This window comes from Pinus tabuliformis, chromosome 3_1, assembly GCF_031772625.1.
Source record: "Pinus tabuliformis cultivar Carrire ecotype Pingquan chromosome 3_1, CPIR1, whole genome shotgun sequence".
Lineage (NCBI taxonomy): Eukaryota > Viridiplantae > Streptophyta > Pinopsida > Pinales > Pinaceae > Pinus > Pinus tabuliformis.
Window position 1 is genome coordinate 19,272,443 of NC_142301.1, and position 72,089 is coordinate 19,344,531.

The following is a 72,089-nucleotide window of genomic DNA, read 5'->3' on the forward strand; positions in this document are numbered from 1 at the left end:
GATTTCCATCATGGGGAATTCCTTGGTTGGGGTGTTCCATGTTCTCAACCTACAGATCAACGCAGGAATAAGAGGTGATTATGTTCCGTTTAAAATGAATTTTATAACGACGCTTTAGACACAACTTGCTTTTTCACTTTTTAAGAGTCGAGAAAAAGCTAAAGATGACTCTAGTCTCCTTCGATGTTTTAACGAGCCCAAAGTGACAAATGCTCGAATGGACTTTTTCAGTTATAGAGTTTGAAAAAGGCCAAAAGAAACTGCTCTGGAGATCTAGGCAGAGGGTGTGTCAAACCTTTCGCGAAACCACAGAATACATTTTACGGTACGGGTGGTCGATCTTCGTGAATGTTGTGTTCACTGCATCGCGATCAGTAGGGCGGCCGACACGGCTTCCTAAGGATAAAGGCTTTGTTCCTATAGGGGTCTCCCAATATATACGCGACGGTACGTGGGAGCACAAGTCCGTATTGATACTTATCGCTTCACCGTGGAGGAATCACCCAACCACTCAACGCTAAGATATCACGTTTAACGACGCCGGAACACGTCTCTAGCTTAGACCTCTATGTGTTTGCGTTATGTTTCAAAGCGTTGTTATGTAAATTCAATTCATTTTAAGTTGATCTTCTTTAGTAGTTTGCCTTTAAGGATCACCACGAGATGTATATACAACTTCCTAAATGCAGTCTAATATGATAAGAAAGCTTTTCAATCTTTCAACTTTGAAAATCTTAACTACTGAGGGAAAAGAAAGACATCATCTTTTCACACAGATCATAGAGCACAAACTAATGCACTTTTCCCTAAATCAACATGCAAGTTGTCAAAATGCACATGCACAATGCAGGTATTTCTTTTCTCTTTCTTAATGTTGGTGCATTACAAAAAGAAAGCTGATGTATAATTTTGAATTCAATTTCAAGTGAAAGCAAACAAGCTTGTCCAAAATCAAAAGACACCTTAAGATTTACTTGTTTCGACACTAGAAATATATAAATTCAAACCATATGACGAAAGCAAAAGCTCAATTAGCTATGAACAGCAAACAAACTAACTCTTAAGATCACTACGACACTTATCACAGTTCTGGATCTAAGAGGCCACAGCAAGACTAGTTCGCTTTTCGTTATGGGAAACTGTAAATGAAGTAAGAAATACACAAAGAAAAATCACAGTTTCTTTATACAACCGAGGCAGAATAGTGGCAAGGAAAGTTGGTTTCAGATAGGTACATTGACTGGTAACAGGCTGCGAAACAAGAGTGAAAACAAGGCAAGAAACAGCAGGAAACCCCAGTAGCACAAGGCAAGACTGGTTCAGCGCAGGTAGTACACTGTCAGTTTGACATTCAGCGCAGGTAGCCCCTTCGGGAACTGCGCTGAAATGCAGACAGCCTTCACACAGCCTGCACTGAAGAACGAAACTTTCGTTTCTCTTGGTTTCCGGGTCACAGATTGCTCAAAAATTCACAGTTTTTGGCCAAATCAGAAGCTATCAGTCAAGTACACACTAGAGGGTAATTAGGAGGATGAAAAGATATCACTAAGAGCTGTTCAGAGTCCTTGTGGATCAGCTCTTCAAATCATAAACATGCCCAGAAACTGAGCTAGAGTAGCTGCCCTCTACTTTGTATTTGAAAGATCCAAATGCAGTTCGATTCGGTACTCCCTATGTTTATGAAATGAATAGCAAAAACACAAACAACCAACAAGATATGCTCCCCAGTGGAGTCGCCAATTTTTTGTAGGGAAAAGTATCCAATACGGAATGACCCTATCCCACTCTAAGGGTGATAGTACCTCAGCAACAACTGAAAGCAAAGCTATCTAAGGTTTCTTCTTTATGAAAGTAAAATAGGGGAGAAGAGATCCACTAACCGATGTCTTCCGCTAATGGTTGATCCAATCTTCTCTCCTTGCTGCTTGCTCCCAGCTCCTTGCTCTTTCACTAGCCCAGCTACACAAAGGTCCTGCAAAAAGGCAAGAGAGGGAAACTAAAAGAAGCATACATTCACGATTGATTCAAGGATTAGAATAAATCAAATACACAAGTATAACAATACACCATTGAGACACATGCATATAGAAGAACCTCAAATGCTTTATTAATGGAAGAAGTAAAGTTCTGAGAGTGTTACAACCATAAGAGGCCTAATCGAGCAACACCTCCCAGCAGAAAGAAATCTCCTCTTCACCTCCTTCAAAGCAATCACCCAATAACTCTAAACTCAAACCAACAACACTTCCTTACATCCACAAAATTCCAGCCTCCATAGACCTCATGAGAGAGCTCTATATATAGGAGTTTTGGAGAGAGCATGAGTCAGCTTGATGTGTGACTAGTGTCCCCTCTAACTCCAGTTATTCTTCAGTTCTTGAGTCCACTTGGAGATCCTTGCTTACACTTGGAGTTTAAGAACCTCTTACTCATCACTGGGCGAATTTCTTGATCCAAGTGTCATTTTGGAAGCTTCCTGGGCATTGACACCTTGAGGAATGAATGTGCCACTTGTCCAATCTCGCTCAGCGCATGTAGGCTTTGTTGGATTTGACATTCAACGCAGGTACAGAGAGGGGCAGTTGACATTCAGCGCAGATGCTCAGTGGAGCAGTTAACATGATCCAGAAATTGCTTGTTTTTGAGTGTTTTTAGGTGGAGAACTGATTTTCAGTGCTGTGGTTTGCTGACCTTGTTCCTCTAGGGGTAGGAACAACATGTTTAGGGACTTTGGATCCCTTAGATTATGGACATTTCATGCTTCATGTTGTAAGGCACAAAAATGTCTATAACAACTGTGCACAAAATCGCTTTGTGATCACATGCTAACGTGCGGTCACAAAGGGCCGTGCAATATGCATTATGGCCGTCGAATGTCAAGGGCTTGATCAGACAGTGGTCGGGGGGTATGAAATGGCAGGGGTTTAGTGCGGGCGGGTCCTGATATAATTAAGTATTATTTAATAACATCAGGGGTGGCGAGATTGGCTAATGAGGTTATTAATTAACCATGAGGGTTAACTAATCCAATTTTGATGTCACGGGGGGATTAAGGCTATTAACTAGTTACTGATTAACTAATTAATTCCATATTAAAATGTGTTACTGTTATATTTAACCCAGGGCGGGATATATAGTATTTTGGGATTATTATATAGTTACAATGATACGGGAATGGGTCATTTTCATACGGGATTTATAAATTAACACAAGTTAATAGTTAATATGACATTATGAAATGAAAGCGCTAAGTGTAAAACATTTGATGTGTGTATTCAAACTTAGGCTTAAAGTGAAAAAGGGTTTTTATGGAAACTTTTGTGAGCTTAGGAAAGGGAATGAATGACTTTAATGAATGGTTTAAGTACTTAGGCATTATAAATTATTGGGCCGAGGGTCCGGTCCTTCTAGAAGTTAGAGAAATGCTATGAGCCCCTTTAACTTGGTAAATACCTTTAGTACTTAGGGGAAATTAGTGAAACTTAATGGGAGAATGGATAGGGAAATTAATTAATCTGAGTTTGTTTATTTGATGGGTTGTATCCAATGTGAGTTGTGCTTTATCCAAGTGATGAAAACAAAAGATTTAAGCATTTAAACTTAACCATTCACCACACATTTATTCTGCAACCATAATCTACTTACCCTACCTACTTTATCCTATCATTTTTACTTCTTTATTAGGGTGCACTTAGACTAGCAAACCCTTTTTTTTCACTTTCTTTTCTTTTACATAATGATATCTATCTAAATCTACACTTATTACATCCAAGGGCTTAGATTAAACTGTTGAGCTCCTTTTTACTCTACCTATCTACTTATCTGCCAAGATTACACTGTTTGGTCAGATATTTAGTCTTTATTTTACAACATGAAATTGAAAAATGAATTAGTCAATTTTGAACTATTTGACTATTCATGAATTGTGGCATAGGTGACAAACTACACACAATTTTTATTACATAAAAGTAAAAAGTAGTGGCATTTAGACTTGCTCTCTTTCCTGGTCTTTCTTTTGGTTGGGGTTCATTTTATTTCAATTTTTGACCATCTTTTATTTTTTTTACCCTTTGATTTTTCTTTTAGTGTATACCCTCTTTACATTTTTTAAATTTTTTGAGTTTTTTGAAAATATGGAAAACCTTTGCAACAAGGAAAGGTATGAACATATTACATAGCTCCTCAAGTCAATCATGACATATGACACCTATTGGTATATGGGCCTAACATGAACTATTACTTATTACATGCTTATCAGCTCCATCACCATTTCCTCAATTGATAAGGGTACTTTTGGAGCTACTACTAGCATGTGAAGCATTCAAACTTTTATCTCCAACCTTATTAAAATCTTTGGAAATATGGATAGAAGAAGTTTGAGTATTACTTGTATGAGTCTTATCAAGAGGTTTCCCCATGCACTCCTTATTAACAATAATATGTAAATAATTATCTCATATACTGGTACTTTTGGAGTTTGTTACTCTTCTCGTAATCATGGAGTATGCTACAATACCTCCTCCATTTTTGTGCCATATCACATGGTGCTCATTAGTCTCTTTTGTCTCATGTTGTTACATGTTCTTTGGAACTCTAAACCTCAATAAACCATCTACAATGCTTGTTGACCTTTTGTGTTCGTCATCCCTATGTCAGTTGTACCTCATGGGTTCATTCATTTACATCGTATCTTGATCTATTCCATTTGGATTGATAGGGGATAAGTTAAGGCCCTAATTTCATTGGATGTTCTCATCTCCACTTCAGCTCGTTTTCCAGGGGATTGATACAAGAACTAGTAGTCCCTTGGATCTTGTATACCATAATAGTAGGCTTCCTCAGATTTCATATTGAGTATACCTCACTGGCTCCTAACAGGTGAAATCCATGAGTCTTTGATATCAACACTTTTATTCACAGTATGTGATTTTTCTAGGTAACTAGGAGTTCATTTTCATCATTGCTGGGTCACCTCACATGTTTTAACAATATGGCTCAATAATTAATCGTCAGTTGATTTCCATCATGCTTGATATTAGCCCATATATTCACATGATGTAGATTCATACCATCAAAGATGAGTAGAATAAATTGGGATAGGGACAAATCCCTCTTATATGACACCCTTCCCAAGATGACTTGGAGTTAAGTATCATTTTATGTACTTTGAGGGATAATTTTGGGTACCCCTCTTCTATGTGTCCATAGTTCTACTAATGTATTCTATGACATAGATCCACATTGGATTTTTATGGTGGCTATGATGTTTTAGTTTGTTACATAGATATACTGTGTATGCTTCTAGCCATGTATTAACATTTCATCTCATGGATCCAGAGTGTATGGTTGTTGGACATGTTAATTTTTTGTTTATGCTAAGCATATGTTTTCCCACCTTTAAGATGATCATCCTATGATTGGGACTTGGTTCTCAATGTGATTTTGATCTAGTCCATTCATATAAATTTCATCCTCGGGTTTTGACATATGTTTTTGTAATGCATCTTGGCCATGTATTTCTTGTTTAACCTCATGCATTAGGGAGCATCTATTATAGGCCAATTTTCCTACCTTATATCAGGTAGAGAAACTCTAGTTCAACATTCCAACTAGTTAGCATGAATACCCATATAAATTGAGGAGAAGATCCATCTAAGGATGGCCTTAATGGATCCCCCATCAATAGACATGGAATAGAATGAGAGATTATGTAAATGGATGAATGCATGAGGTATAACTAACATAGGAATGGTTTACACAAAAGTTCAACAAGAAATGTAGACAACCAACTAAGGTTTAGAGTTCCATTGAACATGTAAGGAAATGACACAAAACTGACTCTGATGCTTTTACTAATGAGGAACTACTATCACTACTACAACATCCTCCAAACTTTTGGCATAAATTCCAAATTTGGAGCCTACTTTGACTTTGCATGTTTTTGTTGTAAGTATTAAGGGTCATTACATGTGTTTTGGCTAAGTGTTATCTACTTTTCTCTAAGTGTGACCATGCTCATGTTTTGTCATTATTTACTTTGATCTTACTGATCCCACACTTAGCCAAGTCCAGAAAAGTGGCTTCCTGACCAGCCTGACCTCACTCAACCTTCCTAAAATGTGCATTGCACAGTCTTAGCCCTAAAGCTCAGAACTTGCCTCTTGGAACTACATAATGTTAGGATATTCTGACACATAGGAAATAGTTAAGTATAAATTCATCTAGTGTAGAGTTAGGTAAAGTGTGTTTCTTTACTATGTGATTTTGTAACTTACAATACGACAGTCACAATATGTAGTGATTTGATAGTTCATTCTCTCCTTGGTATTACCAAAACTTTATCTGTGGCTTAACACCTGATTGGTCTGTTAGCACCTAAATCTACCTTGGGCTGAAGGAAGTCAAAATTCAGGGTAACCACAAATCACGCTTAGTCTGGTAGCTAGCCCTACCAGAACAGGAGAGGGCTCTCTCCAAGTCACGCTCAGTGAATAGATAAACGAAATGGTCTGAGATGAATTACAGTGAAATATTTGATCTTAGGCTAGTAAGTGAATATGGATACAAAAAGAAATTTTTTATGAATGATTGATTTTCTGGGATGGTATGGGACCAACGGACGGAAATGTACAAAGAATTTAATACAAAGGCACAGATTACTTCGTGAGGCAAGACCGGCAGAAAGTATAGAAATTTAGTTTGAAATAACGCGGAATGGAGAGATTTCTTAGGAGAGTGAAAAGGCATAAGTACATGAATCCTTTTCAATGGAAGAAGAACATTGAACATGAAATTTTCCCACAGGTAGAGCAATATAAATGAATTCTACCTTATCTAACTTAGAAAATTTCATTGGAAATGAATATGAAATGAACTGTGAAACATAAAGAAATACATATGAAACATAAGAGACACATTTGCTATCCTAACAACCACATGAATCTCATGAAACAGAGCCGATGCCTTTCATTAATCCTCTGTCAAAATATACAATGAAGAAACATAGTTTCTTTCCCACAGTCTCCAAGAAGTTACAAGCCAACCAGCCCTTTGCAAATAGTTTGCATACAATATATAGAATGTGCCATGAAGAGATAGAACGCCCAAGGGTTGGGGAGTTACTCGAATCATTACAAAATGGAGGTGGAAAGCCAACCATTAGCTACAGGTGCAGCGTTACAAACATGACAAATGGCTTGGGTGATTGTTTTCCTTCCTTTACCACTTGGATAGAAGCCAATCTAGAGTGAAAATACTTTAAATGCCACCTTAGGTGCTGAAAAAGTGAAATGTAGATGAGCGGGCCCACTTGGAGAAGTCGTGAATCGAAATTTCACGAAACAGAGGTGAAATTCGCCTTTTTTCCTATATGCGCCGCGCCATTTTCTATATGCACCGTGCCACTTTGGAGCCTGTTTTGAGGCACTTGTAGGAGTCTAAAATTTTCACAAGTGTGCTTGTTAGAAATCATGTCCTATCTACTTTCCAACCCAAGTGGAATTTCTGAATTTGGTGCTCATTTTCCCCTCCAAATATTCATTCTCCCAAGACTGCTTCCTGTGTGTCAAAATAGGGGTAGAGAGGTGATTTTTTGGGTGTTTTTGACTTCCTGGAGACTCAAATCATGCCCAAATTTCTTGTACAAGCACCAGTAGTCGTGATTTTTCATGCTGAATCCAAAAATGTAAGCCATTTCCAATTTGGAGCTCCCAAGTCTAAGCGCCATGCCAGTGGTGCGGCGCATATGGAGAAAAAAATTGTGTTTTGACCAAAAAATTACCATGTGACCAAAATTGCCCCAAATTTCTTGAAATTTGGGCTGGAGGTTCTCTGTGAAGTTTTATGCTCTGCCAAAGAATCTTCAACCATGATTCAAAACTGATCTTTCTCTTTTGCCTCTTTTTTTGCTTTGCTCAATTTTGCCTTCAAGCTCTTTATCTGGGCCTTTGCACTCATATTTTGTGCCCTGTAATGGAAAGCCATGTGTCTCAGTAAGGCATGGTCCTTTTCGGCCTTGTCTAGTAGCCTCTCCAAGTGCATGTTAACTCTCTCGAGATTGGCCTCCCAATCCTCATTGATCTATTGCTCCAATGACGTGAGCTCAACTCTTCTCCTTTGTGCAGCTTGGCGATGCTCACGAATGTTTTTTAGCTCCATGATCGCTTGCTGATCCTCAAGCTATTTTTTCCTCTGCTCCAGATATTTCGTGTTCCATTTGGATCTTTCTAAATCAAGGGACAACGCTTCAATCTCTTGATTGCTGCTCCTAGATGATCTCTCTAAGCTTTTCATTTGTCGGTTCTGTATCTATCTCATCATCATGAAGGAGAACGAATTCAGTCTCTCGTTCACCTGATGGCTCACCTAAAGGCCCCTCATCATGCATTGGCTACTTACCTTTGTCCTGTTCCTATGTCGTCAACGCCGAAAGCGAGGCCCCTTCCACCCTGGGTGGAGATAACACTCGCTTTTCCGCTACAAACAAATGTCTACTCCCTCTTTGATAGGTGATGAATACTGGCATAGTAGCGGCCTCATGGTGCTCATACTGGTGAGAAGGACCACCTATCTCATGCTCTACCTCTGATAATACCTGTGGAGTGCTGAGGAAGTCACGGAGATGAAGTCCTCCCAAGAAATCCCTGCAATCCCAACTGATGAGCCACCAAAATCCGGATAAGAGCAAAGTGATAAGCACTGTTAAGTTGCTGCTGAGGGGTCTTATGCTACATGAAAGTGTTCATGCTTTCTATGTTCCTGCAAATGAAAAATGGGCGGTTCATCATCCGCACCCTGGTAAAGTGCATGAGAAACCTGATGTGATAGGCATATAGATGAGAGAACCTCCCCTCACAACTGAAGTACTTCATGATCAACCTCATGAGTGGAACATACTCATTTCTCAAATATCGGAATGGAAAGACTCTTGTGAGCTGCCTCAAACAACTGGCCTTAATGCAAGGCTCATAATGCAGCCTATCCACCTTCTTCTTCTTATGCCACTGTTCTCCAACATTTGGTATGCCTGTTGCCACTGAGACAATTTCGGGTGTCAATGTGAAGGTGACCCCGGCTAAGATAGACTGACCTCCATGGAGGTGAAGCACAAAAAGACGGGCCAACTCATGATGAAATCTAACATTAGCCACCCTTTGACAAAATTCAAAACATGCTAGGTGCTGGAAACATGACATAGCAAGAGGGCATGCTTGCAATTCAGTGAGGGTGTTTGGCTCATCCCTAACATGTTTTCCACTCTTGTGATGTCTCCTGGGAGCTTGTTCTTTCAGGGATGTATCACTTTGAGTCTCCACCTCATACTCTGATGAACCCTCAGATGCCATGACTGTTGTTTATGTACTGTGCTTGGACTACCCTTTAATGATGGTGAAACTAGGTGTTGTTGTGATATTTTCCACCAAGGGGAACAGTGAAACAAAAGGGAGTATTAGGAGGGGAGTAATGTGATGGGAATAGGGGTTATGGGGAGAATTTTGTTAAGGGATATGTAGGGGGTTTGGGTATTTGATAGGGTAGGTTTTTGGGGTTTTGACAAGGTAGGGTTTTGGGGTGTTTCGTTGACAAATAAGAGGAGGGGAAAGGGAATAGGGTTTGGTAGTGTTTTAGGGTAGGGATAATGGGAAAAATAAGAAAGGGAGTGTTACCGGGAAAAGTGTCTATTTAGAACTGCTCTATCCCACTAAGGTGTGACAACTACCTTAGAAACAAACAAAGAAAACTACTTTTGTATCTTCTTTGTGAACTATAAACAAAGAGGAATAGGAAGAACCAATTTGTGTCTTGCGCTCGTCCTTTGATCCAATCTCTCTCCTCTTCGACAGCTTCTAGCTACCTGCTCCCTCACTTGCCCAACTTCACCAAGTACCTGTAAGATCACAGAAGAAGGAAACTATACAAAGACATGGGTTTATATTCATAAATAACTTCAGATCAGATTTAAGTTAACCATACAAATGTAACAAGCATCAATGATACAAATGCATGGAGAAAAAACTCAAATAGTTTTTATTGATATACAAGAAGATCCAGGAGGAGTTACAACTGATGATTCCTGACCCAGCATCAACCTCCTAGCAAAGAAGTCCCTTCTTCACCCCCAAAAAAGCATAGATCACCCAATTCTCTCATATGTATCTCAAAACCAACAACAATTCCTTACAATGTGCAAAATTCCAGCCTCTGGATCTCTAGGATGAGGGATCCATATATAGATGTATGCAAGGAGGATGAGTCAGCTTATGATTTGATTAGTGGCTTCTCTCTGTCAGTTCTTGCTTCCACTTGGAGACTGAAAGCCTCTTACTCATCCTTGGTCGAATTCAGTGAGGCAAGTGTCATAGGGGAAGATTCTGGAAGCTTCCATTGTCTCTCCACCTCGCGGAATGACACTGCCATTTGTCATTTCCCGCTCAACGCACCCTGGTAGTGCATTTAGGTGCGTTGCAATGCACCTAGCTAGTGGGTTTAGCTGCTATGCAACGCACTTGGCTAGTGGAGCAGCTGAAATGATCCTGATTTGACTTATTCTGAGCAGTTTCTGGTGGAGAACTTCTGGGAGAAGCTGTAATTTGTTGACCTTATTCCTTTAGGGGTTAGAAAAACACTTTTAAGGACTTAGGAGCCCTTGGTTTATGGACATTTCATGCTTAGAGCTGTAAGGCACAAAAATGTCTATAACAGTTGCCCCCTAAAGTATGAGGCCGTTTATCGGGTGAAATGCTTTATTAGGAGGATCCGAAGTTCTTTCAATGCCGGGAGGAGACCTGTAATAAGATAAAATACAATACATTATCTTCATACTGTTTTCATGATCTAGCTGAGGTGGGCATTCCCATGCTCATCTTTATAAATTCATTTTCATGTACATAGGACAAACAATCGTCTGATGGTAGACTGATGATTCTGATAGAGCCATCATCCTTTTGGTAGGATGATTATCTGTGCTGCAATGTTGTACATTTCAATGTCTTTATTTCCCTGAATATATATCGCAGCCCAGATGGATGGAACTAGATCCGAGGTCTTCAATCTCGTCCGATCTTCACTCGAAGTACAAGTCGATCCATGTGAGAAATTTTTTGAAGTCGAACATGGAAAGATATCGCTTGATTACCAGTCAATGATGTAAACTGTTAACAAGCGCGAGAGGAATCACCGATAATGATAATGATCCTCAAGGTACTGCAGTACAATTCACGTGGTGTGAATAAAGGACTTGGCATTGAACACCACGCAAAATCTTTTGGTCGAAGGTCATTGATGTAAACATGTCGCCAGAAGTGAGAAACTTGCCATTGAGGCATGCAAGCTTCAAAGTACTGAATGGGGTGTTCCTAGATCAACTTCTTGGATAATGAGATGATGTCGACAAGATGTGATCCGTCACAGGAGGGCCTTAATGAATCCCACATCAATGACACAGAACAGAGCAAATGATTTTGATGGAGGTGAAAACGATTTGATGATATATGGTTCAAGGTGGCGGTCATGAAAGAATGGAGTATAATGTATGGTAGTGGGCGGGAAACAGGTGGCCTTTCTGGATGACTTCTCTTGAACATATCGGTGACACTGATGTGATGGATTGGTAGCATTAACCCCAAATGTGGATGGTATGGTGTGACCATGGCAATGTGACTGGTGAATGAAACAACCCAACCCGACTCGGGCACGGAGCGGAAGTGTCATGTTCAAGAGCGACTTGCTACCAATAAAGATTCTTTGAGTTTTCTTCCCAATTTTTTCCCAGTCATTGCTGACCAGTACCTCTTTATTTTTGTCAAGCTTGAGGAGGATAACATATGCTTGTTCTATAATTTTCCCTTCGGGAAAACCCATCGCTATGTTTTAACGAGCCTAGCAATAGTGAAACTCGTTCTCGTCTAAAGACAAGTTTGTCGCTATTAATCTTTTTAACGAGTTTAACGACAAAGATAACTCGGTCCTTTTCATTTTTAGAGAGTCTGAAAAGGTACATAAAGGTAACTCCAAAATTCCTTTTTCGTCATCTAATCCCTTAAGTCCGACAAAGTATAAAACAATACAGAAGGGATGAATTTTAGATTAGCTTTAACGAGTCGAACAAAACAAGCGCTCGATCTTTTTGTGCAATAATCCCTCAGGTCCAAAAATATTAAAATCTAGAGGAGGGATAGCACTTCCTGTCGCTTTAACGAGTTGGAAGGCCAGAACTCGGCAATCTTTTCATATTTTACGAGTCAGAAAACAGCTTGAAGAAGACTCGTCTTTTGAGGAACGAGTGATAAAATGGGTAGCAGTTGATTCCAGGTAAGGTTTGGAATTTTCCAATCATGGCAGTGTCACAAGGATGGCTAGTGTAATCACTCTTCGCACCTGTTCCTCAAAATGGGTAAACAATCAAATGGAGGTGAATGATCAGCCAATGAAAAAGTGGAGGTGACGGTGCAAACACAACCAAGGCTTTAATGGCTGAAGTACTACATTCACGGTGGTTATTTACCAGGGGATAGTTCATTTTTTAACGAGCTTAAACACGGGTGGAAACATTTGCTCGGTGCGGGTTTATTTTTTAACGAGCTTGAACCCTGCGGTAACACTGCTCGATTAATCCAGTCATATGATAAGAATGTCTCATATAAAAACGGCAACTTTTAGAGTTTTGCCCTACATCCTTTCTTTATGCAAGTTAGGTGACGACTAATCCTACGAGTTTAAAGGGTTAGAGGTCCTAAAAATTTAAAAAAAAAAAATATCCGCCCTTCTCTTGCACTCCAAAAGGTTTGCATGCCCCCGGGTATAAAATAGAGTTTCAAGGTTACCTCTACTTCTTTCCGTCAAAACATTTGTTTTACCGAGAGAGGCCTACCTCTTACAGGTTACCCAAAGATTGTTCTATTCGCGGCGCAAACAAAACACTTCTTCGGTGATGTCTACCGAGATAAACAAAGGTGAGCGACGATGCCCGCCAACTCACATAACTTTGACAAGAGAATCTTGTTCTAGAATAACCCCTCTTCCAATCACGGACGTGGTATAGACTAGTCATATTCTCCCGCGGAAACCTACCCTATACTCGAAGCTTTCCTGCCGAAGCAGACGAGGACGCATGCCCCCTGGGTTTCAGTCATATCCCTCCGAATTACTCGCGCTCATCGGGAGGACGTACTAGGGATCGAGACATTTCTTGTGTGAAAAGACCATTTAGGGACAGTATATGACTATTTGCTCTGTATGATCCGGGAAATGAAAGCTGGTCCACGAGCTTGACCACTCTTCCTTCATGCGGAAAACACATTACTCTAAAGAGTGAGGAGACAATCGCTCCCATACAATAAATATAGTCTCGTCCAAGGAGTAGGTTATAATCCAAGGGTCCTTGAACTACCATTACGTTCATGCGAACTGTCTTCCTTCTCAATGTTATGGGCACATCGGGAAGGATCCCTAAAGGTCGACTGGTTCCTTTATCAAAGCCTGTCAGATTTCTCATCTCACGCAAAAGCGATGGCGAACCAAGCGCTTTCCAAGCAGTTGAGGAAAGGATACTCACAGAAGCCCCCTCATCTATGATGGTACCAGCCATAACCATTCTATATATTTGAACGATAATTCGGAATGGTACACTTGCTGGTAAACGGGGTCTGCCTAGTTGATTCCAGTCGAAGGAGACAACTAGGTTGCTTAGAGGTGGGACCGAATAGACGACCGGGTACGGCTCTGACGAACTTCCTTCCTGCGGTAAAGGAACCGGTAAATTTCCCCCATGTTCATCGGAGTCTGTGTTTATGAAGAGAATTTGGATGGTGTCATCCTTGTTCTCTTCAGTGACTGTATCATCTGAAGATGAAACCTCTGAAGGCAAGACCGGGTCAACTACCGCCTCGACCTTTTGACTTTCGTCTGGTATGGATCCAGATGGTTTATCTTCAATGATAGGTGCTTCAGCCAACCACCTGAGCGGGCCAGCTGGATTCTCAACTAGTGACGGACTCGGAAAGAGTTTTTTATATCCAGGAGGAAGTCATAACGGTGAAACCGGACGATCATCCAAAACTCTTTTAGCTTCGTCTAAGAAGGGACAATGATGGACGGCATGATTGCCTTCGCACAGTTTACAAGGAAATCTAGCTTTCCCTTTTTGTATTGGGGCTTCACTTTCACTAGTTGACAGTGTGCTTTCAACATGATCATCAGAGGTTGACGACACCGGGTTGTGCAAACGAGGAGACCAGTCCCTTAGTATCCGGGGGATGCAAGGACAATCTCTGTGAAAGTGGTCTCCTTTGCAAATGACACATGGTGATTTAGGCCTGGTCGGTGCAGTGTGTGGATTTTCATTAGACGACACTCGTTTTCCCCTATTCGCCTTTGACTCCTTCCTCTTTTTCTCTTTCTTCTTCTTTTCCTTCTTCTCCTTAGAAACTTGACTTTTGGCTTTACCAGCCCCATCAAGCGAAGAGGAAGGAGGAGAGGAAGAATTAGAGGAAGTAGAAGGCTGATGGGCAACTCTGGACTCATCTAATTGCTGATTCGATTGTTCAGGAATGGTGGTGTTTTGAATGAAAGAGGTTGAGAAGAGCCATACTGGCAAGCCAATTGTCAGTCTTGGAAGAGACAATGTGGCCATATGGGGCGCACCAACATCTCCCCAAGAGGAGAAGGGACTAGGATTCCCACCAAGGGGAATTCCTTGGTTGGTAGGCTCCATTTTCTCAACCCAAGATCAATGTAGGAAACAGGTATGAATATTCTGTTTAAAATAATTTTTTTAACACGCTTTGACACAACTTGTTTTTTCAGTTTTTAAGAGTTGAGGAAAAACAAAAGATGACTCTAGTCTCCTTCGATTTTTAATGAGCCTAAAGTGACAAGTGCTTAGATGGACCTTTTCCGTTAAGGAGTCTGAAAAGGAACGAAAGGGACTGCTCTGGCGGTCTAGGTAGAGGGAGTACCAAACCAATCGCAAAACTGCAGAATACTTTTTACGGTATGGCAGTCAATCTTCCTGAATGCTATGTTCAGTGCATTGCGATCAGTAGGGCGGCCGACACGGCTTCCTATGGATAAAGGATTTAAGCCTATAGGGGTCTCCCAATATATACTCGACGGTACGTGGGAGCACAAGCCCATACTGGCACTTATCGTCTCAAAGTGGAGGAATCACCCAACCATCAGTGAGGACAACAGTTACCAGGCTTTACGACGCCATAATACGTCTCTAGCCTAGACCTCTAAATGTTGTGCGTTAAGTTCCAAAGCGTTGTTAGGTTCATTGAATTTATTTTAATTTGATCTTTCTTATGAAGTTTTCCTTTTGGGTTCACCACGAGATGTAGATGTAATTCCTAAAATGCAATCTAAAGATGATAAACAAACTTTTATCTCTTTTCAGCAATGAAAATCCTAGCTACTAGGGGAAAAGAAAGACACAATCTTTTCGCAAAGAGCAAAGAGCACACTGTAAATGCACTTTCCTAAATCAAGCCAAACAAACTGTCTATATGCAAATGCACATGCATGTATTTGTTTTTCACTTTCTTAGTATTGATGCTAAAAAGAAAGTTGATGTACAAATCTGAATTTGCTTTCAAGCGACAAACACAAACAAGCTTCTTTTCAAAATCAAAAGGTGGAGACGATTACGACACTTTATGATTTTGAAATAAATACTCGTTTTGACACTAGAAGGTCACAAATTCAAACCAAAGGCAAAAGTAAAAGCATAATCGACTATCAATAGCAAATAAACTTTATCCTATGATCAAAATCGACACTTGCGACAGATCTAAATCAAAGGACGACAGTACGACTATTATAATTTTGCAATGGAAAACTGTAAACGACTCAACAAACACATAAAAACATCTACAGTTCTTTTGTACAAATGAGGTGGAATATCAGTAAGGAAAAGGGGTTTGAAACAGTCATATACTGATCACAGGCTGCAAAAAATAGAGACAAAACTGGAAAGAATGAAGCAAAGAACCTCAGCTGCACAAGGCTAGACTGATCAGCGCACCTGTTACACAAAGAAACTGCATTGCAGCGCAGGTTTCCCTCTCGGGAAGTGTGTTGAAATGCAGAACCTCTTCATAGTGCCTGCCCTGGAGCAGAAACGAGAATTCTATCCGGGTTCTGGGTCACAGTTTGCAGTTTAAGCTTTGGTTTTTGGCCGAGTAAAAGCAATCAGTAATGCACAATCAGAGGTAGATCTAAGGGGGGTCTAAGAGCTATCACAAGGGCAATCAGTTAGTCTATGAATCAGCTGTTCAAATCATAAACAGATCCAGTGAATGGATTAAAGCAGCAGATGTCTACTTTGCATTTGTTAATGGCAAATGTAGTTCGATTGCTACTTATAAGTTTATGAAATAAACAACAAGAGAAACACAAACAAACTAATTAGACACGGTCCCCAGCGGAGTCGCCATTTTTTTATCGGGAAAAGTGTCTATTTAGAACTACTCTATCCCACTAATGTGTGACAGCTACCTTAGAAACAAACAGAGAAAACTACTTTTGTATCTTCTTTATGAACTATAAACAAAGAGGAATAGGAAGAACCAACCTGTGTCTTGCGCTAGTCCTTTGATCCGATCTCTCTCCTCTTCAATAGCTTCCAGCTACCTGCTCCCTTACTTGCCCAACTTCACCAAGTACCTGTAAGATCACAGAAGAAGGAAACTATACAAATACATGGGTTTATATTCATAAATAACTTAGGATCAGATTTAAGTTAACCATACAAATGTAACAAGCATCAAAGATACAAAAGCATGGAGAAGAAACTCAAATAGTTTTTATTGATATACAAGAAGATCCAGGAGGAGTTAAAACTGATGATTCCTGACCAAGCATCAACCTCCCAGCAAAGAAGTCCCTTCTTCACCCCCAACAACGCATAGATCACCCAATTCTCTCATATGTATCTCAAAACCAACAGAAATTCCTTACAATGTGCAAAATTCCAGCCTCTGGATCTCTGGGATGAGGGATCCATATATAGATGTATGCAAGGAGGATGAGTCAGCTTATCATTTGATTAGTGGCTTCTCTCTGTCAGTTCTTGCTTCCACTTGGAGACTGAAAGCCTCTTACTCATCCTTGGTCGAATTCAGTGAGGCAAGTGTCATAGGGGAAGATTCTGGAAGCTTCCATTGTCTCGCCACCTCGCGGAATGACACTGCCATTTGTCATTTCCCGCTCAACGCACCCTGGTAGTGCATTTAGGTGCATTGCAACGCACCTATCTAGTGGGTTTAGCTACTATGCAACGCACTTGGCTAGTGGAGCAGCTGAAATGATCCTGATTTGACTTATTCTGAGCTGTTTCTGGTGGAGAACTTCTGGGAGACGCTGTAATTTGTTGACCTTGTTCCTTTAGGGGTTAGAACAACACTTTTAGGGACTTAGGAGCCCTTGGTTTATGGACATTTAATGCTTAGAGCTGTAAGGCACAAAAATGTCTATAACAGGGAGGATAGGGAAAAATTGTAGGTGAGGGAAAAATGGTGGGTGAAAATGGAACCTTGGCTTCAATACCACAAATATGAAACCCTAGCAAAAATGGCCTTTGGTGTTTTCTTGTGGCTGACATTATGAGTTTTGTTGCATTTCAAACATTTCCATAAACCACCATATCATTTATAAAATTTTAGGAACAAGTCACGTCATAGAGCCTACCTGTCAATTTGAGGGGCTTCATAAAAAATTTGGGGAAGTTTGGCACTGTTTTGGCGCTTTGTCTGTGTGCGTTGTGCGCAAGACCCAGTGTCGTGCCCTGGGTGTGCGCCACGCTCGTTGGAAAAATACAATGAGGGCTGGCTCTGTGTGTGCCACGCCCTCTATGTGTGCCGTGCCCCTGTGTATATGCGTCGCGCCCTCTGTGTGTGTCGCGCCCCTGTGTATATGCGCCGCACCCTCTGTGTGTGTCGTGCCCTGAAAACTGCCTCCAACCTTGCTCCAAACACACATGATGCACACTCAAAGACTTTGCAATGTTTCCCTATGCCTTGATTTGCACAATGACTTTGATTTTTTGGTGGAAACTTATATATAAGGACTTGGAAGTCATGGGTTAAATTTTTCTTTTCAAAAACCCATTTTTCTAATGTTATGTTTTGACACTTTTTCACTGACTTAAAGCAACACTAATTTTCACTTTTCCTTTGAAATTTTGGCTCAAATGATGAAATTTTCGGCACTCTTCATAGGGATTGCATGACAGGGCATTTGGCCACGGAAACCATGAATGCATCTGAAGAAATCAACTGACGAATTTTTTGAAAATTTTGTCACCAATGACACTGTTTGACTTTTCTTCAAAACAAAGTTTTGAATAACAGTCGAAGTTTATCAATATGACGATGAAACTCTCTGAATCATTACTTTCTAAGGGCCTCACTCTAGCTTGCATGGCTTTACTGGACATATTTAAAGACCAAATTGATTGATCTCTAGACCTAATGATCGAAAATGACTTTTGTCTGTTAAAGGACCAGACCTTGACTGTCATGGACTTTAGTGATCATTGACCAAAGACCTAAGCCAGCAGGAACCAGACATGAGGGGAAATGACTAGCATGACCTTTTCCATCAGATTATGGCATGCCCCTAGTAGAATGCAACTGAGTTAATGGAGCGGGACACCTGAAAATGAAATGCACAAATAGTTTTGATCTCTGACGGAGGACTAACCAGACCGACTCTAACATTCGCTCCAATGGGGGATGGTAGCTCCTTGGAGGTGCCAAGAATAGCATATCTCTGGAAGAGCTAGATAGTTCCTTCATCTATTGGGCTATGGAGTCATCATTTCGATAAACAACACTGGACTCTGACTCATTTATGAAACTAAAATGACCAAAAAATTGACTCAAACTTGACATTGAAATGACTTAAAGACTAACTTGACAAACTCAAACCAAACTGAAAAAAAAATGGTATTTACATTGACAGTGGAAGCAGCATTAATAACTCAGCAATGGTACCGCTTGAGCAGCCGACCATTGATCGGCCCTCTTGGACAATCTTCCCCATTCATTTCCTTCAGAAGAAAGGCATTCTGACTCGGATATGCCGCAATCTTGAAAGGACCTTTCCAAAGATTCTCAAACTTACCATGCTTACCGTTTTCCTCATTCCTTGCATCCCACTTTAGCACCACATCATCCAACTGAAATTTGTCCACCTTGGCCTTTCTGTCATAAATTTTCTTTATTTTCTCCTGCAATTTGGATGTGTTCTTGAAAACTTCTTCTGTTGTTTGCTGCAAGCGGACCATTTGATTCAACCTTCTCTGCATGGGATCTTCTTCGCTGCCAGCCTCCTGAAGAAGTTTGACTACAGGGCAGCAAGAGAGGTAGGAAATACTGTATCAACTCCATAAACAAGCTCAAACGGTGACGTACCAACGGATTTCTTCTGACTAACCCGATCTGCCCAAAGTGCATGGACCAACCTCTTATGCCAGCTCTTCTTATTTATTTCCAGCAGCTTCTTGATGATGTTGACCAATGATTTATTCGAAGACTCCGCCAATCCATTGCCTTGCGGATGATAGGCAGTTGAGTGACCCAAAATAATGTGATATTTATGACAAAACTCTACCATCCTTTTTGATTTGAAAGTTGCTGCTTTATCGGTGATTAACTTATTCAGCCAACCAAAGAGAGACAAGATGTTATTTTCAAGGAGTGAATTGATTACCACATATGTAGCTTATCTGGTGGGAGTTGCCTGGATCCATTTCATGAAATAATTTGTCGCTGTGAGGATCCATCTATGCTGATCGGAAGAAGCGGGATGAATTTCACCAATGAAATCCAACCCCCATTGCTGGAAAGGAGCACTCACCTCAATAGGCTTAAGTGCAAAAGGATGTAACTTCTGCTTTCCTTCAAAAATCTGACACTTATGACAGCGCTTGACCATCTTATATACATCAGCAAACAATGTCGGCCAATAGTACCCTGCTCTCAGAATTTTTTTGTTGTTGACTTCCAAAAAAGGTGACCACCACATTCTCCTCCGTGGAAATCCTCCATAACTTTCTTTGCTTCTTTTTCCACCAAACAATTTAACAAAATGCAACTGGGATCTTTCCAATACAGCGCAGAATTTAGAATGCAAAACTTGGCAGCTTTCAACTTGAGTGTTCTCACTCAGTTTCTAGGCATGCTGAGCGGTGGTGATAAACCTTTAAGCACATATATGATATCTGAATACCACGGAGAGAGAGCAAACATTTCAGATACCCATATAGATGATGCTTCCCCATTCTCATCAGACATAGTAGTGATCAGATTTATGTCTAAGGTGTGCAAGTTTGATTCAGCCATTAACTTTGCCAATCCCTGTCCTTTAACCAGCTTTGTGGGCTTTATTTCCACATCATATTCCAACAAGGCTGCAATCCATTTGCCTCGTCTTCCTTCTGGATCGGTCTGCACTAAAACATCTTTGAAAGAAATGTTAGGAACATAGGCCAAAATATGAGAATGTAGAATATATACCCGGAAATCTTTCAATGCCTTCATAAGTGCAAGGGCTTGCTTCTCAATGATGTTGTATTTTAAGGCTGCATCTCTTATGGCTCTGTTGAAGAATGCAATGGGTCTTTCATGATCATCTCTTTTCTGCAATAACATAGCTGCCATAGTGTGCTTCGAAGCAAATGAAATAATATGAAATCCTTAGTGTAGTCTGGGCTGACTAGAACTGGAGCTGAAGAAAGAGCCAATTTGACCAAATTGAAAGATTTTATAGCCTCCTCTGTCCACTTCACTTGGCTGTCCTTTTTAAGCATGTTTGTCATTTCTCTTAGGTGCTCAACAAGATTAGGTACAAAGCAGCATAGAAAATTCATCTTACCATTGAACGATTGTATCTCTTTTTTATTCCAGGGCAGATCGATTTGCTGAATTGCTTGCACACATGCTGGGTCAATACGAATTCCATCTTTTGAGATAATGTGCCCGAGTAGTTTGCCTTCCTCCATGGCGAACAAGCTCTTCTTCGGATTCAGCGACAAACCATATTTTCTGCACTTCTGGAAGACAGTTTTTAGATGGTACGTGTGCTCTTCACCAGATTTGGAAAACATTGTCAAATCATCTAGGTAAACCACCAAAAATACATCCTTCTCATTTGCAAAAGCCAAGTCCATTGCACACTGAAATGTGGCACCTGCATTCTTCAAACAGAAAGGCATTTTAGCGTAATGAAAGGCTCCCCATGGAGTGGTGAATGTTGTCTTGTCTCGGTCATCTTCATGGACAGAAACTTGGTTATATCCAGAATAACCATCAAGTAGTGACATACGAGATGCTCCCACTACTCGCTGAAGTATATGGTCCATTTTGGGCAGTGGATAGTTGTCCTTCAATGAAACTTTATTGAGATTTCTAAAATCAATGCATAAGGAGATTTCACCTATCTTCTTTTGTATGGGCACCAAGTTAGAGATCTAATCCAAAAATCTGATGGGCACAATGATCCCTGATTTGTGCAACCTATTTACCTCCTTTTCAATATGGCAACAAATTTGGATTTAGCGTCCCTAACTTTTGTTTGAATGGTTTTTGATTGGGCTTGATGGGTATAGTGTGCTGAATTATATTGGTATCATATGTCTTTAAGTCAGAATAGTCCCAAGAAAACACATCTGCAAATGAAGCCATCAAATTGATGTATTTGTCCTTGATCTTTGGCGACAATGCTTTCGACAATTTTACCAACTTAGGATTAGCAGCGGTTCCAATGTTGACCTCTTCTACACCCTTCTCTTTTGGCTGCAATTTTGGCTTGCGGGCGACATCATCTTGATCAAAAATTTCTTCTAAAGGTATCAAGCCTTTAGGAATAACGTTATTCTTCAGCTGCAACACATCCATTTCATTGATCTGCACCTCATCTATACCATTACCTTTACCATCGTCATTTTCTACATCAATTGAGGTCTCTTTGAAATTTCCTTTGTTTTGCAGAAAATCATCAATCTCCTCATCATCTTGGAACACTTGCCAATATCTCTGATTGTCTCGAACGGTTGGACGATGCTTGATATGGATTTCAAATTTATTGCTAGAGTTCATCGGGATCTTCAAACTACTTGTTGCCTTGGCAAGAGCGTCAACAATACTATTTTGTATACGAGGCACGCATGTCAAGGTGTATTGTGAAAATAATTTTAGGATGTCTAGAATTGCATTATGCTAAGCCCACATCCTTGGATGCTTTGCTTGATACTCACCTCTGACCTACTTAATTACCAATTCGGAGTCGCCATAAACTGAAATCCTCTTAGCATTCAGCTTCCTTAGAATCTTTAGGCCAACAATCAGAGCTTCATACTCAGCTTCATTGTTTGAACACTCAAAAGCCAACTTGTAAGAGCATACCCGTACGTTACTAGGCACTTTGTTCGGGGTGGAGAAAGGACTGCTGTTATAGAAATTTTTGGGCACTGCAACCCCAAGCGTAAAATGTCCATAAACCAAGGGCTCCTAAGTCCTTAAAAGTGTTGTTCCAACCCCTAAAGGAACAAGGTCAACAGATTACAACTTCTCCCAGAAGTTCTCCATAAAAACCATTTAGAACTGGTCAAAATAGGATCATTTCACCTTCTCCATAGGCAAAGTGCGTTGCATCTCACCTAAGTATACTCTGTGGGTGCGTTTCATTTCAAAAATCCCTTCTATGGGGTGCGATGGGCGAGAAGAGACAAATGGCAGTGTTAATCCGCGAAGTGGAGAGGCATGGAATCTTCCAAAAACTTCTCCTGTGACACTTGCCTCTCTGAATTCAACCAAGGATGAGTAAGAGATCATCAATCTCCAAGTGGAAGAAAGAACTATCAAAGGGAAGACACTAATCAAATCACAAGCTTACTCATCTCCCTTACAGATATCTATATATGGATCCCTCATCCCAGAGATCCTAAGGCTGGAATTTTGCATCTTGTAAGGAATTGTTGTTGGTTTCTTGAGGCAACATCATAGTGTTGGGTGATCTAAGCTTTGCATGAGGTGAAGAAGGGCTTACTTGCTGAGAGGATGATGCTGGGTCAGAACAACTGGTTGTAACTCTCTTGGCTCTTTCTTGATTATCAATAAAGCTATTCTAGTTTTCCACCATACTCTTGTGTAATGTATGTTCTGTGCATTTGTATGGTCAATTTACATCTGATCCTAGATTGTTTATGATAATAGATCCATGTTCTCGTATAGTGTTATGCTGCTTTGATTCTACAGGTACTCTGTAAATCTAGGTATATAAGGAAGAAAGTAGCAAAGGACTATTAGAAGAGAGAGGAATCGAGCAAGGAACCAAGCGCAAGATAGAGGTTGGTCTCCTTCATTCTTCTCTCATCTATCTTTCATAAAGGAAAACGAAAGTAGTTTTACTTTGTTTGTTTCTAAGGTAGCTACCACACCTTAGTGGGATTAGAAGTTCTGCATAGACACTTTTCCCTGTAACAAAATGGTGACTCCGCTGGGGAGCGACTAGGTTGTTTGTCTATCTACATTCGTTTACTTTATAAACTTATAGACGGAGCCTAAAGTCGAGCCAGGTAGCTTTCGAAATGCATTTTCTATGCAAATGAAAAGTAGATAAATGCCGCTCCAATCAATCTCCGGGTTTTGTTTATGAATTAAATAACTGATTTACAAACTCTCTAATTGCCCTTGTGGTGGCTCTAGTAACCTCCTTAGATCTACCCTTGTTGTTGATTTATTGATTACCACTTGCTCGGCCAAAATCCCCGAGTTGAACTACAAACTGTGACCCAGAACCCAAGCAAAGTCTCGTCCCTGGCCCAGCGCACTCTCTGTTCTGTGAATTTGAAATTCACCGCACTTCCCGAGTGTAGTAGGTGCGCTGCATTTCAAATTCACTGTGTTATAGGTGCGCTGATCAGACTAGGCATTGTTCCTAGATTTTGGTTTTTCTGTTCATTCTTTTCAAATCTATTCAAGAATTTTGCTACCTGTAGTCAGTACACCTCTGTTTGAAATCCCTTTCCTTGCAGATATTCCGCCTCCATTGTGCAAATAACTGTAAATGTTTTTGTGTATTTGTTGAGTCATTTTCAGTTCTCCTTTGCAAAAAAGTAACGTAATTGTACTGTCGTTTCTTGATTTGAAAGTGTCACAAGTGTCATTTTCAATCATAGAAGAGAATCTGATTGCTCTTGATAGTCTATTACCCTGTTACTATTGTATTTGATCTAAATTAGTAGTTTTTCTATTGTCGAAAGCAAGTCTTCATTTCCAAATCACAAAGTGTTGTCATTGTCTTCATTTTTGTTTTTGAAAAGAAACTTGTTAGTAATTGTTGCTTTGAGAAGTAATTCAGATTTTCACATTAGCTTTCTTTTTATCATTCACATATTAAGAAGGCTGAAAACAAATACATGCATGTGCATTTACATTTAGACCGTTTGATTCGTTTGATTTAGGACAATGCATATAGTGTGTGCTCTTTGCTCTTTGTTGAAAGAATTTTGTCTTTCTTTCCTTAGTAGCTAGCATTTTCATTGCAAAAAGAAGATAAAAGACTGTTTATCATCTTAGATTACATTTTAGGAATTGTACATCTACATCACGTGGTGAACCTGAAAGGAAAATTTCTTAAGCAAGATCAACTATAAAATAAATTTAATGAATCTAACAATGCTTTGGAACCTAATGCACAACATCTAGAAGTCTAGGCTAGAGACGTATTCCGGTGTCGTAAAGCTTAGTAACTGTTGTTCTCACTGTTGGTTGGGTGATTCCTCCACTTTGAGACGATAAGTGCCAGTACGGACATGTGCTCCCACGTACCGTCGATTATATTTTGGGAGACCACAATAGGCTTAATCCTTTATCCTTAGGAATCCGTGTCTGCCGCCCTATCGATCGCAATGCACTGAACACAGCTTTCGGGAAGATTGACTACCGTACCGTAAAAAGTATTTTGTAGTTTTGCGATTGGTTTGGTAATCCCTCTGCCTATATTTCTAGAGCAGTCCCTTTTGTTCCTTTTCAGACTCCTTAACGGAAAAGGTCCATCTGAGCACTTGTCACTTCAGGCTCATTAAAAATCGAAGGCGACTAGAGTCATCTTTTGTTTTTTCTCGACTCTTTAAAATTGAAAAAGCAAGTTGTGTCAAAGCGTCTAAAATTTATTTTAAATGGAATAATGACCACCTTTCCTACGTTGGTCTTGGGTTGAGAGAATGGAGTCCAACAACCAAGGAGTTCCCCTTGGAGGAAATCCTAGTCCCTTCTCCTCTTGGGGAGATGTTGGTGCACCCCATATGGCCACATTGTCACTTCCAGGATTGACAATTGGCTTGCCCGTATGGCTTTTCTCAACCTCCGTCGTTCAGAACACCGCAATTCCTGAACAATCGAGTCAGCAACTAGACAATTCCAGAGTTACCCACCAACCATCTACTTCGTCTAATTCTTCCTCTCCTCCTTCTTCTTCGCTTGATGGGGCTGGTAAAGCCAAAGATCAAGAATCTGAGAAGAAGAAGGAAAAGAAGAAGAAAGATAAGAAGAAGAAGGAACCAAAGGCAAAAGGGGGCAACCAAGCATCATCTAGTGCAAATCCACACACTACACCGACCAGGCCTAAATCGCCATGTGTCATTTGCAAAGGAGACCACTATCATAGAGATTTTCCCTGCATCCCTCGGATCTTAAGGGACTGGTCTCCTCGTTTGCACAACCCGGTGTCGTCAACCTCTAATGATCATGTTGAAAACACACCGTCGACTAGTGAAAGTGAAGTCCCTAGAAAAAAAGGAAAGTGAAAATTTCCTTGTAAATTGTGTGAAGGCGATCACACCATCCACCATTGTCCCTTCTTAGATGAGGCTAAAAGAGTTTTGGACGATCGTCTGGTTTCACTGTTACGACTTCCTCCTGGATATAAGAAACTCTTGCCGAGTTCATCGCTAGTTGAAAATCTGGCTGACCCGCCCAAGTGTTCGGCCGAAGCATCTATCATTGAAGATAAACCAGCTGAACCCATACCAGACGAAAGTCAAAAGGTCGAGACGGCAGTTGACCCGGTCTTGCCTTCAGAGGTCTTATCTTCAGATGATACAGTCATCGAAGAGAACAAGGATGACACCGTCCAAATTCTTTTCGTAAACACAGACACCGATGAACATGGGGGCAATTTACCCATTCCTTTACGCAGGAAGGAAGTTCGTCAGAGTCGTACCTGGCCGTCTATTCAGTCCCACCTCCAAGAAACCTAGTTGCTTCCTTCGACTGGAATCAGCTAGGCAGACCCCGTTTACGGACTAGTATACCATTCTGAATCATTGCTCAAATATATAGAATGGTTATGGCCGGTACCATAAAAGAAGAAGGGGCTTCTGTGAGTATCCTTTCCTCGACTGCTTGGAAAGCACTTGGTTCGCCATCGCTTTTGCCTGAGATGAGAAATCTAATAGGCTTTGACAAAGGAACCAGTCGACTGTTAGGGATCATTCCTAATGTGCCCATAACATTGAGAGGGAAAACCGTTCATATGAACGTAATGGTAGTCTAAGGACCCCTGGATTATAATCTACTCCTTGGACGAGACTATATTTATTGCATGGGAGTCATTGTCTCATCACTCTTTAGAGTAATGTGTTCGCCGCACGAAGGAAGAGTGGTCAAGCACGTAGACCAACTTTCATTCCCTCGTTCACACATAGAAAATAGTCATATACCATCCCTGAATGGTCTTTTCACACAAGGAATGTCTCATCAATCCCCAGTCTGTCCACCTAATGAGCGCGAGTGATTCGGGGGACATGACTGAAACCGAGGGGGCATTCACCATGGTCTGCTTCGGCAGGAAAACTTCAAATATAGGGTAGGTTTCCGTGAGGGATATATGACTAGTCTGAGGCTCCTGTCCGTGATTGGAAAAGGGGGTTGGCCTGGAATAAGATTCCCTTGTCAAAGTTATGTGGGTGGAGGCATCTTCACCACCCGCCTTTGTCTATTTCGGTAGGCATCGCCGAAGAAATGTTTTGTTTGAAGGACAGATTAAACAATCTTTGGTAACCTGAAAGAGGTAGGCCTTTCCCGATAAAACGAATGTCTTGTCGGTAGAATAAAAGGTGACCTTGAAACTCTATTTTATACTTGGGGGCATGCAAACATTTTGGCATGCAAGTGAAAAGTGACCATTTATTTTTTAAATTTGTAGGTCCTCTAACCCTTCAAGCATAAAGAAAGGATGTGGGGAAAAACTTTAAAAATTTCCGTTTTCATATATGAGACATTCTTATTATACGACTAGATTATTCGAGCATTTTTAACGCATACTTCATGCTCGTTAAAAAATAAACATAAGCAATGAGCAAATGTTTCCCCCAATGTTTAAGATCAATAAAAAATGAACCAATTCCTGGTAAACAAGCATCGTGAATGTAATACTTCAGCCTTTAAAGCCTTGGTCATGTTCCCATCATCACCTCCACTCTTTATTGGCCGATCATTCACCTCCATTTGATTGTTTACCCCTTTTGAGGAACAGCTGCGAAGACTGATCCCGCTAGCCATCCTTGTAACACCGCCGTGATTGGAAAATTCCAAACCTTACCTGGAATCAGCTGCTACCCAATTTTATCACTCGTTCCTCAAAGACGAGTCTCTTTTAAGCTCTTTTCAACTAACTCGTAAAATACGAAAAGATTGTCGAGCCATTGGCCTCTCCAGCTCGTTAAAGGGACCAGAAGTGCTATCCCTCCTTTAGATTTTAATCTTTTTGGACTTGAGGGATTATTACACAAAACGATCAAGCGCTTGTTTTGTTCGCCTCGTTAAAAGTATCGAAAATTCATCCCTTCTGTATTGTTTTATACTTTTTTGGACTTAAGGGATTAGATGACGAAAAAGGATTTTTGGAGTTTACTTTACGTCCTTTTTCAGACTCTCTAAAATTGAAAAGGACCGAGTTATCTTTGTCGTTAAACTCGTTAAAACCTAATAGCGACAAACTTGTCCATAGCAGAGAAGAACGAGTTTCCCTATCGCTAGGCTCGTTAAAACATAGCGATGGGTTTGCCCAAAGGGAAAATTATAGAACAAGCATATGTTATCCTCCTCAAGCTTGAAAAAAATAAAGAGGTACTGGTCAGCAATGACTGGGGAAAAATTGGGAAGAAAACTTGAAGAAACTTTGTTGGTAGCAAGTCGCTCTTGAACATGACACTTTCACTCCGCATCCAAGTCGGGTTGGGTTGTTTCATTCACCGGCCAAATCACCATGGTCCCATCACACCATCTACATTTGCGGTTAATGCTACCAATCCATCATGTTAGTGTCGCCGATATGTTCAAGAGAAGTCACTCAGAGAATTCATCTGTGTCTCACCCGCTGTAATACATTTACGCTCCATTCTTTCATGACCGCCACCCTGAACCATATATCATCAGATCGTTTTCACCTCCATTAAAATCATTTGCTCCGTTCTGTGTCATTGATGTGGGATTCATTAAGGCCCTCCTATGACGGATCGCTTCTTGTCAACATCATCTCATTATCCAAGAAGTCAATCTAGGAACACCCCTTTCAGTACTTTGACGCTTGCATGCCTCAATGGCAAGTTTCTCACTTCCGGCGATAGGTTTACATAAATGGCCTTCGACCGAAAGATTTTGCGTGGCGTTCGACGCCAAGTCCTTTATTCACACCACGTGAATTGTACTGCAGTACCTAGAGGGTCATTATCATTATCGGTGATTCCTCTTGCGCCTGTTAACAGCTTACATCATTGGCTGGTAATCAGGTGATGACTTTTCATGTTCGATTCTAGAACATCTCTCACATGGATCGACTTGTACTTTGAGTGAAGATCGAACGAGATTGAAGACCCCAGATCTAGTTTCATCCATCCAGGTTGTGATATATATTCAGGAAAATAAAGACATCAAATGTACATCATTGCTGCACAGATAATCATCCAATCATCATGGCTCTACCAGAATCGTCAGTCTACACTCAGACGATTTTCTATCCTATGTACATGAAAATGAATTTATAAAGTTGAGCATGGGAATGCCTGCCTCAGCTAGATCATGAAAATATTATGAAGATAATGTATTGTATTGTATCTTATTACAGGTCTCCTCCCAGCTTGAAAGAACTTCGGATCCTCATGATAAAGAATTTCACCCGACATCAAAAAGATTAACGACCTCATGCTTTAGGGGGCAACTGTTATAGACATTTTTTGGCACTGCAACCCCAAGCATAAAATGTCCATAAACCAAGGGCTCCTAAGTCCCTAAAAGTGTTGTTCCGACCCCTAAAGGAACAAGGTCAACTGATTATAGCTTCTCCCATAAGTTCTCCATAAAAACCACTCAGAACTGGTCAAAACAGGATCATTTCACTTGCTCCATAGGCAAAGTGTGTTGCATGTCACCTAAGTACACTCTGTTGGTGCGTTGCAATTCAAAAAGCCCTTCTATGGGGTGCGATGGGTGAGAAGAGACAAATGGCAGTGTCAATCCGCGAGGTGGAGAGGCATGGAATCTTCCAGAAACTTCTCCTATGACACTTGCCTCTTTGAATTTGACCAAGGATGAGTAAGAGATCATCAATCTCCAAGTGGAAGCAAGAACTATCAGAGGGAAGACACTAATCAAATCACAAGCTGACTCATCTCCCTTACAGGTATCTATATATGGATCCCTCATCCCAGAGATCCTGAGGCTGGAATTTTGCATCTTGTAAGGAATTGTTGTTGGTTTCTTGAGGCAACATCATAGTGTTGGGTGATCTAAGATTTTCATGAGGTGAAGAAGGGCTTACTTGCTGAGAGGATGATGCTGGGTCAGAACAACTGGTTGTAACTCACTTGGATCTTTCCTGATTATCAATAAAGCTATTCCAGTTTTCCTCCATACTCTTGTGTAATCTATGTTTTGTGCATTTGTATGGTCAATTTACATATGATCCTAGATTGTTTATGATAATAGATCCATGTTCTCGTATAGTGTTATGCTACTTTGATTCTATAGCTACTCATTAAAGCTGGGTATACAAGGAAGCAAGTAGCAAAGGACTATCAGAAGAGAGAGGAATCGAGCAAGGAACCAAGCGCAAGACAGAGGTTGGTATCCTTCATTCTTCTCTCATCTATCTTTCATAAAGGAAAACGAAAGTAGTTTTACTTTGTTTGTTTCTAAGGTAGCTACCACACCATAGTGGGATTAGCAGTTCTGCATAGACACTTTTCCCTGTAACAACTGCGTACCCAAATTCCAATTCCAGCTCCATCATTTCCTATTGCTCCATCGAAATCTATGGTCCATAAACCTTCTTCCTCCTCTTGCAAGTGCTAGAAATCTGTTTGTTGTGCCTTGTCTGCTTGTTGTCCATTACTTTCAGCTGATTGCCCAATAGTGTTCTGCGGTTCTTGTCCTTTTTTCTTTAAAATTTCTCTGAAATTTTCCGTTATTTCTGGAATATTATCTGCTTCAACTAACTGACTATCTATATCATTGAAACTATCTGAATACAAAACAAAAGACTCTAAATCTGTATGTACATAGTTAATTAGATGATTTATTGGTTTCTCCTTGCTTGTGATCATGTATTTCATTTTTTGTTCTCGATACAATTTCCTCATTTGTCCAAACACTGGAATCGTTGCATAGGAGAAATCTAGCTATAATGTCCCTTTCAATTTCGCTACCCAAGACCTGGAAAGAAGCATGTCAAACCTGGGAGGAATATCTACCACAACCACATCCATCAAAACATTCTTCATTGGGAGCTGATCCAGACTCACAACTAAGTATTTGATGAGTCCTATACATCTTACTCTGCTGGAATCAAATGAATAGAGATCATGGTATTGCCGAGTGATGTCCAGACCAAGCTTATCCATGATAGCTTTGGGCATGAGATTGTGAGAAGCTCTGGAATCGAACATGACATTATGTAACACAAAATCATGCAATCTTAAACTGATATAAAAGGGTGGCACAACACTATCAGGGGACTCACCATTCGATGCTGGCCCAAAAATCATTTCAGATTGATCGTCTTCGACATTCACCATGTCGAACATTAGGTCCAAATTCAACATTTTAGATACTTTCCCTCTATAACCGTTGTTCATCATTATTTCACTCAAGGGGATGGATACCTTTAATTTAGAAATATCGTTCTCTAAATTAAAAGCGGGAATCCTTTCTACCTCTTTGACTGGGATTTCTTTCTTTTCCTTTTCTTTCGATGCAGCTTGCTGATGTGATTGTTCTGCTGATGGTGATTTGCTGCTTCCTTTGTGTAACTGATGAATCATTCTTTTATGCCTCAACATCCTTCCTTTTCTGAATTGGTTTGACCGGCACATCTCTGTTTCTAAGTGAATATCGCTGCTACTGGGTGGACAGAGAATTCATATACACCCTTTGATACTCCTCTGATTCTTCCTCCAAGACGGTGTCATTTGCTAGAATGAAATCTACATCTTTGTGTACAGCCGAATTTTCTGCATACTCCTCATCTTCAGTGAGATAAGTAGGCAAATCATCAGGAGTAAAGAGGTGGTTTTCTTCACCTATTATATTCCTGTCCTCATCTGACTCGAGTCCATGCATAAAATTTTGCTGCAAAGGTGTTTGTACTGGTTGTTGTGTTGTCTGCTCTTGGGCTCGCTGATCTCTCTGTCTTATTCTATATTGTGGTTGTTGCTGACCATGAAAGTTAGGATTTCTAGCTTGTGGCTCCTGTTTGTCAAGTTTCACTCTTTCAAGCATCTGCTCTACCTTCTTGAGTAATTGATCCATCGAGGAAGACTCTTCCTTGACTGTGACCTTATTTTCTGCTTTCGCTCTAGCTCTTTTGGACAGCAGATTTGCTTCAACGCTGACCGCTATCTTCTGCATGTCTTCCAATGTGGCTGGTTCTCTCTCTCTTAATTGATAAGCCATGTCAGCATCAAAACCATCCGGGAACTTCACCATGGCTAGTCCCACAAGTGGCCTTAGATGATCTGGAATTTCGTTATAAACTGAATTGAATCTAATGCAATAGCCTTGGACCGACTCACCAGCGTTTCGTTTGATTTGCTCATATTTAGCCAGAATTTGAAGAGGATTCTTTTTCACTTCCCATCAGTTTGAAAATTGTCTTTGTAGGTCAGCCAAGGTAGTGATATGTGCCGCCGGCAAACCTCTGAACCATTTCCTCACTTCACCTGCAAATGTTTGTACAAAGAGTCTCATTGCCACATTCTCCACATCGATCTCATGAAGTTCATAGAAATCTGCCATTCTGTCCACATGTTGTTGAGCAGTAATCTTGTTAGGAGTGCCATCAAAAAATGAGATTTTTCTTTGATAATCTTTGGGCATGTCATCTAGAACTTGAGGCAGAACAAAGGGTGCAAAACGGGCAGCCATCACTCTAGGTGGATTTGGCCTTGGAGGTGTTGGAGGAGTGTGCACAGTTTGTAAGGTGCTAGCAATTGGAGTTTGAGGCTACGTCGCAATATAATCGTCAAATGACCGGTTAGACCTTTTAGTTTCTAGGTGTACAAGAAATTGTGGATTGGGGACAGTATAGTCAACAATCCTTTCGGATTTGGTCTCGAACAACGATATTTCAAACCGCTCATCAAACTCAAGCTCTTCAGGATACTCAAAAATGTCAGGACATGAATGGGATTTGAACACGGGAGTTATAGATCTCTCTTGATGAAGGAGGCTTGGAATAAAATTGGGGTTTTCGTAGATATAAGGAGGATCCGGGTCTGGACTAGCTCTGGTATACCGTCTTGAAGCTAGCGTGCGATTGAGAAAAATCACAGGACACAACCAACTTACTCAGCCTATCCAATCCTAAACTTATCATCCGGAAGCTTACAATTATTACGAAGTAAGGGGATTTGATTTCAGTCCCCAGTATGGTCGCCACTATGTTCGCACCTAAATCTGCCTTAGGCTGAAGGAAGGCAAAATTCAGGGTAACCACAAACCACACTCAGTCTGGTATCTAGCCCTACCAAAATAGGAGAGGGCTCTCTCTGAGTCACGCTCAGTGAATAGATAAATGAAACGGTCTGAGATGACTTACAGTGAAATATTTGATGTTAGGCTAGTAAGTGAATATGGATACAAAAAACAATTTTTTATGAATGACAGAGTTTCTGGGATGGTATGGGACCAATAGACATAAATGAACAAGAATTTAATACAAAGGCACAGATTACTTCGTGAGGCAAGACCGGAAGAAAGTATAGCAATTTAGTTTGAAATAACGCAGAATGGAGAGATTGCTTAGGAGAGTGAAAATGGCATAAGTACATGAATCCTTTTCAATGGAATAAGATCACTGAACATGAAATTTTCCCACAGGAAGAGCAATGTAAATGAATTCTACCTTATCTAACTTAGAAAATTTCACTAGAAATGAATATGAAATGAACTGTGAAACATAATGAAATACATATGAAACATAAGAGACACATTTGATATACTAACAACCACATGAATCTCATGAAACAGAGCCGCTGTCTTTCGTTAATCCTCTGTCAAAATATAAAATGAAGAAACAGAGTTTCTTTCCCACAGTCTCCCAGAAGTTACAAACCAACCAACCCTTTGCAAATAGTTTGCATACAATATATAGAATGTGCCATGAAGAGATAGAATGCCCAAGGTTAGGGAGTTACTCGAATAATTACAAAATGGAGGTGGAAAGCCAACCATTAGCTACAGGTGCAACGTTACATGACAAATGACTTGGGTGACTGTTTGCTTTCCTTTGCCACTTGGATAGAAGCCAATCTGGAGTGAAAATAATTTAAATTCTGCCTTAGGTGCCGAAAAAGTGAAATGTAGATGAGCGGGCCCACTTGGAGAAGTCGCGAATCAAAATTTCGCGAAACCGAGGTGAAATTAGCCTTTTTTCCTATATGTGCCGCGCCATTTTCTATATGCGCCGCGCCACTTTGGTGATTGTTTTGAGGCACTTGCAGGAGTCCAAAATGTGCCCAAGTATGCTTGTTAGAAAGAATATCCTATCTACTTTCCATCCCAAGTCAAATTTATGAATTTGGTGCTCATTTTCCCCTCCAAATCTTCATTCTCCCAAGACTGCTTCCTGTGTGTCAAAATAGAGGCAGAGAGGTGATTTTTTGGATGTTTTTGACCTCCTGGAGACTCAAATCATGCCCAAATTTCTTGTCCAAGCACCAGTAGTCATGATTTTGCATGCTGAATCCAAAAATGCAAGCCATTTCCAATTTGGAGCTCCCAATTTTAAGCGTCGCGCCACAGGGAGAAAAAACCTGTGTTTTGACCAAAAAATTACCATGTGACCAAAATTGCCCCAAATTTCTTGAAATTTTGGCTGGAGATTCTTTATGAAGTGCTATGTTGTGCCAAAGAAGCTTCAGCCAAGATTCGAAGTCGATCTTGCTCTTTTGCCTCTTTTTCCTCTTTTGTTGCTTTGCTCAATTTTTCCTTCAAGCTCTTTATCTAGGCCTTTGCACCCATATTTCGTGCCCTGTAATAGAAAGCCATGTGTTTCAGTAAGGCATGGTCCATGTAGGCCTTGTCCAGCAACCTCTCCAAGTGCATGTTAACTCTCTCGAGATTGGCCTCCCGGTCCTCATTGATCTCTTGCTCCAATGACGTGAGCTCAACTCTTCTCCTTTGTGCAGCTTGGCGATGCTCACGAATGTTTTGTAGCTACATAATCACTTATTGATCCTCAAGCTGTTTGTTCCTCTACTCTAGATATTTCATGTTCCATTTGGCTCTTTCTAAATCAGGGGACAAGACTTCAATCTCTGATTGCTTCTCTTGGATGATCTCTCTAAGCTCTGCATTTGTCGGTTCTGTATCTATCTCATCATCATGAAGTAGAACGAATTCAGTCTCTCATTCACCTGATGGCTCACTTGAAGGCCCCTCATCATGCATTGGCTCCTTACTTCTATCTTGTTCCTATGTCGTCGATGCCGGAAGCGAGGCCCCTTCCACCCTAGGTGGAGATAACACTCGCTTTGCTGCTACAAACAAATGTCTATTGCCTCTCTGATAGGTGATGAATACTGGCTAGTAGCGGCCTCATGGCGCTCATACTGGTGAGAAGGACCACCTATCTCATGCTCTGACTCTGATAATACTTGTGGAGTGCTGAAGAAGTCACGGGAGATGAATTCCTCCCATGCAATGTCCTGCAATCCCAACTGATGATCCACCAAAATCTGGATAAGAGCAAAGTGATAAACATTGTTAAGTTGCTGCTAAGGGGTCTTATGCTGCATGAAAGTGTTCATCCTCTCTATGTTCCTGCAAATGAAAAACGGGAGGTTCATCATCCGCACCCTGGTAAAGTGCATGAGCAACCTGATGTGATAGGCATATAGACGAGAGAACCTCCCCTCACAGCTGAAGTACTTCATGATCAACCTCATGAGTGGTGCATACTCATTTCTCAAATATCGGAATGGAAAGACTCTTGTGAGATGCCTCAAACAATTGGCCGTAGTGTAAGGCTCATAATGCTGCCTATCCACCTTCTTCTTCTTATGCCACTGTTCTCCAACATTTGGTATGCCTGTTGCCACTGAGACAGTTTCGGGTGTCAATGTGAAGGTGACCCTGGCCAAGATAGACTGACCTCCATGGAGGTGAAGCAAAAAAATACGGGCCAACTCATGATGAGCTCTAACATTAGCCACCCTTTGAAAAAATTCAAAACATGCTAGGTGCTGGAAACATGACATAGCAAGAGGGCATGCCTGCAATTGAGTGAGGGTGTTTGGCTCATCCCTAACATGTTTCCCACTCTTGTGATGTCTCCTGGGAGTCTGTTCTTCCGGGGATGTATCACTTTGAGTCTCCACCTCATACTCTGATGAACCCTCAGATTCCATGACTGCTGTCTATGTACTGTGCTTAGACTGCCCTTCGATGATGGTGAAACTACGTGTTGTTGTGATATCTGCCACCAAGGGGAACAATGAAACAAAAGAGAGTATTAGGAGGGGAGTAATGTGATGGGAATAGGGGTTATGGGGAGAAGTTTGTTTAGGGATATGTAAGGGGTTTGGGTATTTGATAGGGTAGGTTTTTGGGGTTTTGACAAGGTAGGGTTTTGGGGTGTTTTGTTGACAAGTAGGAGGAGGGGAAAGGGAATAGGGTTTGGTAGTGTTTTAGGGTAGGGATAATGGGAAAAATGAGAAAGGGAGGATAGCGAAAAATGGTAGGTGAGGGAAAAATGGTGGGTGAAAATGGAACCTTGGCTTCAATACCACAAATATGCAACCCTAGCAACAATGGCCTTTGGTGTTTTCTTGTGGCTGACTTTATGAGTTTTGTTGCATTTCAAACATTGCCATAAACCACCATATCATTTATAAAATTTGAGGAACAAGTCACGTCATAGAGCCTACCTACCAATTTAAGGGGCTTCACAAAAAATTTGGGGAAGTTTGGCACTGTTTTGGCGCTTTGTCTGTGTGTGCCGTGTGCAAAACCCAATGTTCCGCGCCCTGGGTGTGCGCCACGCTCGTTGGAAAAATACACTAAGGGTTGGCTTTGTGTGCGCCACGCCCCTGTGTATATGTGTCGCGCCCTAAAAACCGCCTCCAACCTTGCTCCAAACACGCACGATGCACTCTCAAAGACTTTGCAATGTTTCCCTATGCCTTGATTTGCACTGTTATCACAAAATCAGGTACTGAAGGCTGCCAATCAGCAAGACTCTGTGTAACTGTTTCAAACCAAGCTTTAGACTAAGGCTTAGCCTCCTTAGTCAGAGAGGGCTCTCTCACAGACTATGGATATTGACTAATAACAAGGAAAGATGGCTAACTCTTAAAACACATGAAAAATAAGCTGGCTGGACAAATATCAAAGTGATTCCCATTGGGCTTATGGAGTCTCACACATCTCAGCAAACAAGAAACACTATCCTTTCATAGAAATCAGGGCACTTTACATCTAATGTTCAAACATAACTTACATAAAACACAGTTTGCCAAGGCATACAGGAAGTCAGAGCATGACACATGAGTTCTGAGTGATTATGCAGTAACAAAATTGTAAAAGAACACTAAAGAGAATAAACCATCATACATTTGAACCATTAGATCTATTGTGAATCCTGAGAAGAAACAACAGTCCTTTGCATTACTGAAATCTGCTATACATAAACCAAAATAGTCTTGTCTTTTCTCAAAACATCCAACCCCAATTACATCCAAGTCTGATCTATATATAGGAATACATTCTTAACCACCTTGAGCTTCCTCCTCCAGGATGAGGGGAGCTCGAAGGTTGCTATTAACTACTCCTATCTTCTGTTTAACTAATTCATTAAATACATAAGTACTGAACTGTAATTACAAAGAGTCCTAATTTAATCAAAACTCAAAATCTGTCCTCCTCGTAGAATGATTCCTTCTTGATTATTGACATCTGTCTTCTTTCTGTTTTGGCCGAGATATCTTGGAGGAGAATGCAATGAACAAGCTGGCTTTGGATACTGGCTGCGTAGATGGTTCATTAATCCTCAAGATAAGTCCTCTGTTTTCCCGGTCCTTGTCTCCCATCATTCTTCACAAATTAAGTAACATGTTCCCAGCTCTTTAATTCCTTAAAAGTTACGAGCATCACCATATTCCCCAATGTGTTGGAAGCCTTGCTGACTTAACAGGTGTATCAACCAAAATCTCCGTATGCATTCCCTATCAGAACCCTAATAATCGAAAATAAAGTACCTTTATCAAGGTTTAACTAAAGACAAAAATATTTCACCTTTTCCAAAAGGCACACTTGTCATTCTCTGCATAGCTAGAATAGTCTTATGTGGTCTCCCTCATGTTCCTTAGGCATTTTCTTCAAAAATGTGCTAATCCCATCATTAAACTCTTTGTTTTCATCATAAAACAGCACCTACAGCAGTTTCGTAGCGCGCTACGAAACTATTGTTTTTGCTAAAACAGAGTATATTTGCATTAAGGCATCTTTTGCTTGAACTTATGACTTTTCAGGCTTCTTCTACAGGTGTGAAAGACTTATATGACTTCAAAATAATGGAGCTTGAACAAAATTGACCAAAACTAAGAATGTCACCTTTTTCTTCAAATCAGTGAGCTAGCTGACCTAGCTGTATCTTCAAATTTGCAACCTCCTTCTTTAAGGCTTTATTTTCAGCTCTCAGGCTCATGTTCATCTTTTTGATAAGTTTAGCTTTCTTGAGGGCTAGAACCATCCATGTATACACATCAGCCACTGAATCTACCTGATCCACTAGGTTTTTGCTACCTTTAAACACAGCTCTTCGGTAGTTGGCATATCTAACTGCAAGCTCCTTAGTAACATTCTTGACCTGGGCAACTTCATTAACATTCTTCACCTGGACAACTTCATCTTTTGCTGCTCCTGCTTGGTTCTTTATGGCTATAACATTTCCTCCTTCGGTAATAATAACCTTTCTATTCTTGTCTTTATGCTTGACTGCTTCCATTGTTTTGGTCAACACTTCAACTACCTCCGTTCCGGGCATCTTTACAGCTTTCTCTTCTTTATGCACTTTCTCAGCTTCTCTAACTTGTTTCCTTGTAACCGGCCTTCGTGGTTTGAACATAAACTCCTCACTAGGTTCGTCAAACCTTAATCTCTTCGAAGCTTTTGATTTCTTAGTGCTCTCAGGTGATGATTGAGTCAGATCAATATGCATAGGTTCAATATGGACCGGTTCTTCCTGCTCAAATTCAATGGCATCAAGCAAATCACTTAGGCTGGCCTTTGAAATTGGACTTTCATCTACAGCTACTGATTTGCCTTTCTCTTTGCTTAATTGACCTCTTGTTTTAACTCTTGATACACTTTCAGACCCAGCTGATCCAGGTACATCTTTCTTGTGCTTAACCTTTTCCTTTGATGATGGCTGAGATGGCTCTTTAATAACCACAGGCTTTACTGGCTTGTTCAACTGAGATTTAGTTTTCTTTTTATCCCTAGCCTCCTTTCTAAGCTCAGCTATTGTAGGTTCTTCCATTGATTCTTCTCTTTCTCTAACCGGTTGTGGGGTGAGGCATGTCCTACTCTGGAAACCAGCCATATAGATGAAAGAATTACAATCCCTACCAATTTTTTGAAGAGCATCCAGCACTAACAGTTTGACTAGACCATGGTGAAATAATGATGTCTCACAATCATCCTTCCTCAATTGGATTTTGTCACACATCTTGCTGAGGCTACGAAACAAGTAAAATGGGATATCTATAGATGCTTTACTCGTAAAATGCAGCAACAACTTAAAATGATAGGAATAGATTTTGTTATATCTGCCCTCACAGGTTAAATACTTTTGAATATAGGTAAGAAGCATAGGATAGTGTTCTTTAACATAACTTCTAGGCACAGCCTTGGTTAGATCTTCATTTACATAGGCTTCTTTCAAGAATTCCTTGCAGGGGTTCATATCAAATTTGAAGTTTTTAAACCACTCCTGCCCTCCTCTCGGAATCTCAGTTACATTAGCAATAGCCTCTGGAGATACTTGGAATTCTAACATAGACACTTTAGAACTTAAACCTGTAAAATTCAAGGCAAACTCTTTTGTTACCTGAGTGTGGCCACCCTTCAGTTTTTCACAGAAACTCCAGCAACCAGCATCTTTGAAAGCCTTTCTTACACCTTCATCCCTCAATGCAAGATCCAATCCTTCAGGCTCTGCCCTCTGACACCTTCCAGACCAATGCTCCTTCTTCTCCATTATGCTTTGAAATCTTGCGCACAGAGAAACACCACCAGCCTCAACTCAAATGGCAAATTCAAATTTTAGAATGCAAGCTCGCTTGCAACAGGCTCTCTTGAAGAAGAAACTCGGGCTCATTTGCAATTCAAATAACATATCATACAAGCTGACCACTTTATGCATTATTAACAAACATTATAACACGACCATGCATGACAAACCCGTTTGAATGATTTTAATGTGCGTGACTATGAACCTACTGGTGGAATGATGGCTCATAAGTGTTTAGAATGTACGCCAACTGACAATAACTGGATGGACACAATGACTCATCCCCAGACATGACATTTTAAGAATATGCGCTGCAAAATCCCCGAATCCGCGATTTCGTAGCGCAGATAGTTATAAATTAGCAGAATGTGCTGCGAAATGGCTGGATACTGACACGCTGCGAAAAGGCTAAAACATCATTGCGCTGCAAAATCAACCAATAAAACTGCGCTGCGAAAATGCGAAAAGGACCAGTGACGTATACAAGATAAGACATGTCTTATTCAATCATGATGGAGGATGACTAACTATTTTTAAAAATGATTCACATCAATATCATTTAGAAACATGACCCCTAAGTAGTAAACATAAGACAACAACCATTTGACACCCATTTTTGACAATGAAATTTTGGACACAATTTATGTACATGTGACTGCAGTTCTAGGTGATAACAGTGGCTCCACTTGGGATAGTGTGCTCCTGTAGTACACTAAGAACTCGTAGAATCAGTGCCTTGTCCATTTAAAAAAAAAAAAACACACAACTGACAAGCATCCCTTTCGAGCTTTGTGGGCCTTCTCCTCGGGCTAAAGCTTTTCTGTTCAGCTTGTCATTTATTTTCAACAGGAAAATTCAAAAACGGTTATATACAATGTTCATGAGATACTTGGCAGAATTTTACTGATTGTAATGCTTTAAAAACCTGCCATTAACAGGTCCTCCAGCATATGGTGTTCCATCAACTTCGTGCAGAATGTAAGTGTTGTTCCCATGGAAAGCAGAAATCTGAAATGGCCCTTTCCACAAATTTTCAAATTTGCCATGTTTACCTTTCTCTTCAATTCTGGCTTCCCATTTTAGGACGTTATCATTAATTTGAAATGTGACCTCTTTGACCTTCTTGTCAAATGCTCTCTTGACTCTATTCTGGTTTTGTTGATGATCTTCAAACACCTCATTCCTTTTCTCCTGCAAAGCTATCAACTGATTAATTCTTCGCTGTATGGCATTTGGTTCCTCTTCTAATCCCTGAATTAGCTTCATAACTGGTACCCCAAGAGATGTTGGGAAAATTGCCTCTGCTCCATACACAAGTTCATAAGGAGATGTTCCAATGGACCTCTTCGTGCAAATTCGGTCAGCCCACAAGGCATACTTCAGTTTCAAATGCCAAGCCTTTTTATTATCTTGCAGCAGCTTCTTAATAATCCTTACAAGACTCTTGTTTGAACTTTCAGCCAAACCATTCCCCTGTGGATAATAAGCAGTGGAATGACCCAGGGAGATGTGGTATTGATGACAAAAATTTATCATTCTTTTAGACTTAAAAGCCTGGGCATTGTCTGTGATAATCTTGATTGGACAACCAAACCTTGATAAAATATTATTTTCCAGAAAGGATATTATCACTAAGTCATTGGCCTGCCTGGTAGGTATCGCCTCTATCCACTTTGTAAAATAATCAGTGGCTGTGAGGATCCAGCGATGCTGTCCTGATGAAGGAGGATGGATTTCCCCTATAAAATCTAATCCCCACTGCTGGAAGGGCGCTTCAACATAAATAGGAACCAATGGCAAAGGCATGAGTTTTCTCCTTCCTTCAAATATTTGACATTCATGGCATGCTGTTATCTTTTTATAAATGTCTTTGAACATAGTCGGCCAAAAATATCCAGCCCTCAAAACTTTATTTGCAGTGGCCTTCCAATAGTGATGGCCTCCACAATCTCCCTTATGAAATTCATCAATTACCTTATCAGCCTCTTCTTCAATGAGACAATTTAATAAAATCCCTCCTGCATCCTTCCAAAACAAATTCTGCTCATACACAAAATATCTAAGGGATTTTAGCTTGGTGAACCGAGCTTTAGATTTGGAAAGGTTATCAGGGGCTCTATTGTGCTGCAACAAAAATGCCACATCCCTATACCATTCTGATGTCAAAATTCTTTCATTGATTTGGACCAACTCTTCCTCATTCTCAGAAATTTCTGAAATTTCTGTGCTAAAACTGATACCAATGGAGTCCAGATTTGACTGAGTTAGAAACTTTGCCAAGCCTTGACCCTTCACCAACTTGGTGGGCCTGATCTCAATATCATATTCTAACAGCTTGGCTATCCACTTTCCTCTTTTTCCATCCGGGTCTGCTTGTGTAAGAATATCTTTTATAACAGCACTTGGCATGTATGCAACAATATGAGAGTGCAACACATAAATTCTGAAATCCTTAATGGCCTTCACCAATGCATATGCTTGCTTTTCTAAAATCTTATATTTCAACTCAGCATTAGCCAATGTCTTACTAAAGAAAGAAATGGGATGTTCAGTACCTTGACTTCCTTTCTGCAGCAAAACTCCAGCAATTGTATCTTCAGAAGCAAATGTGAATATCAGGAACTCCTTGGTAAAATCCGGGCTGATGAGGACTGGCGCTTGAGTGAGGGCCTTTTTAATTTGTTCAAATGATTTCTTTGCTTCAGCTGTCCACTTGAAATCTGTTCCTTTCTTTAACATCTTGGTTATATATTTGACCACTTCAGCAAAGTTAGGAATGAATCTTCTAACAAAATTAACCTTTCCAAGAAAAGATTGAACTTCTTTCTTGCTTCTTGGCAAATCTAGTCTTTGAATATCACTGACTCTATTAGGATCAATTTTAATACCTCCTTCAGAAATAATATGCCCAAGTAACTTACCAGAGGTTAAAGTGAAGATGCTTTTGGTTGGGTTTAAGGAAATACCAAACCTCCTACACTTTAACAAGATCCTTTCTAGGTGCTTTAAGTGTTCTTCTTACCTCTTTGAAAATACTGTGATATCATCAAGATTGATTTATCCTTTTCTTCAGCAAAAGCAATGTCCATAGCCCTCTGGAAGGTCGCCCCTGCATTCATGAGACCAAAGGGCAACTTTGCATACATAAATGTGCCCCATGGTGTAGTGAAAGCTGTCTTCTCCTGATCCTCTGGATGAACAAGGATCTGATTATACCCTGAGAAACCATCCAGCATAGACATTCTTTGGGAACCAACAATATTTTGCAAAATAAGATCCATTTTAGGAAGAGGGTAATTATATTTCAGTGAAGCCTTGTTTAAGTTCCTGAAATCTATGCAAATTCTAATCTCCCCATTCTTTTTCCTGACAGGAACCAAGTTAGCAAGCCAATTTGAGAATCTGATTGGAACAATAATCTTTGCATCAAAAAGATTTTTCACCTCCTTTTCAATCAGTGGCAACAGAAGGGGATTAATTCTCCTTAATTTCTGCTTAAAAGGTTTCTCATTTGGCTTAATTGGGATGGTGTGTTGTATGATTGAAGAATCATACTGCTTCAAATCAGCATAGCTCCATGCAAAAACATCAATAAACTTCTTCATCATTTCAACATACTTGACCTTCATATCAGCTGATAAAAACTTTGAAATCTTGACTAATTTAGGCACAACTGAGTCACCTAAATTACAGCTTTCTATTTCCTCTTCATTAGCTTGCAACCTTGGTGCTTTAAACACATCATTCTGATCAAATAACTTTTCAAGAGGAATGAGGCCTTTAGGGATTAAGTTATTTTGCAACTGCAACACTTCAGACTTTTCCTTTGTCTCAGCCAACATATTCTGCTGATCTATTTGATTATTTTCAAACTCCTCTTTCAACTCAAGAAAATTTCTTACCTGCTGATCATCTTCAAATACTTGCCAATTTATGATATTATCTGGGATGACTGGTCTATGGCGAACTTTCACATCATAGCTGTCAGAAGAATGTTTGGGAATAACAAAAAGACTGGCTGCTACAGCAAGAGAATCTGCAATAGAATTTTGATTTCTATTTTTAATGCTGAAGGAATAGGATTGAAACTTTTCTAACAGCTCCAACACTAAGTTTCTGTAGGCTCTCATCCTGACATCCTTTGTTTGATATGTACCCTGTACTTGCTTAATAATTAATTCAGAATCTCCACAAACAACAATGTTCTTTGCCTTCAACTCTATCAAGGTTTCCAAGCCTAACACCAGAGACTCGTACTCAGCCATGTTATTGGTACAATCAAAGTTAAGTTTGTATGATAGAAACTTACTTTCTTCTGTTGGACTAATAATCCAAATTCCAGCTCCTGCACCATCTTTTCCTGCTGCTCCATCAAAGTATAAGGACCAACAACCATTGATATCTCTTTCATTTCTTTGTTGTTCCTCCTGATACTGATTTTCTGCATGTTCATCTTGTGATTCTTTACCAACAGATTCATGAAACAAGATAGCTGACCCCAGACCTGTATCACATGAGTAAATAGGAAAATTTTGAGGCTTGTCCTTGCTACTTACCATGTATGCCATCCTTGTTTCACGATACAACCTCCTTTGTTCGCCAAACACTGGGATAATAGCATATGTCAGATCCATTTGCATGGTACCCTTGATCTTTGCAGCCCACGACCTTGAAAGAAGCATCCCAAACTTAGGTGGAATGTCTGCAACAACAATGTCCATGACAGTTGTTTTTGCTGGGATTTGTGTTAGAGCCACAACCACATCTTTTATCAACCCAATGCAATGAACTCTCTTTGAATCAAAAGAAAATAAGTCTGTGTATGGTCTAGTTACTTCTAATCCCATTCTTTCCATAATTACCTTAGGCATGAGATTATGTGATGCCTCTGAATCCAGCATAGCATTATGAAGAGTCATATCATGGATATTGATGCTTATATAGAAAGGAGGAAACTCATCACTTTTTTCATCTTCAAGTCTTGGTCCTAAACAAATAATAGGATTATCTTCTTGCACACTTAGAATATCAGCCCCTCCTGGTGGAGAATTAAGCATTTCCACAATATTGCTTCTATATTTGTCTACTTTCAGAATCTCATTAAATGGAACTGATATTTTAATCTTGGCAATCTCATTTTCTATGTTAAAAACAGAAGTAGACTTTTCAAGTTCCTTAGGGGGTGTAGGGCTTTGAATATCCTTTCTCTCACCAGAGGAATCACCTTTACCATCAGTCTGCTTTGTCTTTTCCTTCTTATCTTCAACTGCCTTTGAAACATTCTTCTTGGGTTGTGCTTTATTTGCTGTAATAGGGACATCTCGGTTTCTGAGGTTGTACTGTTTCTGAATTTCAAATATGGCATGCTGATAACCCTTCAAGAAATCTGAAGGCTCCTCTTCTGCCTTTACCAAACTAGACTCATCATGCTCTTCTTTTGTTAAGAAAATTTCTGAGTCTTCTTCACCCAAGCAATGAATAGACTCCTCAGGTACCTCAGGTTCTTCTTCTTCATCCACCATGTTTTGCTGGAAAGGAGGTCTCACTGGAGGATCTGCTTGTTGATTTCTATTGTCCCTTGGTCTTTGCTGATTTTGAGGCCTTCTAAACTGAGGATTCCTAAACCTAGGCTCTTGTTGTGCTTGGGGAGCAGCAGTATTCCCAAGTGCTAATTGATCCATCAATTTCTCCATGGTTTTCATCATGGTTTCAAACTTTTCTTCTTGAGCAGAGGTAGAAGGTTTCTCCTCTTCCTTTATCTTAGCCTTTGCCATCTTTGACTTCTTAGCAGCTAGCATATTTACCTCAACCTTTACTGCATCATTCTGCATATCAGCAAGAGTAGTAGACTCTCTTTCTCTGAGTAAAAGAGAGAAATCTGAATCAAATGACTCAGCATACCTTAACTGTGCCAAAGCTCCAGGAGGCTTTAAATGTGCAGGAATGGAATTATATACTTTATTAAACCTCTTAGAAAAATTTTGGACAGTTTCATCTGGAGCTCTTCTTAAACTGTTATATTCAGTGAGGGCTTGAACAGGATTGGTCCTATTCCCCCATTTCCTCAGAAAAAGATCTTCAAACTCAAGCCAACTATGAATGCTACCAGCTCCAAGGGCTTTAAACCATTTCCGGACTTCCCCAATAAAGGTTTGAGCAAACAGTCTTAGCTTTACATCTTCATCATCCACTTCTTCCCTATCAACAAAGTCATTGAATCTATCCACATGTTCCTCAGCTGTAATGTCCTCATCTCCACCCCATGTTGGAATCCTAGCAGCATATTTACTAGGGAGATCATGCAAAACAATAGGGAGAGCTAGGGGAGCATACCTAGCAAGTACAGCCATAATGAAAGGAGGAGCAGGGATAACAGGTACTGTGTGACTAGGAGGACCAGAACTAGTATGAGATGTTGACTGAGGAGTATTTGGACTAGCAGAGGCAGAAGATAAAGTATGAGTACGGAAAGGGCTATTGGGACTTTGTAAACCACTGACAAAAGAACTCCAATTTGGGAGAGGTAAACCAGTTTTTGATTTAAGCATAACTTCAAAAGAGTCAAGCTCCTTGAGCTGTTTCAAATCCTCTTCCTCTAATAACAATTCAGAAGTAACAATTTCCCAAAACTCTTCTTTATCTTTTTGTGACACTAAAGATGAAGTATCAATACCTTTCTTTTGTAAATCTAATATGATACCAATAAGCTCTTCTTCATTTTCAGACCTCAACAACACTTCTTGGATTTTATCATCAACAATTTTATCCTCAGGACTTCTAGCAAACTCAGGAAACAAAGATCTTGAAATATTTGAAGTACCTGGTATATCAAAGAATCTTTGTTTACTCCTTGAAATGATATTAGGATTCTCCACAGGACTAGGTGGGTTTGGATCAGGATTACTCCTTGTATATCTTCCCTTCGAAGCCACCTTTCAAACTTTAAAATTCATGGAGTCACCAAGGTAGAACGCAGCCTCGAAAACCTTTTTGAACTCCTGCTACCTTCAGAAATTCAATCTTATAACTACGGGAATGAGTAATCTTCAGGCTCCCGGCAGACGCACCAAAATGTTATCACAAAATCAGGTACTGAAGGCTGCCAATCAGCAAGACTCTGTGTAACTGTTTCAAACCAGGCTTTAGACTAAGGCTTAGCCTCCTTAGTCAGAGAGGGCTCTCTCACAGACTATGGATATTGACTAATAACAAGGAAAGATGGCTAACGCTTAAAACACATGAAAAATAAGCTGGCTGGACAAATATCAAAGTGATTCCCATTGGGCTTATGGAGTCTCACACATCTCAGCAAACAAGAAACACTATCCTTTCATAGAAATCAGGGCACTTTACATCTAATGTTCAAACATAACTTACATAAAACACAGTTTTCCAAGGCATACAGGAAGTCAGAGCATGACACATGAGTTCTGAGTGATTATGCAGTAACAAAACTGTAAAAGAAGACTAAAGAGAATAAACCATCATACATTTGAACCATTAGATCTATTGTGAATCCTGAGAAGAAACAACAGTCCTTTGCATTACTGAAATCTGCTATACATAAACCAAAATAGTCTTGTCTTTTCTCAAAACATCCAACCCCAATTACATCCAAGTCTGATCTATATATAGGAATACATTCTTAACCACCTTGAGCTTCCTCCTCCAGGATGAGGGGAGCTCGAAGGTTGCTATTAACTACTCCTATCTTTTGTTTAACTAATTCATTAAATACATAAGTACTGAACTGTAATTACAAAGAGTCCTAATTTAATCAAAACTCAAAATTTGTCCTCCTCGTAGCATGATTCCTTCTTGATTCTTGACATCTGTCTTCTTTCTGTTTTGGCCGAGATATCTTGGAGGAGAATGCAATGAACAAGCTGGCTTTGGATACTGGCTGCGTAGATGGTTCATTAATCCTCAAGATAAGTCCCCTGTTTTCCCGGTCCTTGTCTCCCATCATTCTTCACAAATTAAGTAACATGGTCCCAGCTCTTTAATTCCTTAAAAGTTATGAGCATCACCATATTCCCCAATGTGCTGGAAGCCTTGCTGACTTAACAGGTGTATCAACCAAAATCTCCGTATGCATTCCCTATCAGAACCCTAATAATCGAAAATAAAGTACCTTTATCAAGGTTTAACTAAAGACAAAAATATTTCACCTTTTCCAAAAGGCACACTTGTCATTCTCTGCATAGCTAGAATAGTCTTATGTGGTCTCCCTCATGTTCCTTAGGCATTTTCTTCAAAAATGTGCTAATCCCATCATTAAACTCTTTGTTTTCATCATAAAACAGCACCTACAGCAGTTTCGTAGCGCGCTATGAAACTGCTGTTTTTGCTAAAACAGAGTATATTTGCATTAAGGCATCTTTTGCTTGAACTTATGACTTTTCAGGCTTCTTCTACAGGTGTGAAAGACTTATATGACTTCAAAATAATGGAGCTTGAACAAAATTGACCAAAACTAAGAATGTCACCTTTTTCTTCAAATCAGTGAGCTAGCTGACCTAGCTGTATCTTCAAATTTGCAACCTCCTTCTTTAAGGCTTTATTTTCAGCTCTCAGGCTCATGTTCATCTTTCTGATAAGTTTAGCTTGCTTGAGGGCTGGAACCGTCCATGTATACACATCAGCCACTGAATCTACCTGATCCACTAGGTTTTTGCTATCTTTAAACACATCTCTTCGGTAGTTGGCATATCTAACTGCAAGCTCCTTAGTAACATTCTTGACCTGGGCAACTTCATTAACATTCTTCACCTGGACAACTTCATCTTTTGCTACTCCTGCTTGGTTCTTTATGGCTATAACATTTCCTCCTTGGGTAATAATAACCTTTCTGTTCTTGTCTTTATGCTTGACTGCTTCAACTGTTTTGGTCAACACTTCAATTACCTCCGTTCCGGGCATCTTTACAGATTTCTCTTCTTTATGCACTTTCTTAGCTTCTCTAACTTGTTTCCTTGTAACTGGCCTTCGTGGTTTGAACATAAACTCCTCACTAGGTTCATCAAACCTTAATCTCTTCGAAGCTTTTGATTTCTTAGTGCTCTCAGGTGATGATTGAGTCAGATCAATATGCATAGGTTCAATATGCACCGGTTCTTCCTGCTCAAATTCAATGGCATCAAGCAAATCACTTAGGCTGGCCTTTGAAATTGGACTTTCATCTACAACTACTGATTTGCCTTTCTCTTTGCTTAATTGACCTCTTGTTTTAACTCTTGATACACTTTCAGACCCAGCTGATCCAGGTACATCTTTCTTGTGCTTAACGGTTTCCTTTGATGATGGCTGAGATGGCTCTTTAATAACCACGGGCTTTACTGGCTTGTTCAACTGAGATTTGGTTTTCTTTTTATCCCTAGCCTCCTTTCTAAGCTCAGCTATTGTAGGTTCTTCCATTGATTCTTCTCTTTCTCTAACCGGCTATGGGGTGAGGCCTGTCCTACTCTCGAAACCAGCCATATAGATGAAAGAATTCCAATCCCTACCAATTTTTTGAAGAGCATCCAGCACTAACAGTTTGACTAGACCATGGTGAAATAATGATGTCTCACAATCATCCTTCCTCAATTGGATTTTGTCACACATCTTGCTGAGGCTACGAAACAAGTAAAATGGGATATCTATAGATGCTTTACCCGTAAAATGTAGCAACAACTTAAAATGATAGGAATAGACTTTGTTATATCTGCCCTAACAGGTTAAATACTTTTGAATACAGGTAAGAAGCATAGCATAGTGTTCTTTAACATAACTTCTAGGCACAACCTTGGTTAGATCTTCATTTACATAGGCTTCCTTCAAGAATTCCTTGCAGGGGTTCATATCAAATTTGAAGTTTTTAAACCACTCCTGCCCTCCTCTCAGAATCTCAGTTACATTAGCAATAGCCTCTGGAGATACTTGGAATTCTAACATAGACACTTTAGAACTTAAACCTGTAAAATTCAAGGCAAACTCTTTTGTTACCTGAGTGTGGCCACCCTTCAATTTTTCACAGAAACTCCAGCAACCAGCATCTTTGAAAGCCTTTCTTACACCTTCATCCCTCAATGCAAGATCCAATCCTTCAGGCTCTGCGCTCTGACACCTTCCAGACCGATGCTCCTTCTTCTCCATTATGCTTTGAAATCTTGCGCACAGAGAAACACCACTAGCCTCAACTCAAATGGAAAATTCAAATTTTAGAACGCAGGCTCGCTTGCAACAGGCTCTCTTGAAGAAGAAACTCGGGCTCATTTGCAATTCAAATAACTTATCATACAAGCTGACCACTTTATGCATTATTAACAAACATTATAACACGACCATGCATGACAAAACCGTTTGAATGATTTTAATGTGCGTGACTATGAACCTACTGGTGGAATGATGGCTCATAAGTGTTTAGAATGTACGCCAACTGACAATAACTGGACGGACACAATGACTCATCCCCAGACATGACATTTTAAGAATCTGCGCTGCAAAATCCCCGAATCCGCGATTTCGTAGCGCAGATAGTTATAAATTAGCAGAATGCGCTGCGAAATGGCTGGATACTGACACGCTGCGAAAAGGCTAAAACATCATTGCGCTGCAAAATCAACCAATAAAACTGCGCTGCGAAAATGCGAAAAGGACCAGTGATGTATACAAGATAAGACATGTCTTATTCAATCATGATGGAGGATGACTAACGATTTTTAAAAATGATTCACATCAATATCATTTAGAAACATGACCCCTAAGTAGTAAACATAAGACAACAACCATTTGACACCCATTTTTGACACAATTTATGTACATGTGACTGCAGTTCTAGGTGATAACATGCACAATGACTTTGAGTTTTTGGTGGAAACTTATATATATAGACTTGGAAGTCATGGGTTCAATTTTGGTTTTCAAAAACCCATTTTTCTAATGTTATGTTTTGACACATTTTCACTAACTTAAAGCAACACTGATTTTCACTTTTCCTTTGAAATTTTGGCTCAAATGATGAAATTTTCAGCACTCTTCACAGGGATTGCATGACAAGGCATTTGGCCACGGAAACCATGAATGCATCTAAAGAAATAAACTGACGACTTTTTTGAAAATTTTATCACTAATGACACTGTTTGACTTTTCTTCAAAACAGAGTTTTGAAGAACAGTTGAAGTTTATCAATATGACAATGAAACTATCTGAATCATTACTTTGTAAGGGCCTCACTCTGGCTTGCATGGCTTTACTGGACATATTTAAAGACCAAATTGATTGATCCCTAGACGTAATGATCGAAAATGACTTTTGTCCGTTAAAGGACCAGACCTTGACTGTCATGGACTTTAGTGATCATTGACCAAAGACCTAAGCCAGCAGGAGCCAAACATGAGGGGAAATGACTAGCATGACCTTTTCTATCAAATTATGGCATGCCCCTAGTGGAATGCAACTGAGTGAATGGAGCGAGACACCTGAAAATGAAATGCATAAAGATTTTTTATCTCTAACGGAGGACTGACCAGACCGACTCTAACATGGTCCATGATCTCTGTTTAAAGAGCATGGAGGGTCATTTGTATTGTAATGGTTCATGAGAGAAACTTATGTAAATTTTCATTCTTTTATTAATAAATTGCCTGAAGTGGTCGTGTTGGCTTAAGTCGTGGATTGTTTCCCTTTTTGACGGTTTTAACCATGTCAATAATACTGGTATATTGATTTTTCATCTGTTTGTGAGTTGTGTTGTTTGGTGTTCTGTCTGAGGAACTTACCCTATAAATTCCTACACATTATCAGAGCTATTTGAGGGCCACATCTGTTGATTATTCAAATATGAATCCAATACAACTGCATTCGACTGTCGTTTCCTAGATGTATTGTTTCTGACTGCTTTTGGGATGAGAGGACTGCTCTATTGTGTTAGGAGCATCTGTTCCAGTGAGGAACCCCTTTCTTTTCATGCGAAAAGGTTTTCGGTAGCCCTAGCTACATCATTTTTAAGATCTAGAGGTATACAGTCTTTATTTACAGTTCTAACTATTCATCTCTCTGTTTATTTCGGTTTATTTAGCTCTCTATTTTTTATTACGGGATCTATACCTTTCATTTCTGCATATGCTCTTTATCTCACGACTCTGTGTGATCTGGGAAAATCAGAAACAAAAGGAAGGAGTTTTCTCATGCATATGCTCTTTTCTACCACACCTTAGTGTGATCTCGAAAAAACAGAAACAATGAGGAAAATATTTAGTTTTCGGGTAAAGCTAACTTCAAGCCGTAAGGTTTGTTTGTTTTTTTGTATGTTCGTGTTGGGTTTTGTGGTTTTTTTTTGTAGGAAAAAATGTAAGCACGCACCCCAAAGCTTTAGTGACTAAAAAAACAATAAAAACCTTCCTCTTTTTCAAAAATTACTAACCTTTTAAACTAGCTCACTTGGTCCAAGGTTACTTTATGCGAATAGAGGTCTTGAGTTCAAGTCGTTCTTTTTGTTGAGTTACTTTTTCAAAAAGAACATGTAACTTATGTTTTAAAGTTACTTTATATAAAAGTGTTCTCACCCATTATAAAAAGTGAGTCACTTGTAATTCTAAAGTATATTTATCTTTTATTTAAGTTATAATTTAGTGGGTAGCTCAAAAAGTACCATTGTAAAAGTGACTTTCACTTATTTATAGAAATGAGTCACATAATTCTTTTTTTAAAGTGAGCTAATTAGATTAAGTTTAGAAAGGAGGGGATTTTTTTAAATATAACATTATCATTCATTTCCACACATTCATGCAATTCATCGGCATCTTCAACAACTTTTCTTTAAAAATCCATAACTTATTCATTCGGAAGCCGTTTTCAGAGACATTTTTTTTTAATCGGCCTAATTTTTTGAGATCTTTCAATTGGAACACTTAGTTTCAGCATCTACAGCTCTAGTTTCTGTTAAAATGGAAATTCCATGCCAAGTTATTCTTGACAGCACCAACTACTTCCAATGGTGGTCCTACGTTGTAGATTTACTTAAAAGTAAAGGTCTTTATAGAATAGCCTCAGGCCAAGAAACCAAACCTCAAGATGAAGATAAGGCAACCAAATGGGAAAATAGGCAAGATCAAGCACGTGGGTCGATAGGAATGTCTATTTCTCCATACCTTAGATTCCATATCGCAGAACTTGATACGCCTAGTGAAGCAATGAAACAACTCTCTAAAGTTTTTGGAATTAAAGGTGAAATTAGAACCCATCAACTCGAAAATGAGTTGCTTACATTGGACCCCAATAATTTTTCTTACATTGAAGATCTTTTTTCCAAGTTCAAGACCCTTAGACTTCTATTGGAAGGTGTTAAGGTTAAGAAAGAAGATGGTAGCTTTATCTATTCCATTCTTACTAAGTTGGGACCAACCTACTCTGTGTTTGTTTCCACTTTCCATTCTACTAGAGAAGCCTTTATTTCTCAAGGACAAGACTACAAGTCCCCCTCTTTTGATGCCTTTTGTGATTCTTTAATAAGAGAATAAGAAAAACTCGTATATCTTGGTCTTCTTAATCTTGGAAACTTTTCTAAGAAAGCCTTAGCCACCCAGCAGCAACCAAATTCAAAGAATCCTAAGAAGGAGTATCCTAAAAAGAATGGTCCTAAGCAAAACAAGGGTCCTAAGAAATTTCAGTCTCAAAATGAAAAATCATTTCAAAAAAATGATAAGGAAAATCAAAACAAAGGGAGGAAGACTGACTGACATTGCCACTGTTGTAATCGAGATGGCCACTTAGAATCCAAATTCTTGAAGAATATGGAAGCGTTGGAAGCAGCAATGAAGAAGCATAACATCCGTTTGGAGCACTCTTCAACTTCAACTTCATCTTAGGAATAACACTTTCTGCATGTGGTTGTCAAGGATCTCGGTCTAGTTATGCACTAAATGTATCTTCTTCTTCTCATCCTCATGAGTGGCTCATTGATTTTTGAGCTTCTTATCACATGGTCAAAAACAAAGCCATGTTTTCTTCTTTAAATGATTGTAACACAAAAGATATATATGTTGGTGATGATATATGTCTTAGTGTTGTAGGTCTTATTGTTGTAAGGACTGGAACTATTCATTTAGACAATGGTCAATTTAATGATGTATTATGTGTTCTAACCTTATCCTATAACCTTCTATCTGTATATCAGATAACTCATTCAGATGAAGGTAGAATCGTTGAATTTTCACCTCACGATGTTGTAATTAAGGACCTAAGATATTCTAGACAAATTTTAGCTACTGACATTGCTGATGATTCTACAAGGTTGTATAAGTTTAACAACTTTGTCTCATCAAATCTTCCCTTGGTATGTGTTGCTCATAATGATGAAGTGAGCAAACTTTGGCATGAGCGATTTGGTCACTTAAACTATCGCTCCCTTCAGAATCTATGTAAAGAAAATATGGTGACAGGTCTTCCAATGGTATCTTGTAGAGATGGTGTTTGTTCCAGATGTGTACTCGGAAAACATCATCAGGACAATTTTGAAAAACGTGCCTCTTGGCACGCCTCAACCCCTTTATAGTTTGTGCATAGTTATTTATGTGGTCCACTTCCAGTTTTTTCATTCTCTAGCTAAAAGTATTTCTTAACTTTCATTGGTGATTTCTCTAGACGCACTTGGCTATACTTCTTAAGATTCAAGAGTGAATTATTTAACATGTTCTTGGCCTTTAAGGCCATTGTTGAAAAACAATCTAGACATCAAATTCTTAAGCTAAGATTTGATAATGGCAAAGAATATGTTAACAACAAATTCATCAAATTTTGCACTAAAAATGGAATTCAAATGCAACATATTGTTCCATATACTCCAAAAAAAATGGTGTAGCTGAAAGGAAGAATTGCACATTAAAGGAAATGGCTAATTGTATGCTTCAATCTAAAGGACTTGGTCTTAATTTTTGGGCAAAGCAATTAACTGTACACATTACATAGTAAATCACACTCCTACTAAGGTTTTAAAGAAGATCACTTCAAAAGAAGCAGGAGCTCAATTCAACTAGATTTAAGTCACTTTCGTGTTTTTGGAAGTGAAGCATGGGCCCATATTCTAGATGAGAAACATAAAGCTTTAGAACCTAAGAGTGAAAAATGTATTTTTGTTGGATATTCTGAAGATGTCAAAGGATATAGACTTATTCCACTTAAGTCCAAAAATGCTATCATTAGAAGAGATGTAAAGTTTGTTAAAAATATATCGGCCTATGAGCCTAGTTCGGCCGATGTGCCACTTCTCTCTATCCCTTCTACTTTTGAAAATATTTCTTCTTCAAATGATGACAACAAGGATGACAATCCTCCCCCACCTTCTCAGGATCCTCCTTCGGCTCCTTAGCTTCCAAAATGGGTCTGTGCTACTCAGGATGCAGTAGGTGCTCTTGCTGGTGCTCCTACAGATCAACGATGTACGCGTTCTTAGTTTGATAAAGCCTCTTCTTTACTGGCTCAAGCTTCAGCGAATTATGATCTTGCACCTTTGCAGAAGCTTTAGGCCATCCAGATTGGGACGCAACTATGAATGAAGAATATCGTTCATTACTGGCAAATGATACATGGGATCTTGTTCCTCTTCCAAAGGGACAAAAACTTGTTAGATGAAAATGGGTTTACAGAACCAAGTATGGACCAAATGGAAAAGTTGATAAACATAAAGCTTGTCTTGTTGCTAAGGGGTTTTCACGAGTTGAAGGGACTGACTATACTAAAACTTTCTCCCTTTTTGCCAAAATGAACTCTATCTGCCTTGTTCTTTCCCTTACTGCCTCTTTCAAATGGAAAGTCCATCAGATGGATGTTCAATCTACCTTCTTGCATGGGGACTTGCATGAAGAAATCTATATGGAACAACCTATTGCCTTTATACAAAAAAACTCTAGCCTTATGTGTTGGCTTAAGAAATCCCTTTATGGTCTCAAGCAAGCCCCTCAAGCTTGGTATGCCAAAATGGATAGCTTTCATTTAGAAACTGGCCTTTTTAGGTGTCATTCTGATAATACTGTCTACACCAAGAAAGTGGGAAAGTCTCTTATCATTCTTGTTCTTTATGTTGATGATCTTATCCTTACTGGTAATGATCCCAACCTTATATACCATGTGAAGTCGAGCCTTAAAAAGAAGTTTGAAATGATAGACTTAGGACACTTGCATTATTTTCTTGGTCTTCAATACTTGCAATCCAAGGAAGGTATTCCCCTTTCCCATTCCAAGTATGCCCTATGATATTCAACACCAATTTCACATGGAAGATTGTAAGCCAGTCAGTTCTCCCTTTTAGTTTGGAGCCAAACTTTTAGTCACTTGTACTTCCCCTGAAGTTGATGCTACCTTATACCGTCAAATTGTAGGAAAACTTTTGTATCTAACCCACACTCATCCTGACCTTTCCTTTGTTGTTGGCCTTATTTCTTGGTTAATGCAAAACCCACATGAAATTCATTGGAAAACAACTAAAAGAATAATTCGTTATGTTTAAGGTACAGTTCAATTTGGGATTCATTATAGTGAAAAAGCATCTCCTCTATTGGTTGGTTTCACTAATTTTGATCGGGCTGGTGACCCTGATGATTGGAAGTCTATTGCAGGTTATGTGTTAACTCTTGGCTCAGGACCTATTACATGGGCTTGCAAGAAACAAAGTGCCATTTCTCTTTCTTCAGCAGGAGTAGAGTATCATGGTGCCATAGAAGCTAATAAGGAAGCCATGTGGCTTCGTCAGATCCTGTCAGAATTTGGCTTTCAGCAACAACATCCAACTACACTTTGGTGTGATAATCAAAGTGCCATTCAACAATGCAAAGATCCAATACAACATCAGTGCAGGAAACACATTGAACTGAACATGCACCTCATTAGAAAGCTCATTCATGAGCATATTGTTGAAGTGCAATATTGTTCAACAGATGATCAAGTTGCAGACATCTTTACAAAGGCTCTCACAAAGGTGAAGTTTACTAAACTTCGATTTATGGTTGGAGTTCAGAAAGTTGTCACTAAGGGGGGATATGCTCTAATGCCTCGTTCCTTCTCCTATTGTGCCATATTTGTACATCCTTCAATCCTATCCCAAGTTGTTCTTAAGGGGGGATGTTAGGATATTTCGACACATAGGAAATAGTTAAGTATAACTTGGTCTAGTGTAGAGTTAGGTAAAGTGTGTTTCTTTAATATGTACTTTTGTAACTTACAATTTGACGGTCACGATATGTAGTGATCCGACAGTTCATTATCTCCTTGGTATTACTGACACTTGATCCGTGGCTTAACAACTGATTGTTCCATGATCTTTAATTAAAGAGCATGGAGGTCCATTTTTAGTGTAACCATTCATGAGAGAAGCTTATGTAAATTTTCATTCTTTGATTAATAAATTTCTTGAAGTGGCCGCGTTGGCTCAAGTTATGGACTATTTCCCTCTTTGAGGGTTTTAACCACGTCAAGAATACTCGTGTATTGATCTGTGATCTGTTTGTGAGCAGTGTCCTTTGGTGTTCTGTATCAGGAACTTACCATGTAAATGCATAGATGTTGCCTCCCAAAACTACGCATTTCACAATCTCAGTGCTCATCCTTGACCCTTGAGCTCCAGAACTATGCAACCATACTTTCTAGTCACCTTGTTTTTTTCACTGCACCGTCTCAAGCATCAAGCCTCTAGCCTGACTCCTTAAGCTATGCAACTACACAATCCCTAGGCCTTTGACCCTCCAAAAATACATAGTGGGAAACCTCAAGCCTCAAGCCTCAACGGATCCTCCTTGATCCCCTCAAGTACACAGTTTCCTTCCCCTAGCCTGCCTGAACTACACACTGCATAGTCTTATGGCTCAGTCCTAGCCCCTAACCTACTGAGTTTTGTAGCTACGCAATCCTTGAGCTAGTCTCTCAGCCTAGCACTCGATTCCAACTCAGTCGGTGGTTGTCAAGAAGCATGTAAGACTACATGTTTATTGGAATGTTGTCATCTTTTCATGAGTGGATATTAGTTACAACTATTATATCATGTTATTACAAGATCATGATGAAGGAGATGAAGAAGGAGACCATGTTAGAAGACACCTTTGTAGCTGCAAAAACAAATTGATCAATTAAGTAAAGACAAAGGGACACCAGATTGTGAAAACAATTGAAGATCAAGATTATATTGGAGACTTCCAACCTTCAAGACTTATGGAGGGGGAAGAAGAAGAACATGTACATTCTTTTGAAGTTATAGGAAGAAAGGAGGAAAGCAAATGAAAAATTTTCTCTTCGCCGAAACTGTATCAATAGATGGTTTGGTAAGAAGTCTATGGGGAAAAAGGAATTCAGTGTGGGTGACTTGGTATTGGAATGGGACAAATCCCACAAACAGAAGGGGAAACACACTAAGTTCTAGTCCCCGTGGATTGGACCATTTTTTGTTCGTGAGAAGCTTGGCCATCACACTTATCATTTCCAATATTGAGATGGAAATATTGACTCTCTTCCTGTAAATGACCAAGATTTGAAACAATATTTTCAATGACAGTCTAGGGTTGTGCTCTATCCTATGTACATAGTCCATTGTTTTGTTTGTTTGTATGTTGTAACAACCTCGAGTTAAAAATTCATGTAATAAAGTTAATAAAGGAAAAATAATAACCAAGGTCATGGGACACTTATTCCAAGCTCATTGTTGTGCAAAACATCCTAATATGGGTGCTCATTTAATTTATTATGGCTAAGGAAATTAGCAAAGGCAATGACAAAGGCTTTAGAAAGGCAAAGAGACATTTTAATTATGAAAATAAAAGAAATTAGGAGAAAATGAAGGTGAAAGGTCACAGGGTGCATGTGAGGAGGAAAATGAAGGAAAATAATGGAAATTGAAGAAAATAGAGACCTCACTGATAAAACGTCTTATGAGGATCAATTCACAACCTTTTGTCAGTTCATTTTGGAGATCTCTCTCTCTCATACCTTTGCACACTTAGAGTATTTGTTGAGCACTCTAGTATTGGAGGAAAGAAGACAAAGGAAGGACAACAAAGCAAATGGAAGCAAAGATCAAGCAAGGAATAGCGGTATCAAGTGGCTATAGCGAGATTACTTATAGGTATTGAGTTGCATGTATGATTTCTTTGCTAGTTATGGCATGCATGGTACATGCATGTGTGTATTTGGTTCTCTTGTTATCATTGGCATGGGTCTTGCTAGGTGAGACAATGGATTTCAGCCTTGCCTTTCCATTTCGAAATAGTCATGGTGTGATGGGGTTCTCTTACTTAGTTCAGTTAGATTTCCAGATGGTTTCGAAACTGAGTGGAGTGGTCTCATGAAAAATCACAAGGCCTAGAAATCCCTTGATCAATGAAGGCAGGTTACACGATAAAAGCTCGTTGTGAATACCCTCGTTGGGCCTAGGAATCCCTTGATTGGTAATGGTGGGATACACAGTAAATCCTAGAGGTGTATACCCTCATTGGGCCTAGGAATCCCTTGACTGGTAATGGCAAGATACACAGTAAAGCCTAGAGGGTGGAGACACAAATTCCTCATAGTTTAGGTGGAGAGATCCGGAGGCATCCATGCTTGTTTATGGCCTGGTGATCCCTTGACTTGTATATGGCGGGATTGTGGTAAATCCTGTAGTTTATGTTTATTGTTTGGGCCTAGGAATCTCTTGGCAAATACACAGTAAAGCCCAAGGGAGGTTTGATTGGTTCTGCTGGGAATCCCAATTGTAACCAAAGCATTCCTTACAATTCTAATGGTGGATGACCGGATAAGACTCCTACACCAAAAGGTTTAAAGTCTAATTGAGATTTTACATCTAGTAGATCAACTATGTTTAGTTCAATACTTCATTCAATTACATATATAAATATATAATAATAACTACCTTTAAAAGTATATGCAATTTAGATTTACTTTTCATTCATAATTTTGAATTAATTAATTAATTATTTATTTAACTTATTACAAAGTGCTGTCACCATTAAAAAGCATTAAAACAGAGAAAACAGGGAGGTAGTTTGTTTATACATATATCAAAATTACAATATACTAGCGTCCATTAGAATTAATATGGAGATACCTTATTTATATAAAAAAACGATTGGGCTATAAACTAATTGTTAATCAACATATAGTTAGTCTTAGATAAACAGATAATCTTCGAGTGCACTTATTCTTCCCCGTACCTGCGAAACAATAACAATGTAATTAAGCAAAAGAAAAGAAAAGAAAAATCACTACCGTGTTTGTGCGGACGAAAAGAAATGGAAATCATAAACCATGACATATATGTGCATATAGTGCAGTACTGAAGCAAAAGTGGAACATAAAAACAAAAGCCAGTTAGTATAAGTTGGTCTACTTAAGTTGCCATTACCGGGTAGTATAAGTTGCTCTAGGAGTGGCCGCCGTCGCCCTTTTTCACGCCGCATTTGTTGTTGCCGCCGTCACCTTTGTTGCTCGGGCTGGTTGTGTTGTTCTTGTTGCTGACGACGGGATTGCCGTCGATCTTGCTGCTGGGGCCGATAACGTTCTTGGTGCTGCTGTTCTTCCCGTGCCAGGCCATGTTCTTGCTGCCACTGACGTCCTGCCCTTGTGGTGGGGAATTGCCCATCTTCTTGGCTTACGGATACTGGATAGTATCACTAAGTTGAAACTGAACGCCTTCAAAGGCAACAACACAACCACTTCTGTTAAAAGAGTTGAAGTGCATCAAGTGCTAAAGTGCATCAGTACATAACCTAATGAGCAAATTACTGATATGTCATAGGTTAGAAAGCCTCAATCTAGGTTACACCAAATACACAACCATACCAACAACTGGAGTAGGGCGAAGTCGGTAAGCAAGCGGTGAGAAATACAATGGCATAGGCTGCCTTATGTAGAAGCAGGCGAACTCCAAACTTGGATTTGAAAACCATCTACACTCCCAACCAGGGTCAAATTTTGATGTTTTGAGTGCATGTGAGGACAATTCGGCGTATTAAATTCCTCTATGGTGGCCTCTTCTTTTTATGTCAAGTTGAGAAAGTGTTATACTGAGTATCACGAGAATCACATTTATCAATCATGCAAAGTCGAGCGTCACGACGATGACATAGATGGACGATCCATAGAGTGGAAACCCTACTTACAGATTTAACTACTCCGATTTATTCGCGCAATTGGGCAGACGAGTTATCTTTTTCAGCCCCCCAAGAAAATTCCTTGCCCTGTTTACAGAGGGTGGAGACACAAATTCCTCATAGTTTAGGTGGAGAGATCCGGAGGCATCCATGCTTGTTTATGGCCTGGTGATCCCTTGACTTGTATATGGCGAGATTGTGGTAAATCTTGTAGTTTATGTTTATTGTTTGGGCCTAGGAATCTCTTGGCAAATACACAGTAAAGCCCAAGAGAGGTTTGATTGGTTCTGCTGGGAATCCCAATTGTAACCAAAGCATTCCTTACAATTCCAATGGTGAATGACCGGATAACACTCCTACACCAAAAGGTTTAAAGTCTAATTGAGATTTTACATCTAGTAGATCAACTATGTTTAGTTCAATACTTCATTGAATTACATATATAAATATATAATAATAACTACCTTTAAAAGTATATGCAATTTAGATTTACTTTTCATTCATAATTTTGAATTAATTAATTATTTATTTATTTAACTTATTACAAAGTGCTGTCACCATTAAAAAGCATTAAAACAGAGAAACCAGAGAGGTAGTTTGCTTATACATATATCAAAATTACAATATACTAGCGTCCATTAGAATTAATATGGAGATACCTTATTTATATAAAAAAACGATTGGGCTATAAACTAATTGTTAATCAACACATAGTTAGTCTTAGATAAACAGATAATCTTCGAGTGCACTTATTCTTCCCCGTACCTGCGAAACAATAACAATGTAATTAAGCAAAAGAAAAGAAAAGAAAAATCACTACCGTGTTTGTGCAGACGAAAAGAAATGGAAATCATAAACCATGACATATATGCATATAGTGCAGTACTGAAGCAAAAGTGGAACATAAAAACAAAAGCCACTTAGTATAAGTTGGTCTACTTAAGTTGCCATTACCGGGTAGTATAAGTTGCTCTAGGAGTGGCCGCCGTCGCCCTTTTTCACGCCGCATTTGTTGTTGCCGCCGTCACCTTTGTTGCTCGGGCTGGTTGTGTTGTTCTTGTTGCCGACGACGGGATTGCCGTCGATCTTGCTGCTGGGGCCGATAACGTTCTTGGTGCTGCTGTTCTTCCCGTGCCCGGCCATGTTCTTGCTGCCACTGACGTCCTGCCCTTGTGGTGGGGAATTGCCCATCTTCTTGGCTTACGGATACTGGATAGTATCACTAAGTTGAAACTGAACGCCTTCAAAGGCAACAACACAACTACTTCTGTTAAAAGAGTTGAAGTGCATCAAGTGCTAAAGTGCATCAGTACATAACCTAATGAGCAAATTACTGATATGTCATAGGTTAGAAAGCCTCAATCTAGGTTACACCAAATACACAACCATACCAACAACTGGAGTAGGGCGAAGTCCTAAGCAAGCGGTGAGAAATACAATGGCATGGGTTGCCTTATGTAGAAGCAAGCCAACTCCAAACTTGGTTTGAAAACCATCTACACTCCCAACCATGGTCAAATTTTGATGTTTTGAGCGTTTCTCAGGACAATTCGGCGTATTAAATTCCTCTATGGTGGCCTCTTCTTTTTATGTCAGGTTGAGAAAGTGTTATACTTACAGATTTAACTACTCCAATTTATTCCCGCAATTGGGCAGACAAGTTATCTTTGTCAGCCCCCCAAAAAAATTCCTTGCCCTATTTACAGATGTGACTACTCCAATTTATTCGCGCAATTGGGCGGACGAGTTATACTTTCTTTTTAGCAAAGAACAAAATGTTTGCCCTAACTACATATGTAACTACGCCAATTCGTGTAATTGGATGGACGAGTTATTCCTTTACTGCCCCAAAAAGGTCTCTGTTATTGTTAAATGAAAAGATGCAACCTTCTTTTAGCTTTCAAAAATAAGGCATATACACTTTTTAAGAGACGATTAATCACTATAAATATAAATATAAACAAATATTACAGTGACTGGCAGGGTTGTTTTCCAACATTGTCAATGTGATTTAATTACTTGAAAAATCAACAAACCTGAAATATTTACAGCACCTGAATTATTGAAGGCAGTTGGAATCCTAGAGTGAAGTGCTTGATAAAAAAATGTGATTTATTTAATATTTGTGACCGTTCAAAAAATTTTACTCATGTAGTGACCTTTCAAGCAAAATTTTGGATGCAACGCTTACAATTTTACTGACCTTTTACTATAATTTTGCAGGTGAATTTAGGTATCACAGAAGCAGATTTAGTGTGTCTTATTTCTTTTATCCTCTCGAGGCACAACATTAATTACTATTAATAATAATAGGATTGCCTGCTAAGATGCTTTGGGCTTAGTGGTACTTTCTTTAATGATTATTTTTTTAAACTCATTGAAAATCTGTTTTAACAAAGTCACTCCATTTATTATTTTTGTAAAAAATGTATTTTTGGTGGTTAATGTTTTTAGAGGCTTTTATATCTTTATTTTGTAAAATGGTATATAGCATTTTCAAGTTTTTTCATGCAATAATATTATTTGGATTAGTAATTAGATTATTAAGGTAGAAGTGTAGTTATTGTTCAAGACACATTTAAGGAAAATAAAATTGAAGATTTTCTCTTCAAATCATTTTAAATATTTTTGTGTGTGGGGTGATGAATTGAGGTCGCCAAAAGCCCATCTTTTGTCATTTTATTCATTTTATAAACCATTCATTTTAACTTATGTTGGGGTGGCCTACCCCTTTATTGTGTTTTATTTTTAAAACGAGTTTCATAGAGCCCTTCCTTTGATCCTTAAGGAAAGAGTTTGAGATTGTAGAAGTTATAATCATTTTGAAAATTTCATGAATAAAACTAATAGGGATGATCTCATGGGAAAATTAAGGCTTTGTGTTATGTAATGTTATGAATGATTTCGAGTTATTAGAACAAAGCACCATTAAAATCATGTCAAAAGTTGGAAGCATCAATATACAAGTCTCTTGGCTAGACAAAATGTACCACTAATAGTATGGAGATCTTCTCACTTCAAAGTCTCAATTAGAACTTGGAAGTAATGCTTCCATTAATGCATTGTGTTGAGTTTAGAATTCGTTTGAGATTTGTAGGAGGTTGTTGAGAGATTTTCTCAACTCCTATCTCTAAGTTTAAAATTAGTTGGATCTAAGACCAATTATATAATTTTAGTGTAATTGAATGCAGTTGTACAACAATAAGGTTATTTGTGTGAGTTATTTTTTTCTATGGATCCTTTTCAATTTTCTAATTTGGTATCAAAGCTCATCTCAGCGTTACTCCCTCACAAGAACACTAAAAAAGATGAAGACATCTTAGAATTCATCCTCTGTACATAGATTAGTGTACATATGTTTGTACATGTGGATGTGTGTTAAGTTTGTTGATGTGTGTGAATTTTGTTGCCAATGCAGATGCATGTGTGGTGCTATCAAGTAAAATAGAGAGAGAATCCAGTCGACATATTGGGGGTATCAACTAGTTGGTCAATGGAATCATGATCTGCAAGGGTCTATCACCCTCTAGTTACAATTGTGTGAGTATTTTGGTTTTACAATTGGGCTCTAGACAACATGTATGCTATTGCTTGAGGCTAGCCACTAAAGACTATCTCAATTGAGCATTCCCATGAGACAATTTTTTTGTGAATTTTTTAGATCTACACCAACTCTAAACAATTATGAGGGCATCAATTCTCTTCTTTGGACAAGTGCATTGATAATTCAATAGATATCAATGTATAAAGAAGTCATTTTTTGTATCATTGTAGAGAGTTGCTTGATAAAGAACTATGCCAAATTATCAATTTAAGGGTGTGCTTGGAAATGGGTGATTCAAGGATACAAACTTTGCTTATATGTTAATAATCCTTAGAAATTTTAAAATTATTCAAAGTGTTTATTCCAACCTTAACAACATACCAATATTTATATAGTTTTGGTAGAAGACCTTAGAAGAAACTACAAAATCAAATATCCTCTATGAATATCTAATCATCTAACAAGAGTATAGTGTATAGAATAATCTTTATAACTAACAACAATACATCTAGGAATTGATAGAGAAGCAACAATCTATTTATGTAGAGGGATGAGCATGACACATTGTCACCTTTATCTACTTAGTAATGAACACAACTTTGTGGTGGACTTACAGGGAGGTTGACACTCAACCTAGTCTTGCCCAGTGTTCTATACAACTTCAAATATATATAGAAAATAGACATGCTTTGATTATCTCTAAAAACTTCAAAAACGACAACTATATTCCAAAATTGGCTCCAAGTATCAACCCCTTTCCATTAAAAAATAAGACTATATGTCAAGTACTTTACAAAATATCCTATCTATTACATATTTACAATGAAAAATGATTATTATCCAACATATTTTGGATAATCTAAATAACAACTTGGTAAAACTAGAAAATTTCCACCATAATTTCCTCAACTACCCCATGATATCTACATTTGGGTTCAATGCATCTGAATTTGTTATGTTTTTTCTACTCGAAATCATGAAATGATTTGATCTCTTATTGATATGCCGCAACAATATACTTAACTTATCCAACCAATTCTACTAGTTCCGCAACAATAAAATTAACTTATCCAACCAATTGACTAGTTGTTCCCATTCTTCATTTGTTGGATAATCTAGATCGAGGGTTTTCCTGTATGCTTCATCTACTTCAGTATAATTTTCAAAGGTGGTTTTACTGTGAAAAAATATTTGATCTCATAGAAAATAAAAAGATCATCCACTAAAATCTGAAGTAGATTTTCACCACTTATTTCTCCCTTGACTCTAACAAACTTTGACTGGCTACTATCTTCAATGATATTTGATGCCGGTCCTCTGTCATCATCTAGCCCTGTGAATTATTGAAAGAGGGAAGACCTTTTTGGTGAAGAATAGACCCTTTTTTTCCTGTAAAACTCAGTAATTTGTACATGTAAATTTTCACATTTATCTTTTGTTTTCAGCATAACATTTTTTTTCATTAGAAATTTCCTAGTTTGAATAATTGTGTCACTTTTTTCATCAAAACCTAACTCTTCCAGTTATTGGCTTGTCTTTGTATTCAAATATTTGATAATTTGATTTTCCAAGCCAGGGTTGTTTCCTATTTAAATTTTATTTCATTGATATCTTCCTTTGCTCTTTCCAGTAACTCTTCCTATTTCATAATGATTTCAATAAAAGAGTAAAAATTAGATACAGATGACATGATTTCCATCAAAATTTGTTCTTTCATCCATGACAAACCTTGAGCACTATTAGATCATCTCAAAAATGGCTAAAGTTATTTTTTCAACTTGAATTTTTCTGTATCTTGGCCACTAATCCATTATATGAATTGATCTTATTCTATTATGATCTCTCCAATGATTTCTTTAATTTATCAACCCTTTCATTCTTCATGGTGAGAGAAGATAATTCTTCTGTCAATTTTTCTATGGCATCATCTCCTGTTGAACTAGTATCTAATTCTTAAATTCATGTGTTGCCAACTTGCTTTCTCTCCTTTAATAACCTTTCCATCTCTACTTCCACCTTTTTGTATATGCACATTTTGTTGAATTATAATCGTTAACAAAGTCTCTTTCTCCTTTTCAAGCTCTCCTACCTCCTGTGTCTATGGATTCTCTTTCATGGGAAACTTCAACCTTTTTCAGAGAGCTTGGATGTTGTCATTCTCCTTTTTGATAATTGCCTGAGTTCAATCAACATTTTGAGGGTCCAAACCTAATTTAATCGCAACATCCTCTAGTGATTTAATCTTAGTGTCCTTTTCCAGAGATGATTTATTCTCCATTTTGAGCTCTACAAGAGTATTGTTTAAAGAATTTTATAATTTAGACACACTGATAAAAAAGAAATTGTGAGCCTAGAATAGATCATCTCCCTAGTTTGTTTGTGAAAATAGATCTGATCTATAGAATGAATCTCTTTAGTATTAAAAGAAAGCACAATGTTTTGTAGTATTTAGCAACTTTAGCCCCAAATATCTTAGGCTCAAGAAATGCTAATTTAAATTGGCCCTGTTCAAAATCAAGGTGTTGGGCCATGAAAATGATATAATTATTCTCCCTATTTCCTTAAATAATCATTATGTTTCTAAGCAGTTTACCTTTAATTTGTAATGATTTAAGAGAAAAAGGATAATGAAAGTGAGTTGAAGATAGTATATTTAGTTTGAGTCTTTTAAGTATCGAAAAAGTTATAATTTGAGTAAATTGTTATGCAGATCAGTCCAATCGAATGATTGTTGTTCCCTCGAGACATTGGAGTAAGATTTTGATTAACCGATGTCTCATTTTTGGCAAATTACAGCTGGAAGCATGAGCAAGATCGAAGAATGGAGTCAAAGTAAACTGATCATTACTATTCAAGGATCTTATGCTTAAAAGAGAAATCCCGAGAATCTGTTGATTCTCATGGTAGCTCCACATTCAATTTTTAATGTAATATATAAGACAACAAGTCAAAAGATAGGGGATATTTTTTGTTATTGCATTTTACTGGTTTGAACTTTTTCCATCATTGTGTAAAACGTTTTTGAAGTTAATGAATTTGCACAAGATCTTACCTTATTCTTCAATATCGAATTTATATAAGATGGTACTTCTAGAGACCATACCATGAATGGAGGTTCTACTGTCTCTTGTGTATCATTATTAGTTATTTACGTTTCCACATTCGCATTAGTTGTGTTTATATTCTCTTTCCTTTGATTTCGTGGTAGATAATCGATTGAGTTTTGTATCTTGTAATTCTATTATGCATTTCCTGAAATTGTTGATTGGATTGTCATATTAGTGCCCAAAATTTTGGGGTAGTTGTAGGGAAGGTTGTCAAATCATAGGTTTTATGTATGGGAGGTCGGGTATTGAAGACGGAATGTAAGAACCTATGCATGCTATAAGTAAAAAGCTTGTGCCTAGCACCCACTTTTGGTCGATACGATTAGGCAATGTAAGTGTGTATGACTAAGAAAAATAATAGGAATGAGGTAGCAATAGAATGGAAGGCAGTATCAAAAACCACAAAAACCCCATCATGAAATTATTTGAAAAGTTGAATCTCAAGCATCAGTAGGACCCCTAATAGTACCTCGGAAGGGCTCTACCATAATCCCTCAAGTAGCAAAATCACCAACTGCATCTCATGATGATATTCACAGTAAAACTGAAGGATCTTAGCAAAGCTTCCAAAGCACATTTATTCAACACTCTAGTCCTTCACAAGAGGGAAATTCTTTCAATTTGAAAGAAGGAGAAGTTGAAACTAGTGGAGTAGATCCAAGATCCTCACGGTCAGGATCTCCTATGATCTTGATAGTAGAGAAATCGCCAGAGATCCTAGACTTAGGAAGCATAGTAAAACCCCCCTTGAGAGCCAAGTAATATCTATAACTTCCCTTCTCAAATAATACCTCCTCATCAAGAAATCCTTGAAAATTGCTCGTAGATTTTCGATCAGATTGCAACCCAAGGGAAACAAAACCAAACTTCGACATTAGAATACCTTATTGTTGACCCAATGGCTATGTTGTGTGTGGAACATGATTGTTCAGAGGTCTTTGTTTCATCCGGATGTATACCCGAGGAAGTTTGTACACCCCTCCACGCGGGGGGGGTACTCGGGGGACTTGTCCCCCCCGCGGGGGTTCGTGGGGCCGATCCCTCCCGGCTGTGGGGTCCAGGGGCCAGCAGTCCCCCGGCGGGGGCTCGGGGGCAGCACGGCCGAAGCTAAAAACAAATGTAAAATTTCATTGTAAAAGTATAGTAATTTCTAGTCAATCTGGGACGTTCATTAGGCATATGATCTAACGGTAGAACTTATGTTTAGTTTAGGGTTTTTTTGCCTAGAAGGCAACCCCTCTCTTTGTATGAGGGCATTGTATTGGAGGCTGAGATATAGAGGTGTATTCTGTGAGCGAGAAATAGAGAGGTGAGACTGTGAGAGAAAACAGAGGATATTACAGTGGATTTGCTGTAGGTTGTGTCTCTTCATTTTGCTGGATAATAGAAAGGAAGGATTGGCTATTCGAGGTAGACGTAGCCCAAACTGGGTGAACCACTTATATGTGTGTCTCTCTTGTTTTGTGTGTTTTCTGTGTTTATATTTCTGCAATATTTTATGTGTTCCATTGCTCCGTAATATATAATTTTCTAACAGGCTAATGCCCCAATGAACGTTATTCCTTTACAAAATATCCCAACCTTTCATGGGACGACCTCAAAGGATCTAGACGCCTTTTTATTTGAGGTCAATGTGTTGTATGGAGGTTATAATTATACCACCTATCCACATAAATTGAAATTGTTCCCTTCTACTTTAAAAGGAGCAGTGTTACGATGGTTTATGGCCTTAGGAGGAGGCACTATAAATTCCTAGGATGCTATGAAAAATACCTTTCTTACTAAATACCAGGATTATTGTCGAACCATAGACCTGAAGGATGAAATTTTTAAAATGACTGCAAAAGACAATGAAATCTTAGAAAAATATATTAAGATATTTCAGCACAACTTACAAATATTGCCTTATACTAGTTTACCAAATGAAGTATGGAAAGTTGCTTTAATAAAAGGCATGAAGGATGAATGGATAGAAATGTTAAATTTAATGGGCAAAGGTGAAATCTTCCAGGAAGAATATGATAATATTGTTAAGCTGTGTATTAGCTGTTCATGTGGTAGTACACGAGCTAGATCTGGGATATGATATCCCCTCACCCAAATCAGTAAGACCATAGGTGGTGGTGTAACACGAACAAAAATTGGTAATATTTTAGAAAATTTTAAAACTAACATTTTGGGCACACTCACTACACAATTAGATGTTTTACAGGCCAAACAAAAGCAAGCCGAGGTAGATCCAGCATTGGCCATATTGTGTCCATGTTGCCGAAAGAAGCACATTGAAAGGGAATTCCCACTGGACATCGTGTGAACCTGTGCTATTTTCACTAAGGAACATTCGACAGAACAATTTCCATCACTTATAGGATTAAAAGTTGTATTTAAAGAAGCTGAGGAGGAAACAAAACTTGCATACCTGATGACTCAACGTCAACCATGGAAATCACACCCTACAGGTATGATGCAAGATCCCTCCTTATTTTATTATGGGCAATATATTCCACCACAAAATCTTGGAAACACATTGTAGGGACAATCACCCTTAAATCCCACTTGGCAATCCCAACCATATCCTACATAACCATGGATAAATCAATATTTTACTGGATCAGGATGGCCAAATTCGCAATATCCTACCCCATTATGGCAGAATCTTGTTACCAATTCCTATCCCTCGCAATGGTCAAAGATGCGTGCGCAAAATCCAATATGGCCTCAAAATTGGCAGCGCCCTGTGGGATTGGGAAATCCACCCATAGGGATGATCCCTCAACCTCAACCGACACTGCAAGCTCCATTCCAGTTACCTCCTAATCCTCAAACTCCAGTGCATCCTCAACTGTTGGCTCAACCAAATCCTAACCCCAATAATAGACTTCTCCAAGATGTGCAACTTGTTGAGAATTCGGCCTATGAAATAAATCCTTTAGGATGTAATGAGCTTCGAGTGAGATTTGGATGCATTATTTCTCCTGAGGAAAATCATAATGATCAAGAACAAGAAAACAATAAAGAAGAGAAAATTACGATAAATCCTTCGACTGTGGTTAATACAAAAAAAAAAACCAATAGGAAACACAGTTGAGCAACATGAATTTGAGAAAATGAGAACTACTTCCCCTCCATTCCCTGGAAGACTCACGATAACTAAACCAACCATCTACCTTGAGTTTGATAGTGTGAGGGAGTAGAAAATGTTGTGTATAAAAATTCCACTCCTGCAGGCTATACGAGATATCCCGATTTACACCAAAATGATCAAGGAATTATGTGGGAAAAATCCTGAGAGAAAACTGGAAGATCTACCCACAATTCACATTGTAGGAACATTATTTGACCTTATTTTAGTAGAACTAGTTCCTCTTAATTATGAAGACCCATGAAGTCCAATCGTGACTGTCCAAATACAAGGTTGCACTTTTCCAAACACATTGGTAGACTTGGGAGCAGTGATTAACCTTCTGACCTACAAAACCTGTAATGTCTTGGGTATTACAAATTTAAAACCAACCTCAATCCTACTAGAATTAGCTGAAAGGTCGGTGTTCAAGCCGGAAGGAACTTTGGAAGACATTACTGTCTCTGTAGACTTCTGGGAATATCCTGTAGACTTTCTGGTCATCAACCTGGGAAGTAGCCTAGATGGACATCCGTTAATACTAGGAAGACCATGGTTAGCAACAACGAATGCATATATAGGATGTCGAAATTTTCAAAACCCATCTGAGCCTAGCATATCTAGCCTAAAATATTTTTATATTCTAGTCAATTCTTTGGCTGTGATCTCATAGACAGATCCCGCTATGGTTTGGCAGGGCTAGCTACTAAACTGAAAGCTTGGTCTATGGTTACCTCCATCGATTCCTCTCAGCCTGGGACATTGTGGAGGATGACAGTATCAATTCCATCCTCATGTTTTGACATATGTTTTTGTAATGCATCTTGGCCATGAATTTCTTGTTTGACCTCATGCATTAGGGGGCATCTATTATAGGTCAATTTTCCTACCTTACATCAGGTAGAGAAACTCTAGTTCAATGTTCCAACTAGTTAGCATGAATACCCATCTCAATTGAGGAGAAGATCCATCTAAGGAGGGCCTTAATGGATCCCCCATCAATAGACATGGAATAGACTAAGGAATTATGTAAATGGATGAATTCATGAGGTATAACTAACACAAGGATGGTTTACACAAAAGTTTAGCAAGGAATGTAGACGACCAACTAAGGTTTAGATTTCCCTTGAGCATGTAAGGACATGACACAAAAGTGACTTGGATGCATTTACTAATGAGGACATACTGTCACTACTACAACACCCTCCAAAATTTTGGCATACATCCAAATTTCGGAGCCTACTTTGACTTTGCATGTTGTCGTTGTAAGTATTAAGGGTCATTACATGTGTTTTGGCTAAGTGTTATATAATTTTCTCTAAGTGTAACCATGCTCAAGTTTTGTCATTATTCACTTTGGCCTTACTGATCCCACACTTAGCCAAGTCTGGAAAAGTACCTTCTTGACCAGC